This window comes from Pinus tabuliformis, chromosome 2_1 (genome assembly GCF_031772625.1).
Source record: "Pinus tabuliformis cultivar Carrire ecotype Pingquan chromosome 2_1, CPIR1, whole genome shotgun sequence".
Classification (NCBI taxonomy): Eukaryota; Viridiplantae; Streptophyta; class Pinopsida; order Pinales; family Pinaceae; genus Pinus; species Pinus tabuliformis.
In genome coordinates this window covers 21,204,556-21,276,644 of record NC_142299.1, presented here as the reverse complement: position 1 = coordinate 21,276,644, position 72,089 = coordinate 21,204,556, and positions in this window count along the sequence as shown.

The window sequence follows — 72,089 nt, the reverse complement described above, 5'->3', positions numbered from 1 at the left end:
GAAGTTCTTGCAAAACTAACCGACTCACGGGTCTTGGAGGCATTATAGCCATTTCTCCATGGATCCTCCTCTGCCAATGAAATGTCCCGCTGAGCCACTAAAAGTGATATTTCACAATGGTTCTTGAAAATACCACGAGGATCATACGTATTAAAGTCTCGATTATCGAATGCAAACTTCTCTATCGCCTTTCCTTTGGTATTCGTGACTTTCAGGTTCTTTATCTTGTACAATCCAATTTTCATAGGAAGAGTTGTCCAAGGTGCTTTCTTCTTCATGTGAAAAGCAATTGATAACCCTGTGGCGAGATGATATGACACTTCTTGCATGATGAGCTTGTCGGTGGCATTCCTTGGAAAAACATGTGGCAACTTCTCTTCGCCGAACACTCTAAGGAAGGTGCCATCCAGTGAGGAAAACTAATCTTTGATCTCTGATATTGTCTCCATTGCCATAGGTTACATGCAAGATGGTTCTTCCTCAAAGATCATCCTATATAGCGGGATGAGGAAGTGGTCAGTTAGATTCTCCATAACCCCTCGATGGCTACAATCCAAGAGAAAATTGAAGTGGATGTGCACAAAAAGATCTCAAGGTGACCAAGCCCCAGTCATACTAGGGAATGCGTTAAGTGAGCATATTACATCCAGTAGATATGAAGACATATAGAATCTTGCTTTCCCTCCCTTTGGAGGATTCAAGGTGTTACCTACATGGATCCTTAACTGTTGAGCCAACAAATCTGACCAATTGAATGACTTCCCATTGTTCACAACCTGGTTCAGAAGGATTGCCACCCTTCTGGAAAGGTCTTTGTGCTCTTCTGACCTTGGATTTTGCAAGCTAAGATGATTAGTAGCTGATAGGACTTCTTGATAGACCTTGTCTTATATGTGTTGGTGGGTGTTTGTAGAAATTTTGATGGCTCCTTCACCCAACTCTTAAAAACATCCCTCGCGACCACATAGCTGTTGGTGGCATACAAGAGTGAATCCATGTGTGTTTCTGACTCAGGAAAATGGTACATACATCGATAAGTTGCTGCCAGAAAAGTAGAAAGCCTCCATCCACTGGCACTACACAAAGTCATGATCTTCACATCAATACATGAGACAATCCAGCTGATGACATCTACTTATGGAAAGGTTGGATACCTGCATGAAATCCTATGTAGACCTAATCTCCAAACATTAATGTATACCTGCCGGTCCTCTAGATTTGTTGCAAAGTCCTTTGTTGGAAAAGCTTCATTTACTTTCTGCCATGTAAGACCTGAGTCCTTTTCTACATACAGTTGAGTGTCTGAGTATACTAGCAAGTTTATTGGTGTTTTCTTAACTGCTTCCCTAGTACTGCTCTCAATGGTATTTTGAAGCAGTTCTCTTAGGTGCCAGGGTAACAATGACTGCTGGAGAGAAGTTCTCAACAACTATGGTACCTATGGGACAAAAACAACACTCATGGAAAACAAACATTAACCTTTTGTAAATCTATCTTCACAAGAAGATCAAGTAGCAAACTGGTCCACTAGTGAGAAAAATTGCACAATTTTCCTTGGCAATTGAGGGAGACTGGTAGTAGGAAATGCGCATTGCATAGTCCCAACAACCAAAGTGCAACCTAAGGCTTGAGATTGTGTAATGCGCAGTCAAACATAGGCAGTGACTGGGAGAGACTGTGCATTGCGCAATCCCAGTGGCCAAGGGGCAGAATGAGCCTTGGAACTATGCAATGCATAGTTTGGCCAGTCTGTACTACCCACTGCACAGTCTCAGAGGCCAAGAATCAGCTTGAGCTTCTAGATTGCGTAACACCCAACTGGGAACTGTGAAAAATGGCCAAGGGAAAGTGTGAATCTGTCCAGTGGAAGTGTGGGAAACAAGTCAATCTGAAAGATAATGAAATTAAAAAAACATAGATTTGAATAAGTGTGGATGGATCAATGTGAATCAAATGCATGAACTTAATAAATGGAAGGAAAAATGAATGTGTGAGGAGAGTCTTTGAAACGACGATTGACAGTGTCCAAAAACAATAAAATCAATGTGAAACTTATGAAAGGAAAATGAAAAACTTAAACAATACTTCTACAAGCTAATACAAGTTAAAAAACTAGCAACGGTGAAGAGAAACAAGCAAAACGACACTCATAGAAGTGAAATGACAAAAAACAATAGAAAAAGCGATAAAATACAACAAAAGCAAAGCTCACCTGGAAAAGCGTCGACAACTCCACTAAAGGTTCCTTTATCTCCTTGGGAATTCTAGAGCTCCAAGATCAAATGTAAAAATGAGCTCTAGAGGCGTCTATTAAATAGATTTTGGCGGATTGGGGTTTATGACGCGCATGCCTAAAATCAAGGAAAAAGTGACACTTGGCGGAAATTTCTAAAAATAGGGATTGTACCACCTTCAAGAAACTAATGATGAATCCCTGCTTTCTAGGGATTTATTTTTGCTTTTTTTTCTTCAAGAAACTTGCCATGCACACTGCCAAGAAAGATTACGCAATTCGGGGGAACTGGGTAACTTTCTGGTTCTATGCACCACGCAGTTTCTAAGCTCAGTGATGGATTTCACAATTTCTGGGCTTAGTGCTGGGCTACCTTCCATGACTGCACAATTTTTGAGTTTAAGGAATAACTTCCAGTCTGGATTGCACAATTCCACTCATCAAGGCTACCTTGCCTGCATGTATTACATAGTTTTTGGAGGCAAGCCCAAAACTACTAGAAGGTCAAGTCAGGAGGTTAGCTTGTGACTTAGAAAGATCAACTAAATATGGAATCAAGAAAACACAAGCATGGATGAAAGGGATAAGTCTCAATAAAAACATGAATACTTGACGATAGTAAAAGATAAGCTCATGTCAATAGAAATGAAGGCTCCAAAATCAAAGAATCATAAACATTTTGGAGGGTGGTTGTACCCGCTACAACACTTGACGAAACACTAGTAGAACTCCAGCTCTCTGTATGAGCTTGTCCTATGCAAAACATGTCTAACTCTTTAGGAAGTATTGTTCAGTTCATTGATTACCGTAGCTCCTTCACATAACTTGCATTAAAGATATAGTTCGTACCATTCTCTTCATCGGCAACACACTAAACCAAGCAAAGTCAAACTAAGTTTTTTCGATTGGGGATGAGGAGTATATAGATGCACAAGTGAAAATAAATGTCAGAGTCATAGTTTTTATCTCTGGTGTTTCTCTGCTACCAACAAGCCTAGAAAATACCTCGATGGAGTCACTTCAGGAACAAAAACATTTCTCCGCTGCCAGCGAGCTTAGACAGTACCCTGACGGAGTTGCTTGCCTCACGTCCCCGCGCATGAAGCCTTTCTCTTCTTTCAATGTTATTTTATTTTTCATTTTTTTCATTTTGTTTATAGAACTGTGCATTGGCACTTATTGATTTAACAATGTGGAAGAGGCATCCCGAGTTATTGAGAGCCGAATTGGTTGTACCTTCAGAGAAGGATATTTATTTATACCTCTGACACACTTGTTAAGGTTTTCTTCCCCTCACTCTACTCGACTTAGCTGACAAGGATTAACCGAAAAATAAAAGACCGATTAGAGTAGGTATTGGAGGAATTTTGAGGTCTAAAATGGGCCTCCTAAGAAAAATGCATGACCAAAAGAAACTTTATAAGAACCAATAGGATTCAAGATAATGATGTCAACCATGGGGGATGATTGAATCACCATTTTTGGAGTAAAAAAGTAAAAAGATTAAAAAATAATAAAACAATAAAACTACTTTTTCAACTCATATTTTAAACTTATCTCCCTAATTTTTTACTCAAATGTCAAGTAGGAATACTCATTTGATGAAAAATGTAATTCCTCATCCAAAGAGTACCTATTTTGCATACTTTTGATGGACCTTGCTACACAAAAAATGAGAAATACATGAAAAAATGTGATTGCAATCATGTTTTTCATGTATTTCTCATTTTTCTTGTAGCAGGGTCCATCTAAAGTATGCAACATGGATACTCCTTGGATGAAGAATCAAATTATGCATCCAACGAGTGTTCCCTCTCGAAACTTGATTAAAGCCATAGGGAGATAAGTTGAAAAAGTAGTTTTCTCTTTTTTCCCTCTAAAATTTGATGATGTAATCTAATATTATTTTATTATTTCCACTATTATTTTATAATTTCCTAAGGAGGCCCATTTTAGACCTCAAAATTCCCCTAATGCAGTACTAATTATAGGTTCAAGCATCACGATTCCACCAAAGTTTTCTTCGAAAAGAACATATTTTCCATCAAAGTATCATTGACTAAAAGATGCAAGATTCACGCAAAGAGAGAGAATAAACAAATAACCAAGTGTTGAAAGTAGCACAACTTCCTCGTGAACTTCACCATGATTGCTTCAGAAACCAAACACAGTCTCATGCAGAAGTTATTCTACAATGGAAAATAAAATAAACAAAATAAGAGGGCGTAGCAGAAAGTAAATCAAAACAAACAAAACAAGTCAAAACAACAAAGAAAAACAAATGACTACTCTTACTCCTACCCTAATTAGAGAATAGGCCAGACTCACATTAAATGAAACTTCTTATGTAGCCACTGATGCATTGGCTAGCCTATGTAAGAGAGGGAATTCATATCAGGAAAGATATTCAAGCATAAACATAAACAAGAAATATAGGAAAATGCATACCAAGACGTTCGAAGTTTGAGAATGCATGCAAAAATGTATGAAATAAACGCACATGCTAGGAAATTTGCAGATGCATTATGGTCTTTAGACACACTACAACTTGAAGATATGCAACAACAAACTTTTGATCTGCGGAAATATGTGAACATAAGGAAAGAAGAAAACTTTCGCTTTGCAACTGTGCTCGCTAGGTATGAATCCTCTAATGACTGAGCAATAGGATCATATAATGCAGATGTTGGATGCGAAAATTGTGAGAGAGATTGATTTTCAATGTGTGCGACAGAGTGATGAGGAGCCTTGAAAGATACATCACTATTCTGATCGGAATTGGAACTGATCTCAAGATTACAAGAACCTGACATAACCATTAACTCAAGCCGAAGTGCCTCGACAGCTTGTGGAAGTTCCAAATCATCAAAAGGTAGATCATCAAAGACCAGTGGCTTAGAAAAATCAACAGCGGAAAAATAAAAATTGTGATCGGATGAATGAGTGAAAAGATGACAATTTCCGCGGTGAGAAAGTTGAAGATGGAAGAGAGAGGCATCCTCACGATCTGACGAATCATAAAGAGGGGAAGATGGGAAACAAGAAATTTTACCTTCTATTTTTTCATAGTGATAAGATGATAGATTGGAGAGATTTAAAAGTGAAGTTTTTTTTCTCCGCATTTGGATGAAAAACTGACATTCCACTAGTTCTGAAAATGATCAGAAGTAATAATATCATAAAAAACTAAATTTTTGCAATTTTCAATAGGACTGACAGAATAAAAAAAAATCTCAGGTTAATGGGGAAGAGGTGTGGAAGGAGAAAAAACATCCTTCATCGAAGATTCTTCTTTAGACGTGGACTCCCACACATAGTCATCGTAAATGATATCGCAAGTTTTCTGTGGAACACGAACTCCATCTAGAACTTAATCCTCATGAACATCTGAAAAAACATTCGAAATGGGTGAACATAACTCACTATCGGGAGGACCAAAGGAACCAAAGGATGGAGGATGAAGAGATAAAACTTCATCACAAACATTAGATTCACAGTCCAAACTTGTGTTGGACTTCTAAATATGTGGGGTCAGAGAAGATGGTAGTAAATCATCAGATGAAGTCTCAAGTTCCCCCACCTCAACTTGCAAAACTAGAGCTGCGTAATTAGGAGGCAAAGAGCCACTTGGAACAACAAATTCATCCATCACAAATTTGAATCTCTAATACCACAATATGTTGGGATACTTTCGAAAGATTCATATTCGTGCAGATTCATCGAAATGTGAACAAGAAATTAAAATTTATCTTTCATTAAATTCCAATCAACATCATCTTCAGAAAATTCAAAGAAAAAGTGAATGAAACGATCGTGAAAATCATCAAGAGATTCATCAGGTGATTTTCGCAATCACATAATTTTCTTGAACATAGATTTGTAATCATACCTATCAAAGGCGCAGAAAAGTTTTGTGGCAAGATGTTCAAAAGAGTCTATGGAAGTGATATGCAATGTGTAACACCATTCCCTTACATTCCCTTCAAAAGTAAGAGTGAAAAACCTACAAGAAACTTCCTCGTAATGAATATTGTGCTTCGTGTAGAATTCATGGAAATTACCGATGTGCTCAAAGAAGGTGTTAGCACTCTGTAGTTTTCCTAGGTTGAGGAGGAAAATTGCAGAGGTAACCACAAACCTCTTTTGGACCAGAATCTAGCCCTTCTGGCCTAGAGAGGGCTCTCTCTATGTGAATTTACAGTCAATTAGATGACTGAATGTTTCAGATTTGAGGCTAGTTATAAAGATCAAAATATAGGTTTTAAAGTTGTGGTTGCAAGGTAAAGGAGAGGTCCATTGGGCATGGAGTCATAATAATGTTCAACAATCAATCACAATAATCAGAACAACTTGAAACATGGTGAGGTAGGAAAACTCCTGGATCTTACAAATTTGTTGTAGTATGGGTGAGATGAATGAGAATGAGGATCCTTTAAATATAAAGCATACAAAGATGAATTTTATATTTAATTTCAGAAGAAAAACACAAAAATTTCTTGACAAGCCAGAGCAAAGTATTGTGAGTAAATTCCACTCATAATATTCTTGTAAACAATTAAGAAGGAGAATCCATGTAAAAACTGAAAGGAAAGACAAATTTACAAAGAGAGAAACATCACCATTTGTCTAACACAAGAATCCTGAAACAAAACTGTCTCTACATTGCTAAATTGATTACTTGTATTGAAACTCCAAAGCTTACAATCTCAAAGAGATTCTTTTTACTCCACTATCAACCCTCTCTACATTCAAAATCATGCACTATATAAAAAAAAATGTTTCTAAATCCAAGAAAGGTCGAATCCCACTTATTCTGCAATAGATGGAATTGATTTCATGAAGATAGGAAACAAAAAAATACTATTCTGGAAACTAGTAAAGTATCTTTGACTATTACTTTCAACCTTGCCTACACACCTAATACATCGAATTTGTACAAGATATCATTAGTGAAGTCTTTTCATGATAAAACATAAATAATTACATGATTAAACCTTTATTTTCCAATGCCAAGGTAAAAATTATGTCCAAAAAAGGTTGACTCTGTCTGTGCGCAACAACTGATATTTTTTAAATATCTCCCAAATGGTGAATAAGATTGAGTTGATTTTTTGTCAGCAGATTAACATAATCATAATGCTTCCCCACAAAAAATTAATCTAAATCTGACAGATAGATTTAAAGGAAATTCAAAAATGGTTTTTAACCTTAAATTAAGTGGGTTTATTCATCTTATCCCATATATCTACTGTACAAATTTCATGGTAAACAGGTGCAAGGTTTAAGAGATATGGTGAAAATATGTTGATTGTGTCCATGCTCAGTGCTTGTGCGCATTAACTAAGTGTTCTTTCTTTGACTGCATAAATGGTTTCACATTTATCAAAATGTGTTGGTGGATGACCTGTTGGCTATGATGCAGGTGTCCATGCCCTGTGAATATTAAAAAACGTACAAAAAATTCCTAACCAAAAAATCTAACTTACTTCTCTCCCTCTTTCTTCTAGCTTCCCTGACTTCAATAAGCCTTCTCTTTGTCAACCTAAGTCTTCTTTTCAGGACTAGGTTTTGCACATACAGGTTCTTCACTTGCCTATGCAGAGGAAAAGTCCATTTTAGCTTGTGTTTTTCCCTTTAAAGAGAATTTAATGTAGCTTCCACCTTTTTAAATAAGGCCATCTTATCCCTATGATCTTTCTATTCTTCCTTGGAGTTACCATTTCTGAACACAAGATTTTGAAGATACAAAACTTGGGCTAGGGGTTGATGGTTTATCAAGGTTGGGGCTTCAAGACAGAGTTGAAAATTATTTTCAAACCCTAAATGACTAAGACAATATAGGGAGACCACAATTTTTGACTGGTAATGGAAAGAGATGAAAATGCTCTGTTTTGGCCTCGTGCGTAGCACCCCAAACACAACAATGAAGGGAAAAATGCTTCAATTGACCAAAAGACAAGCCAAAAACACTTCTAAACTCTTATGGACCCCTCATAATTCCAAATTAATTCAAATGAGGTTGACATACTAAAAATTGCAAGATTTCAAGGCAGGTGGATAGGTGAAAAAATTCACAGCTTATGTGCGTAGCACTTGCTATGCGCAGCGCTGAGGAAATGAAAGGAAAAAGGGCGGAGGAAAGATCAACCCACCTCGAAATAAGCACCATAAATTTTGATAACTTCACACAAGCTCCTTTATGTAGAAAAATCGGGGTTTAGAGGTCATTCAATCAATAAAAAAGGACAAAAATTGGGAGACTGTGTGCATGCACAATGCTAGTGTGCACAAAACTGTGTGAATAGGAAATCTGGGGCTTCAAACTTGATATTTAGCTGGAAAATTGGTAAAATTATTTCAAATTTTGATAGAATAAAATTCCCAAATCAATACACAGACCTAGAACCCGCATTTGATGAAGAAAAATTGATTCTTTGAGCTGTGTGCAATGTTCCTTGTAGCCTATCCACAACAAAAAAACTGACCTTTTTCAAAATCTCATGGAAATGAAATGTTTGTAAACTCTGAAGGTTGAAGGATGAAATTGCATGTAATTCTGATGTCGTTGTAAAGAAATCCGCTCCTCCTTAGGAAATGATGGTACTTTAGGAAGATCAAAGGCTGAGTGCAACAAAATAGGATGATGCCAAATTTGATGATGAATTTTGCACATTTGTTGATGTCACTGACCACTAACTGTTCTTTAAACTAATTGACATGACTCTAATATGAATCTTTTGACAATGACCCAATTTATTCCCATAATGAATTTATTTCCCATGATTAATAATTTCAAATGATGACCACTCATGGACCTTACAATTCAAATGAGGACTAAAAGACCTCTTTTGCCACACATATTTACAATGATTTGACCAATTTGATTTTTTTGTACAAAAGCCTCTTAGAGTATGATACTTGGTGAATTCATAGGTTAAATATTGCAAACATACCCCAAATGAATAGTTAGATAAACACACTTTGATCCCTATATTATAGGACCCTAATAGAAGGTTATTTCACCCTCGCCATTGAATTTGAGATTTGACAAGTCATTAATGATCTCCACTAACACTTTAAATTTTGAAGTTTTAAAAAAACATGCTGGGGCTAAGATATGGGAAGAAGCCATTAATGAGGGTGGAAAGTTCAAACAAACTTCATGGGCTCAACTTGCCATCCGACCCTCCTTCTAGCGCTAGAAATGTTGACGGTGCTGGACCCGGCAACATTTAGGGGATATCCCCGATATGAGGTCCCAACTAGAACTCACACAGTCCTTATAGTGGGGTATTAATGATATGCCTTGGTTGTGAATACGCATAGAGTGGTAGGTGGTGTCTTTGGTGAGAAAAAGTGTGTGACCCGACGGAAAGTCAAGTGTGATGCATGGAGGTTCGAGCACACGAAGGGACAAGGAAGTGAGCCCCTTAGAAGCCTGTAATAATACGCAACTTGAAAGGAACACACGAGCGTAGTAACATCACAAGATAATATGTAGAATATTCCACAAGTTAACAATGATGAATTAATACAACAACACACATTCAACAATATTCATAAAAATGAAAACGAAATAGTTCATAATCATAAGCCTAAGTTACATAACATACATTTTAAATACAACAAGAATAGTCCTACTATATTCAAAACATATGCATGACAGTGTGCTGACTCTGAGCTTTTATTGAAAGTGAAAGTTCCAATCATACATATACCATTGACGAACCACTAGCCCCAACAGTGGAACGTGAAGTCAACAACATCTAATCCTCCAAATAAATGTACTCCCTCTATGCTACAAAGAAGCCAAGACTCACAAAACTCCGAAGCGCTTCCTACCCCTAATCCTAGCCAAAAGCTTGGCTCCCAAAAGCCCTTTACATGAGTTATGAGGTTCTATTTATAACAAGAGGGGGTGACCCTTCAACTCCCCTTTGTGACTTTTGGACTACCCTCATGACTTTTCAACTTATTTACAAAATAACTCATTACATTACATCATGACTCTTCACATTCCAATATTGACACTTGGAATTCCACTTACAAATTAATTACAAATAATATTACAATTTACACTCGTACCCATATGAGACAAAATAGGGTAGAGACAACTTGATAGCCTAACAAGAAAAAATACTATGATGCTTGAGTTTGGGGAAACTCTAGCTCAACAACTTCCACTTGATATTTTTTAGTCACATAGTGGTGCCAAGCTTGGTATTGTGTGATGACATCCCCAAATTGTGTGATAGTGTCTGGTTGGAAATAGACTCTAGCCTCCATGGAATCTAGGTACAAAGTTTTGGAACCAGTTTCTACTTCCTTTCGAAGCATGATCAACATTGTCTGCACTTGGACAGGGCCACCAATGTAGTTGTGCATGTTCAGTCTATTCACCTCCAAGTCCTCCTTAGTGGCAATTTGTTTCATCTACTCCAAGTATCCCTTTATCTCCTTTCTAACCTGGTTCATGGGTTTGGATTCAATGAGTGAGCCAACTGATAGGATCTTGTGGGTCTCCACCAAGGAATCCAAACTGTTTTATATTTGTGTATACGAGGCATGAATGTTGCCAATGAATTAGGTGAGCTGTTTGTTGTTATGGATCAACATCCACACTCTTTATTTCTACAAATTTTCATGTGGCTTCATTTTCTTACTCAAGTCAAGTGGTTCCCCTTTTTATTACATTGTCCATTCATGCACGATAAGGATTGCAGCCTACACATTTCTAAGAGTTTTGACAAAGTCTTTACACTGCTACTACAATCCATGCACACCGACAACTGACTTATGCATGGTAACAATCTCCTTATAGAGATCCCACATGGTCGCTCCAAGTGTCAATACTTCATTAAGTATCACTGCCTTCATTTCTTCCAAGTGTACATGTGCGAAAAATGCGTTCTGAGCTACTGCACGGATCTGTTTAGCCTCTTGCATGGAAACCTACAAGTTCTTTTCCAAATGCTTATTCTCGACCATCAGAGAATGAGCATTTGACTTTTCTACACCTGCGAAGGCCAAGTTGGCTGAGGAAATAGCTTCGGGATCTCTCTTGGTGTCGGCAACAATCACCCTTTCTCTCATAAAAACAGGAGATGGGAGAACATCCGTAAAATGATTCTTCTGTGCTTGTACAATATTATTTTGGAGTTCATCATATGACAGATTGTACGTTTCCATAACGAGATTGTCAGTAAGAGGAACAACCTCCCCTTCCTAGCTTGGAGCTGACTCTACTGCTGGAGGTGTTGGAGACTGAATAGTGACCTGTTGTGTGCTAGGCATTTGGTCTAAATCTTGATTTTGCAGCTTAGGTTCTACCTTTGTGTCATTAATCTCTATCAATTATTCAATATGTAGAGCAAGGTCCTGATCCTGCATCTGTCCTCCCTCTTCCTCTGTTGGTTTCTGGTTCTTTTCTTTCTCTTCAACTTGTTTCCGTGCCGTTTATTCTATGAGTGTGCATTTCCTTTCTTGTTCTTCCTACTTCTAATTCTCTTCCTCCAATCTCCTCTGCTGCTCTTCTCTCTTCCTCTGTTATTCTCTCTGCATCCTTTGTTTCCTCTTTGCCTCAATTGCTAAATCCTCTTTCATAACAACTAGATCTGCTTTCATCCTATGACATTTTTCTCCCCCTGGACTTTAAGCAACGTTTCTCTTTCCTTTATCCTGCATGGGGTTGCTCCCTTCTTCTGGCACTGCTTCTGGAGTTGCTGCCTTCTATGGAGTGAGCTATGAAGTTCCTTCTAAACGGAACGACTCACGGGGCTTGGAGGCATTATAGAAATTACTCCATGGATCCTGCTCCTGTGAATGAAATGTCCTGTTGAGCCACTTAAAGTGAATTCTCGCACAATGGTTCGTGAAAATACCACGGGGATCATACAGATTAAAGTCTCGAGTACCGAATGCAAACTTCTCTATCACCTTTCCTTCAGTATCCATGAATTTTAGGTTCTTTATCTCATACAATCCAATTTGTATAGGAAGAATTGGCCAAGGTGCTTTGTTCTTCCTATGCAAAGCAGCTGATAACCCTGTGATGAGATGATATAACACTTCTTGCATAACGAGCTTGTCGGTGGCATACCTTGGCAAAACATGCGGTGACTTCTCTTTGCTGAACACTTTAAGTAAGGTTCCATCTAGTGAGGAAAACCAATTTACGATCTCTGATATTGCCTCCATTTCCACAGGTGACATGCAAGGTGGTTCTTCCTCAATGATCATTCTGTATAGTAGGATGAGGAAGTTGTAAGTTAGCTTCTGCATAACCTCTCAATGGATTTTATCCAACAGAAGCTTACAGTGGATGTGCACAACAAGATCTTGAGGTGACCAAGCCCAGTTCATACAGGGGAATGCGTTATGTGCACAAATTACATCCAATAAATATACAAACATATAGAATATTGCTTGCCCACCCTTGGGAGGATTCAGGGCATTACCTACATGGATCCTTAACTATTGAGCCAAAAAAATTGACCTGTTGAGAGGCTTCCCATTGTCCAAAACCTAGTTCAGAAGGACTGCCCACCCTTCTAGAAAGATCTCTGTGCTCTGTTGACCATAGATTTTGCAAGCTAAGATGATCAACAATTGACAGGACTTCCTCAGAGGCCTTGTCTTATATTTCTTGGTGGGTGTTTGTCAAAATTTTGATGGATCCTTCAATCAACTCTTAACAACATCCATCGTGACCACATATTTGTTGGTGGCATAGAAGACTAAATCCATGCGTGTTTGTTAAAATTGGAAACTAGGGAAAAAATTCATGTGGGTCATCTTATTCATGGATGATAATATTTTTATTAGATTCCTCTCGTCGAGAGGTGTAGGATTGATATAAATATCGTCCGATTCCGATAAGTATTCATGGAGATATGAATTTATTTTGATTATGGAATTATTATCAAGTTGACCTACAACTCATGTAGGCTCAGAAGCCCAACAGTCCCATCTATTCAAACACCAACGTTGTGTATAAATATAAGAGGAATTTTCCTCATTTTCACTCACTCTTCTCATCACATCTCTCTCTCTCTCTCTCTACTGCGTAGAAATGAGTCTCTTCTCTACTGCACAGAAATGGGTATCTCTCTCACACATGCGAAGCCAGAAGTTGTTGAACCTGAAGCTGCAACTGCAGATACAAAGATTGACCTGGGTGGCCTAGAATATCTCCTCTTTTGAATTTCTCTGTAGTTCCATCTGGATCTCCTCTGAAAGCCACAACTTTTGGTAGTGGAATGAAGTCAATCTGACGAACGGTTTGCAAGATATCGACTGCCCTAGTTTGAAGCCGAAAACTGTTGAAACTGAAGCTGCAACTGCAGAATTAAAGATTGACCTGCGTGGCCTAGAAGATCTCCTCATCTAAATAGTGCTGTAGGTTCATCTGAACCTCCTCTAGAAGCCACAACTTTTGGTGGTGGAATGAAGTCAATCCGACGGTCGGTTTGTGAGATATCGTCTGCCCTAGTTTGATAATGAAGCCGCTAATGCTGATGCTACTGATCTAGGGTTTGCTATTGCTGATATGAATCAGATTTATTGCACTATTTCTCTTTGCTGAATTATTGAAGATAAAAGAAGATTTGATCAAAGGGTTTCCCCACACATTGGGGGGTTTTTCCTTGGCTAGCCGCCACATCTTGTGTCTCTTGTCTTGGCTTGTTTTCTGTCGATCGCTTAATGTTCTATCTGCACTTTACTTTATGTACATGTGATTGCTAATATGTGGAATATAATAAGAAAAAGAAGTAAACTATTATAAGCATAGAACATACCATAACTTAACATGGTATCAGAGCTGAGGTGAAGACAAAGCCCGAGCAAGAGCAAGAGCAATCATCGAAGAGAAGATTGGCAAGGCTATCCTAAAAGAACTATGGGGTCCTCAACACTCTTTCCTGCTGAAGACAAGCTTCATGAGAAATACTACTATCATGCATGGAAGATGTCTATTGATCTAACCCTAGAAGATCTAGGAGTGTTGGACCATGTAAGAGGTAATATTGTTGAGCCTCCATTAAATGCATCCACTGCTGCATGGAACAAATGGAAAACCGAAGAAGTCAAAATAGAAGATCATCCAGGACTCTATCAACAAGCACTTGGTGGCCTACATATCTGAACTGGACACCTCCAAGGAAATCTACGATAGACTGGGAAATGGCACTCACGACTCTTGGAGGATTACCATCCGGATGGTACGTGTTCAGGACTACTCTTATGAACTATAATGTAATTCCTGGTTTCGAGGAATTAATGGCTAGATGCATTCAAGAAGAAACAAGGGAAGAAGAGCAAGAAATGCCCATGCCTAAAGGTCCTCCTGCTGCCTTTTCTTCTCATGCTAAGAAAAGAAATAATTCTGGGACCAGTGGTAGGAGTTGTACCATACTATGATGCTGACTTCGGGTCGGTTGAGATTGGTCTGGGACCAGTGGTACATACTCCGAGACTGACTTCGTGTCAGTGTAGTACTGGTCTGGGACCAGTGAGAGTGGTACATACTATGACACTGACTTTGGGTCGGTTGAGACTAGTTTGGGACCAGTGGTACACTCTTTGAGACTGCGATACTAGTCTCGGACCAGTGGTAGGAGTTGTACCATACTATGACGCTGACTTCGGGTCGGTTGAGACTGGTCTGGGACTAGTGGTACACTCTCTGAGACTGTGATACTGGTCTGGGACCAGTGGTAGGAGTGGTACTTACTATGAAGCTGACTTCGGGTTGGCTGAGACTGGTTTGGGACCAGTGGTATGCACTCTGAGACTGACTTTGAGTCAGTGGAGGATGATACTGGTCTAGGACCAATGGTGTTGTACTCAATATGATGCTGACTTCAGGTTGGTTGAGACTGGTCTGGGACCAGTGGTACATACTCTGAGACTGACTTTGAGTTAGTATGATACATCCTCGATCATTTCTTCTTCTTCATAATTCAGAAAAAAGTAGAGCAGAATAGAACAATGCAAGAGCAGAGAAAAACATAGCAAAACGGTACCGATCAGTACAGGGCAGAACAGGACAAAGAAGAATAGGCAGAATAGAGTAGACCAGGGCAAGGGTTAGGCTGTACAGGGCAGTGCATTTGATGGATGAATAGTAACGATCGATAGACAGATTGTAGATGAAGTTCTCCCTGGTTGAGAGGGAGTGTTAAAATTGGAAACCAGGGAAAAACTTCATGTGGGTAATCTTATTCACGGCTGATAATATTTTTATTAGATTCCTCTCATCGAGAGGTGTAGGATTGATATAAAGATCATCTGATTCCGATAAGTATTCATGGAGATATGAATTTATTTTGATTATGGAATTATTATCAAGTCGACCTATAACTCATGTAGGCTCAGAAGACCAACAGTCGCATCTATTCAAACACCAACGTTATGTATAAATATAAGAGGATTTTTCCTCATTTTCACTCACTCTTCTCATCACATCTCTCTCTTTCTACTACGCAGAAATGAGTCTTTCTCTACTACGCAGAAATGGGTCTCTCTCACACACATGTGAAGCCGGAAGCTGTTGAACCTCAAGCTGCAACTGCAGATCCAAAGATTGACCTACGTGGCCTAGAAGATATCCTCTTTGGAACTGTACTGTAGGTCCATCTATATCTCCTCTGAAAGCCATAAATTTTGGTGGTGGAATGAAGTCAATCTGACGAACGGTTTGCAAGATATCGATTGCCCTAGTTTGAAGCCGGAAATTGCTGAAACTAAAGCTGCAACTGCAGAAGTAAAGAATGACCTACGTGGCCTAGAATATCTCTTCATCTGAACTGCACTATAGGTTCATCTGAACCTCCTCTAGAAGCTGCAACTTTTGGTGGTGGAATGAAGTCAATCCGACGATCGGTTTGTGAGATATCGTCTGCCCTAGTTTGATAATGAAGCCGCTAATGCTGATGCTACTGATCTAGGGTTTGCTATTGCTGATATGAATCAGATTTATTGTACTATTTCTCTTTGCTGAATTATTGAATATAAAAGAAGATTTGATCAAAGGGTTTCCCCACACGTTGTGGGGTTTGTCCCTGGCTAGCCGCCACATCTTGTGTCTCTTGTCTTGGCTTGTTTTCTGTCAATTGTTTAATGTTATATCTGCACTTTACTTTATGTACATGTGATTGCTAATCTGTGGAATATAATAAGAAAAAGAAGTAAACTTTTATAAGCATAGAACATACCATAACTTAACAATGTTTCTGGCTCAGGAAAATGGTACATACGTCAATAATCTGCTGCCAGAAAGTAGTAAGCCTCCATCCGCTGGCACTGCTCAAAGTCATGTTCTTCACATCAATATTTGAGACAATCTAGCTAATAACATCGGGGAAAGCCTAGATATTTTCATGCAACCCTGTGTAGCCCTAATCTCTAGAAATTAATGTATACATGTTAGTCTTCTAGATCTGTTGCGAAGTACTTTGTTGAAAAAGCTTCTTTTACTTTCTGCATGTGAGATCTATGTCATTTTCTACATACAGTCGAGTGTCTAAGTATACTGGAAAGTTTATTGACGTTTTCTCAATTGCTTCCCCAATACTACTCTCAGTGGTATATTTTTAAGTAGTTCTCTTAGGTGCCATGGTAATAGTTCTTGCTGGAGGGAAGTTCTCAACAACCGTCGTACCTGTGAGATAGAAAAGGCACTCATGTCAAGAAAACATTAGCCTTTTGCAAATCTATCTTCACAACAATGTTAAGCAACAAACTGGTGCATTAGTAAGAAAAATTGCACAATTTTCCTGGGTAAGTGACGGAGACTGGTAGTGGGAACTGTACATTGTGTAGTGCCAATAGCCAAGGTGCAGCCCGAGGCTTGAGATTGCACAAAGCGCAATCCAGGCTGGGCAGTGACTGGAAGAGACTGTGCATTGCATAGGCTCAGTGGCCAAGGGGTAGACTGAGACTTGGAACTACGCAATGAGCAGTTGGGCCAGCCTGTACTGGGAACTGCACAGTCTCAGAGGTCAAGCCTTAGCTTTAGCTTCTGGATTGCGCAACTCCCAACTGGGCACTGTGAAAACTGGTCAAGTGTGGATTTGCTTGGTGGAAGTGTGGGAAACAAGCATATATGAAATATAATGAAAATAAAAAAGCATAGATCTGACTAAGTGTGGATGGATCAATGTGAATCAATTGCATAAACTTAACAAATGAAAGGAAAAACAAATTTGTGAGGAGAGTATTTGAAATGATGATCTCCAGTGTGAAAAAACATGAAAATCAATGGGACGTTTATGAAAGGAAAATGAGAAATTGAAACAACACTTCTATAAACTAATACAAGTTAAAACACCAGCAAAGATAAAGAGAAACAAGGAAAACAACACTCGTAGAAGTAAAAAGACAAAAAACGACAAAATATGAGAAAAGAAAGACTCACACGGAAAAGTGATGACAACTCCACCAAAGGTTCCTTGATATCCCCAGGAATGCTAGAGCTCCAAGATGAAATGTACAAATGAGTTCTAGAGGCATTTATTAAATAGATTTGGGTGGATTGGGGTTTATGACGCGCATGCCTAAAATCAAGGAAAAAGTGACACTTTGCAGAAATTTCTAAAAGTAAAGACTATTCCACCTTCGGGAAACTAATTATGAATCCCTAAATTCTAGGGATTGTCTTTTAATTTTTCAAGAAACTTTCCATGCACACTGCTAGGAAAGGTTGCACAATTCTGGGGAACTGGGCAACTTTCCAGCTCAGTGCACTGCGTAGTTTATGAGCTGAGTGATGGATTGCGTAATTTCTGGGCTTAGTGATGGGCTACCTTTCATCACTATGTAGTTTCTGAGGTCAAGGTAGAGCTACCAGTTTGGATTGCGAAATTCCACTCATGAAGGCTAGTTTGCCCTCATGGATTCCGCAGTTTCTGGAGGCAAGGCCATAACTACTGTAAGGCCAAGTCAGGAAGTTAGCTTGTGACTTAGAAAGATCAACTAAGTATGGAATCAATCAAACAAAAGCATGGATGAAGGGGATAAGTCTCAATAAAAACATGAATACTTGACGACAGTCAAAGATAAGCTCATGTCAACAGAAAGGAAGGTTCCAAAGAAAAGCATAGGAAACATTTTGGAGGGTGGTTGTAGCTGCTACAACATATTCCCATCTTGATGGCTTATCCATCACATATATCTACAACATATCCTTGATTACTTGATTAACTCACTATGTCTACCCATCAGACTCTGTATGGTATGCTGTACTAAAATTCAAATTAGTAACCAATCCTTTAAGTAGACCTATCCAAAAATTGGATGTAAACTTTGGATCTCAACCTGAAATAATTGCCTTAGACACTCCATGTATCCTGGAAATTTCTTACATATAAGTCTCAGCTAGGTTAGTTGCCTTATGCACTGAATTTACTGGAATTAAATGGGCAACTTTGGCGACTTTATCCACCACCACCAATATAAAATCATGCCCCTTTGCTGTTATGGGAAAACTAGTAATGAAGTCAATCGATACCACATCCCATTTACACTTAGGAATGGGTATTAGCTATTGCAAGCAAGCGGGGTGCTTATGCTTAGCATTAACCTTTTGACTTTTTAGGCATCTTGCTATATAATTAGCCACTTCCTTCCTTAAACCAAGCCAAAAATATTACTTTTTAATTGATGTACGAGTTTTCTAGTAGCTTGGGTGCCTAACATAAGGCAATTTGTCCATTTCTTTTAAAATTAATTCATTCACCATTGGTACATCTGACACATAAACTTGACCTTTATAGAGAATAATCCCATCTTCATTGATCTCATAATCCCGGTATCTCTGCTTCACATTATTATGTTGTAGGTTACTTTTTATACCAATATATAATTGGTATGAATTCCCAGCTTCTAGAATTCTGACATTAAATTAGCCCTGCAAATTCTCATTGGTGTAGCATGCATAATGTGCACTCTCCATTTGAGTGCATCATCTACCTTATTTTCTTTTCCTTTAATATACTTGATTTCAAAGTCATATTTTGCTAACAATTCCGACCATCTAATTTGCCAACCATTTAAATTTGGATGCTAGAATGAATGTCATAACCCATAATGATCTGTTTGCAACTCAAACCTCCATCCCATGAGGTATTGTATCCACTTTTTGAGAGCATGAATTATAATTTCTAGCTCTATATAATGGGCAACATAATTCCTCTCATGGTATTTTAATTTTCTAGACTCGTAACAAATTACATGCTCATTCTACATGGGAACTCCTCCCAACCCTTCCCTACACGTGTCTATGCATACCAGAAAATCCTCATTTGGATTTTCAATTTTTAATATTGGAGCCCTGGTCAACAAAGCCTTTAAATGTTGAAAGTCTTCTTCACACTTAGGTGACCATTCAAATTTTACACCCTTTCTTTGCAATGAAGTGATGGGATGGGCTATCCTGGAAAACCATTCAATAAATCTTCTGTAATAACCATCCAGGCCCATAAAATACCTCACCTTTGCTACATTTTTATATGATGTCCATTCTTTGATGGCCTTAATCTTATTTTGGTCCACAACTATTCATTCCTCTGTGATAATGTGACCCAAGTAATGTATCTTCCTCTAGTAAAATAAGCATTTACTTAGCAGATAGTTGATGCTCGCTGAGTTCCTATATAACTAGCCTCAAATGTCATTCGTGCCATTTTTCAGACTTAGAATATACCTGAATATCATCTAGAAAGAAAATTACATTTTTTTTCTAAATAATTTATGAAGATGCCATTCATAAAAAACATAAAAAATCCCAGTGCATTGGATAATCCAAAGGGAAACAGTATGAAATCATAATGGCTATAATGAGTTTGAAAATATCTTTTGCTAATATCATCCTCTTTAATCCATATTTGGTGATACCTTGAACTCAAGTCAAATTTAGAAAATACTTTATCTCCCTGGAGTTGATCAAATATTCATCCATCCTCAAAAAATGATATTTATTCTTTATTGTAACTTTATTTAATTACCAAAAATCTACACATTGTCATAATGTTCCATCTTTCTTTTTGACAAAAATAATTGGACCACCCCATGGTGATCCAATAAGGTGTATGTATCCCTTATTTAATAGTTCTTCTAGTTGCACCTCCAATTCCTTGAGCTTTGGACATTCTATAAGGTTTTTTATATACTAGAGTAGCTCCAGGTACCAAATCAATGGAGAAACCAATATCTCTCCTTGGAAGCAATCCCATAATCTCAGAAGATATGTTTAGAAATTCTTTAAATATTATAATTTTCTAAATTCGATTGCTGATGCATAGTTACTTCTTCTGAGTGAATTGCAAATATTTGGCATCCTTTTCTAAAAATATTCTTCAACTGCATAGCTAATATTTCCCTAATGGATATTGGCCTTGGTATCTGTTGGGCGTGGAATCCCACCCAGGCATGTTTTGTGGCTTAAAGCCCAAGTTTTGACTAAGTCCATTGTAAAGACTTCGCGGTTTGTGGGCACGGAGCGTGAAGTAATAATAGAGTCATAGGGTTGTTCGCTCTTGTTTTTGTAATGTAATGTTGGTTTGAAAGATCTACGCATGGTCCGCAGACCATGGGATTGTATAAATAGAGCGAGGCTCTAAGTGTAGGATACATCTAATTGAATCTACGCTAAGCAAGATGAGTCTAAGGGATTGAAGAAGGATTGAGTCAAAGTGTAAGTTGTGTCTTTGGGTTGTAGAGTAGGAGAAGGCTTTGCAGCTGAGTGCGCAGAGGCCTAGTAGTCCACAGCTGAGTGCGTGGACCCCTGCAGCTGAGTGCGCAGGGCAGGTCGAGTTTGTAACCATTGGAAGCATTAATAAAGAGAAGTTTTACCATATTTCAGTGTATATTTTCCTGTTTTATGTATTATTGGGTATGAATTGCAATTTTACTGTTTATTTACTGCGTGAACTCATATGAATGTGCTGAATAAGTAAATATAACATAAGGCATCTGTTTATGTGGAGATAACTAACTGTTATAAGAATATAAGTAAGATCGCGGGTATGACTTAGGGGAATAGTGTAGATCACTACTCCAGCAGCGTGAAAGCCCTACAACCTCTGGTTAGGGCTGCGTGAAGGTGAATATATTAGGGCGCGAAGGCCAGGGAAGTGTGTGAAGTAACTTGCGTGAAGGCGAATATATCAGGGCGCAAAGACCAAGGAAGTACGCGAAGTAACTTGCGCGAAGGGACTCATAGTTGGACCAAATCAAACCCTCAGACATCTCAAGGGTGCGGAAACCTGGTCCCAGCACCCCCCCATACTACTTCGGGTGAGACCTCAGTTCGCACTTCGCAGACTGTTTCCGAAAGGGCCAATAGTATAGGGATTTTTTTGGCTAATTAACGCCGAACCTGGGTCAGGCCCCAACAAGCCAACAAATGGTTCCGTTGCCGGGACCGAGATCTGTATAGAGATGTCTGATGTCTTATCATTTTAATCCAACTAAGAAAGGAATTGAAGATTGGTTGGAGATGAAGATTCACGAGTTCGCAGCGTAGGAGAATAGGAATTCGAGACTATCAAAAGAAGAGTGGTTAGACTGCTACCTGTACATAGCGATCCACGAAATTTTCTTCGCATCTTTCCCTACCGAGTTATACGAGTGGATCGCAAAGCTAGCAGATAGCCAAGCAAGGTGCAAGCTCGACAGACCTATTGTATGGATTCTAGAATTGGTGCAAAGATTGGAAGAATCGGAGGATAAGATCACGCACGCTGTTGATCACTGGCTCGATCGAATTATAGGAGGATTCATTACTAAATTCGTGGTAGATACTTTAGTCAGCTACAGTGAGGCAGAGTGACGCTTCCTCAAAGGACCATGAGGTAAGTACGTTAAGTCTTTGAACACTTGGATTAAAATTCTGTTGTGTGAAAAGTGGGTTATGCGAATAAATTGATGTTTGGGGCTATGCGAAGTGGGAGAATTTACAGAAACGAAGGTAGTGTAGAACTAGAAACTAGCCCCTTGATTTCACCTCCACGAGGGGATGCGGATGAGCTCGCAAAGGTCTCACCAAGGAGTGCGATTAATTTGATAAGACAGAGGATTCTACACATACCACCCCCACCCACACCACTGCCAGTTTCACCATCTTCGCCCATACCACCTCCACCACCACCGCGAGTTAATATGGCAAGCGCGCTAAAGTTGGCAGTGTTAAAGGGAGTAGGAAATGAAGATCTAGACCAGTTTTGGTTCATGATAAAAGCTGTATGGGAAGCGTAGGGAGTTACAGATGAAAATATAAAGAAGGCAACATTGGTCAGCGCTCTACAGGATTGCGCGCTCCCTTGGTACATTAAGCATTCCAACGACAATTCGAATGCAGGAATCGCAGATATCCAAACTGCGCTGTATAGAGAATTTAGCAGGATGAAGTCAGAGGCGCAGGTGATCATTGGGTTCAAGGAGATCACGATGCTACCAGGCGAGACTCCTTCAGTGTTGTATTAGAGAATGAAGTGCACAAATCACGAAGCTAACATGACTTTGACGGATGGACGACACCGCGAATGGTTTGTAGCATCGCTAACGCCACATTTAAGGAACGCGCTATCAGAACAGAGAATAACAACTTAGGCCGAGGCCTTGGAGATCATGATGAGGTTGCATGAAACCTCAATATAGGATCCTAACATGGGAATTCAGCAGATCCATGTGCGGCTGAAAAAATTGTGCCTTGAGATGCAGAGCCTGAAACAAGACAGGATAGCTTGCCCCGAAGTGCACGACGAGGTATGGTGTGTTAAATGTAAGGGTCAGGGTCATGACAAAGACTACTGCCCAGTGTTTGCGAGTTACCTCGTGGGAGGAGGACCAATGCCGCTAAGACTGGAGGCCCAAGTAGAACCTAGCGTGGCGCCTGAATTATGGTGCGTGATTTGTCAAATAGGAGGAAAGCATGCTACAAAAAACTGCCATTTATTGCAGAAGTACACATAGAATTCGCAGTAGTTGTTCTGTAATTTCTATAGGTCAGTGGGACATGATGAGTGCACCTGTAGGAGTTATGAGCTAATGATGGAAAGGACTCCCATCTATAGAGTTCAGGCTGAAATGCGGCCCCTTGATCAAAACGCAGGGATGGCACGAACCAGATTTCAAGGGCGCAGAAAAGGCTGAGGTGGAGGAGGATCTAGAGAGGTCATGGACAACTGATATGTTACAATTGCGGAGGGTCAGGACATTATGCCCATGATTGTATGAATCTGACGTGTCCATCATGCTTGTATTGTACATTGTTTGATCATGAGATGGAGGATTTTCCCACACTGATAGCAAGGCTGCGCGACAAAGGAACACTCCAACCTCCCCCGACTCAAAACCTGCAAATGATGAGGTCTGATCTACGCGAGGAATACCCTAATGTGAACATGGTGCTCTAAAGTGGAATTATGATAGGGGATGACAAAGGCAAGTAGCCTGAAGATATTAATTGGGTTCGCAAGGCTCCGATGAAAGAACCAGAGTTTGATTTGGAGCACGCTAAGGAAACCTTCATGGAAGAAAAGAAGAGCTTCGCTGATGCCTCCACTTCAGGAAGAAAAGATAGACCGGAGCCGGAAATGGACCTATCGATGCTCACGATGTTCCTAGAAACATGCATGAAGCTATTGCGCGACAACAAGGATGTAAAGGGACTACAAGAATTTATAAATAGATGCATTGGGACCACGCTAGGAGAACCATGCATAGTCCGGAAGATCGGAAAGCACGTGACAAGGACAGGAAGAGAGATGAGATTGATCACGCAGATTTGGGAATATGAGATGGACCAAGTGATTCTGGATCTAGGATTGGACGCGAATGTTCTACTGAAGCAGACATGGGAGCGCATGGGGAGGCATACGCTGAAATGGTCTCCTATCCAACTATGAATGGCGAACTAGCAAAAGATCCTACCTATGGGAAGATTGCAGGGGATCACAGTGGATATTGAAGGAGTGAGCGCGCTGGCAGATTTTGAAGTGATAGAGATTGTTGATGACAACAATCCCTACCCTACACTATTAGGAATAGATTGGGCCACTGACATGAATGGGGTGATAAATCTGAAGAAGCGCAAGATGATTTTTGAGAAAAATTCTTTGCGTGTAGTCGTACCTTTGGACCCTACAGAAGGAACGCGCTACATGGAGCCAATGCTTGATTATGAAATCGACGATGACTTGGATTGCATCTACAAGATAACCATGCAAGAGAAAGACTGGGTAAATCCCACCGCGGATGGATGAATCACATGGGAGCACGAAAAATCTTGTACATCGGTTTCAGACGAAGAAATAGAGTGATGGCAGAACCGGTTACACGAGGTAACCATGCTAAACTGTAACATGATGACGAGATCACTGTGATGCATATCAACGGAGGTAAGGGATCTTCCTACGTATGATGGGTTAGGCGAGGTAGATGACTTCCTGAACATATTCGAAAGAGAGGTGCCGGAATAGCATTGGTTCGAGGCTTTGACATGGGTACTATGCGCTACGCCTGCGAGGTGGTGGGGCAAGAACCAAAGAAGCTTTGAGGACTGGTGCAAATGCAGGTGACTGATGTGCATACGGTTTCGGAAGCATGAGGTGTGATTCACAGACAAAAAGGCAGGAAGGAGCAATCCACGTGTGCACCTTTCTAGATGGGTACAGGCGTATGTTACAAAACCTGCACGGATGCACACAAACTTCACGTTAAGAGACATGGTTAGTAAGCATATACGGGCAAGACAATTACACGAATGACCCCTCAGGGTGGAACAATAGAGTATGGAAAGAACGAGTGGGTAGAAAGTTATCCATGCAGAAGCCTTTAATGAAGTATGTGAAGCGCTGAACAAGGTACACAATGCGCAGCGGAGTGATTGGGACCTACACGTACCAGCGGTTCTGTGGGCTTATAGGACAATGTGCAAGAAACTGATGGAGTAGGCACCTCTGAGGCTGGAGTATGGAGCGAACGTTGTAATCCCCATAGAGTATAAAATGACTAGTCCACACATAGTAACACCGGTAGATATGATAGCTCGCGGAGCCTTGGAAGAAGGGATCACACAACTGAACGAAGTAGAACACTTGGGACCTGAGGAAGAAATTCGACAGGATGATCTTAGGCTCCAAGAACTTATGAAAGAAAGGGTGCGATTAAGGGAGAAAAGCACTTTGGTGGAAGCGGAAGTCAAGAAGCTTGAGGACGAGATAAAGGAAGATTTTCTCGATAAGAAGACCAAGGTGATAAAACAGGGTGCGCATGATCACGTTGATGAATTTGGGGACTACCACCGAGAGTTGATCAACTTGATGCCTTGGATTGGACTGCATATTACTAAACAGATCAACCATGGTGGTGTGCTGCAGATGATAAAGTGCGCGACACAGCCAGTAACAATAAAACGTGTTTGTTTTCTAGGAAAAGTGATGGATGACTGATCGAAACCCTATACAGGTGGCACGACCACCTGATTAACTGTGGGAAATACAGTCTTAGCGCTCCAGGAAGTTGAAAGGAGGCACGGGACTATAAACTACTCTGCTCGGGAGCTGCGCGCAGGAGAAAAGTGTCACAAAGTCCGCGAAGGGGGGCTGCGCTATTGCATAGGTTGTTTGGAAAGTGGCCGTTGGAGTCACTATTCATGATGTGATGCTCAACTTGAGACCAAATGGAGCGGGCGGCAGGCATTTAAGACGTGCTTTATGGGAAAGATTTGGGAAAATTTGCTGCCAAGGGAGCATTAATGAACTGGATTTGGAGGGAACGGTCGAATTCATATTCAAAAGAAGCTATAAACTACAAAGGAATACCCAAAAAACAACACTTGTTCATTTGCAAATTGAGCTGTTGTATGCCCCACATACTCTGAGCCGAGATCTGTTTGCCCTGTGCCGAGCATTGATTGAGCCCCTGATTGAGCAACTGAGAGATTTCTGGACAAGCAAGATGGCGGCATCTGAGCAAGCTAGGGAAATTGTAGAGATGATAGCCGAAGAGGCTACGCAGGCTCTGACCGTGGAAGATGCCCCTGAAGGCACCGAGATTGCTACGGAAATCCCTAAATCGCCGCATACGCCGAGGCCGAAGAAATATAAACAACCAATGATTCTAGTGCATGTGTCCCTGTGAAACCCACTGCGCACCAGATTAACGATGGAGGAGAAAGGGAAAGCAATTAACTTGGAAAACTACCAGGAGGAGAAAGACTTGGAGGACCTCATAATTGAAGAAGATGAGGACAAGGGCATGGAAGTATAAATCAAGGCTGCACACCCTCCAACCAAGCCGCTCGTGTATATCCCTCCACGGAAGGGGAAGGAAAAAGTGCCCAAGGACCTCAACGAGAGCAAGAGTTCTCTCCAGACTCCACTCCTCCCGGCAAACTTGAAGTTTGAAGATTGGGATCTCGCTGACCACAAGAAATTCCCTCATCTAGAGACTGCGCAGCTCATGAAGCCCAAGCAAAACACCATGGTGGGGGTTATCAAATTGGAGCTGTGAAAGTGGTTACACGAAGTGGAAAAGGCAGGGTTATTAAACCTGCTCTGGGTGCCACATTTCCATTGTGCCCCAGTAATGATATTCGTCATCAGGAAGCTGCTCTACCTAGTGCATGGTGGGTGTTTATGGCTGGAGGAGCCCATCCCCATCATGGACCACTTAATCCATCGCATTACTCAGCTCCTGTGCAAAGGAGAGGACCCCGCAAACATCTCGGAGGGGAAGAGTAGCGATTTGGCCATCGTGGAGGCCATGAAGAAGAAATACAAGCTGGAGAAGAAGAAAAGGGGCTATGCCATATCCAGCATCAACAACAAAGTATTTAAGGTTGTGACCTAGATATTGGCAGGAAATCTCATGTAGAAGTACCTCGTGGACGAGGTGCCCGCGCCGGTGGTTGCACTTGTTGAGCAATGCGCAGAGGGGGTCCAATTTAACTGGTCCGAGTTCTTATGCAAAGAGTTCTTGGAAAATTGCCACAAGGCACAAGAAAAAGGAAAAACATTCCACTATGCATGGCTTTTACTGTCCATAGTGCTGGTGGCAAGGAATTTCCAGAGGACAACCAGCTCCCCACAATTAACAGGGATTTGCCGAAGACCGCGAAGTACGCTTCGCTATGGGCCGCTAAGGACGTGAACCGGATCCGCGATAGTAAGATATTCTGGGTGTTCATGGAGATGAACATCAGAATGGGGATTAACCGCAAGCCATGGTTATCACCCACTGTCTACAACAGCCTGCAAAGTTTTGCAAAATTTAAAGCGGACTTCCACAACATATATCTCAGAGTGCATGTTGTAACATGCATTTTTTGTTACCTTTAATATTCATGTTTCATTCAAGAATCACTTGAAAATATCTTAAAAAAAAGAGATAAGGCAAGAGGGAAATATGTGATTAAGTTAAATCGCAATATAAATAGTGATATGGAGCTAGACCCGATATATATATATATATATATATATATATATATATATATATATATATATATATATATATATATATATATATATATGATAGCTGCATATTGAAACAAGAAAGAAACAAAGTAATATATTGGATTCGCAAAAGAAACAAGTGTTAAAGTGTTTAAGATCTGGACTTGAAATATATATATATATATATATATATATATATATAGATATTGCGTTTAAAAGTCCCGATAGGTCCGTGGAGCAATGGGTGTTGGTTTTGCCGATTGTGATTTGCGATAGGCAGATCCGATATTTTATATATTACATTTTAATATTTCTGGCAGGTCTGCTATATAGCATAGCGCATTATGTACAGACGTTTGGTTCCACCGATTGCGATATTGGATGGGTCGGACCCGAAGCATATATATATTATGTTTTATAAGCCCCGGCGGGTCCGCGATCATCGTATAATGTTTATATATGTATATGATTTACGCCAATTGCAATATGCGATGGCCGGACCCGATAGTTTATATATGATGTGCTTTATAAGTCCGGCGGGTCCGCAATATCACAAGGTTTGAGTTCAAGCACCAATTGAAAGTGCCGATTGCGATTATGATGTGTTTCGGACCCGATGAATTATGTCTAATCGAGTCCGTAAGGGAGTTAGAAGGCTATTGAAAAGGCGGAGCCGATGGGTTTATGCAACATATTTAATTCTTTTTGAGTTCTGTGGTAAACCAAAGGTTTGTGTTAATTTTGTTGTATAAAGGGAAAAATCAGTATTAGAGCCGAATCTGAAGAGGAAGGCAATTGGTGTTGTTTCCTTTGTATTTTGGCCAATCAAAACGCCTGATACATACGTAAGCCCAGATTTACACACAGCTAACACATTTTATCTTGACTAAAATGGATTAATCATTATTTAAGCATATATAGAAGAACTCAGCGGCTGATTAATAGAGCAAGCCAACAGTTATCCTCATCTTCTAGTTCAATTATTTCTTGTTATTTGATGTTCTTGGAGGTGTCTTTTACCCTCTGTAAAATTCTATAATAGTTTTTACTTCATATAGTTAGAGAACCAGTTAAATAACTTGGGCAGTTTTAGAAATCAACAACTGTTCCATAATGTATAAAAAAATGAAAATTTACAAAGAAGAGGTTCGAATTTTGGAGAACTGGGAGATAAGGCCATTGTATTCATGATATAATTGTTGATTAATGAAGAATCAGAAGTTTCCATGCATTTGTTGGGTATGATTTTGTGACTTCTCTATTATGTGCCATCTTATGTTTTCTTCCTTCAAGTATGGTAATGAAGCTGCAAGTCTTTATTTTCTTAGGTAGATAAAGTTAAAGTTCCTTAAAAGAGCGCTCCTGTACTTGAAATTTTCACCTTTCTTTCTAAGTTACAGATAGTAGTTTCTGTGCAAGGCAGCATATTATCTTTAACTTCTCCAAGAGTCATAGATAGTAGGTTCTGTGTTAAACAACATATTGTCCATGATTCAATTCTCACCTTCATAATTCTTCTAAGTTACAGATAGTAGTTTCTGCGTAAGGCAGCATACTATTTTTAACTTCTTCAAGCTTTCTTCATTTATCATTCATATTCAGCTATCAAATGGCATTTTGATATTTCCTTGTCACCTAAGTATTGAGAGTAAAAAACCAAGTCTCCAGGTCCTTCATTTGAGAACACAACATATATCTAAGTGAAAAATAAGTGATAGTAAACAATATTTATTAATGTCTTAAGCACAATTTCTCTATAGCCAAGAAATTGGTTTCTTAAGGTACAACATTAATTGGTGCCATTCGGGGAGAGAAGACAAGAACATTTTTCCCTAGGTTTTTAATATTTTCCTCTGGTTGTTCAGTGAGGAGGAAATATTTGGTTGTTTTGAATCAAAGCAATAACTCTGGCTTCAAGAAGACCCCATACAAGATCAGACACTTCACAACAGAAGGTTCGCTCTTTCAGATCCTGACAGGCTAGTTTCTAAGAGAGTTGGAAGGTATAAGATTCCAATTACACCAATTCCTACATTGTCTACATCAGGAAGCAATTCACCTGAACATTAATCTGATAAAGAGTCATCTTTTTCATCATCTTCATTTTAGGAACCTAATTGTCAAGAGAAATATTTAGAATCTGTTACTTTTCATTTATCTGCTATAGTTATTCAACCTCAACTAATAGCCACATTACCACCTCTGCACATTCCATTTACCACTTAGTTAGGTTCCACATTTGTGGGTAATCAAAGTTCAATAAACATGGCAACACCTGCATTCTTGATGAATAGGTTTGCACCTCTTCAACTGCCACAACCGTTAAATCAAATGCCACAGGATTACCTCAAGATTCTTCATCGTTTTATAGGGGAAGATGAACAAACTGCAGAGAATCATGTGTCAGTATTTTGAAATTTTGCAGAAAACAAAAATGTTTAACATGTAGATGTTGTTTTGAGACTTTTTGTTCAGTCTTTGGATGGAGAAGCAAGGAAATGGTTCAAAGGACTTCCCAATAATACTATTCCTTCTTGGTAAGAGATGGAACGTTTATTTATTCAGAGATGGGGAGAAAAAAGAGACCATGGGTATTCATTAACAGAGTTTAATGCCATAAAGAAGAAGTTTGATGAAACTGTGGCCGAATTTGTCAAAAGATTTAACAAATTGTACAATAGTCTCCTAACAGAGATTAAGCCTCCTCCTGCTGTTGCAAAAATAACTTTTGCAGGGGCTTTTGAATCAAATTTTGGATTCACATTAAGGGAAAGAAGAGCTCCAACCCTTGATAAAATTCAAACAGATGCATTAGAGATAGAAGCAAATCTGGTGGTTGCAGAAAAAGCACCAGAAACACAGCCTATCCAAGACAAGGGAAAGGTAAATATGGAATCCTCTCAAAGGAAAGCATTGGGGGATATGTGTAATGTAATTAAAAATTTGTCAAATAAGGTAAATAAATTAGAGTTAGAAAATAAGAATTTTTAGAAGCAAACACAGTATAATAAGAACTTTAATCCCCAATATAGAAGACAACCTTTGCAAATCTTGCAAAGGGAAAGAAAAGATCAAGATCAAATTCAAGCACCATTATATATAGAAGCAGATCCTGGTGAAGAACAACCTGAAGATCAAATTTCTACATTATATGCAGTAGATGAAGATGAACTTGGCATCGAAGGAGAAGAGTATGTATATGATGAAACAGATGCCATTCATGATGAAAATGAAATTGATGAATATTGGAAACAATTCTCTGATTTTATGCAGGCTGAACTACATAAGAAATATGACTTGAGATCGAGGAAAAGATCAAGAAATCAAGAAAATGAAAGTGAGCAGCAAGTTTCAACTTCCTCACCAAAGGTGACTCCATAAGAATCTCAGCCTACAAAACAAGTGAATAAAGGAAAGCAACAACATAACTCAAATGGCAAGACACAAATACTTCAAGGTGAGTCTTCTCAAGATCAAACTGAAAGAATTCATTTGGAGAAACTTGTTTCAATTCTTCAAGTAATTCCAATCATGAAGAAAGGTGAAGATGAGAACGAAGGGACCGTTAAACAAGGTCACTTGTTTAGTCTTACTAAGGAGTTGGAAAAGGTAAGAATACAAGTTCCCCTTACAAAATTGGAAAAAACACCTATTTATCAAAAGGAAATTGCTGAGTTTATTAATTTAAAAGAAAATGAGAGTATAAATGACACTGTAAATCTACAGGAAGATAAACTAGTAGTGGTTTTTGGCCCACATGTAGAGGAAGTAGATTCTTCAATACCTCCTTTTTATATTTCCTTATTGGTTCATGATTTCCTCCTACATAATTGTATGTTTGATTCGGGAGCTTCACATAATCTTATGCCTTTTTTAGTGATGAAGAAACTAAATCTACAAGTGACCAAACCTTATAGAGACTTGAGACTTGTATTCTTTTGATTCAAATAAAGTCAAGTGTTTGGGGGTTATTAAGGATTTGGCAGTGTCACTAGCCCAAATTCCAGCTAGAAGCTTGGTCATGGATGTAGTATTAGCAGATATCCCTGCTAGATTTGGAATGCTTCTATCTAGGTCTTGGGGGGCTAAATTGGGTGGTGTTTTGAAACTGGATTTTACATATGCTGTTATACCGAATTTTTGGTGGGGAAGAGAGGAGATTGTACAGAGAAGCTAGATTTGTAAAAAAAATTACAAAAAATGGAGCAAGTAATTCACCTGTATATAGCCAGGAGAAGGATGAATTTGCTTGTTTCAGACTGCATAATAATGCAGAGCTGGCTGAAGATAATCAGAAGCATCCTGCTTCAACCAATGTAATTACAGAGTTGCAAATTGAAGGAGTGTGGAAATGCTTCTTTGATGGAGCTTATTCCAAGGAAGGAATAGGTGATGGTTTTCTTCTAATTGCGCCTGGAGGTAATATGTTCCCTTTTTCCTTCAAATTAGAGTTCGAGGCAACAAACAATGTGGTGGAATATGAGTCCTTGATTATTGCTCTACAAATAGCTAAACAGATGGGAGTTAAGTCAATTTCTGCTTTTGGAGATTCAGAGCTGATTATTAAGCAAATAAAAGATCACTGCCAAACAAAGCACCCTAGGCTTAGGGCATACAGAAATGAGGTATGGGATTTGATTGAGAAATTTTTTGAAGCTTTTAACATTCAATTCATTCCAAGAGATGAGAATAGATTAGAAAATTCATTGGCTGTGGCTGCTAGTACTTTGAAGCCTCCTATTAATCCAAGACTAAGATATGAGATAGAAATGAGACATAGACCTTCTGTTCTTGATAATGTTAAAAATTGGCAAGTTTTTGAAGATGATCAACAGATTAATGAATTTTTGACTATGATTGAAGAGTTTGAGGGCACAAAAATTGATCAGGATGAAGAAGAGACAACAGAAATTGCAGAAGTCAGTGGTTTAAAAGATTCAATAGCAAATCAGAAGATCTTTCAATTGAAAGATAATATTATGCCAAAGGGACTTGTTCCCGTTGAAAGGCTTTTTAATTCCAATGATGTGGCTGTTGACTCAGGGAAAATTTTACAAGATGAACATATTCAAGATCACAACATTGGAACTCAGGAGAAACCCAGGTTAGTAAAATTATAGGGTGGAGTTTCACCTAATTTTCAAGAGAGATATATTAAACTTTTCAAGAATTATGTTGATGTCTTTGCATGGTCCTATGAAGATCTCAAAACTTATGATGTAAATATTATTCAGCACAAGATTCCCTTGAAGGAGGGAATTAAACCTTTCAAACAGAAGCTTAGACAGATAAATCCTTTGCTTCTACCATCAATTGAAAAGGAGGTCAAAAAATTGCTTGATGCCAAACTAATAGTTCCGCTCAGGTATTTTGATTGGGTGGCTAATTTAGTCACTGTGAGAAAGAAAAATGGAGAAATAAGGTTATGCGTGGACTTCAGAAATCTCAACAGGGCTTCTTTGAAAGATAACTATCCATTGCCTAAAATGGATCACGTACTCCAAAAGGTGACGAGATCTTTTAGAATGTCAATGCTGGATGGATTTTTTGGGTATAACCAGGTGAAGCCGGTGATTGCAATGATTTAGGAGGCGAAAGAAGAACCAAATGCTTTGATAAGAAGAATGAATAAAGTGATGGAGCTAAGCGAGAACAAGGACAAGGTAAGAGACAACTTGATTTTGTATCAATCCAAGATGAAAAATATTTTTGACAGAAAATCCAGGGAAATTGATTTTAAAGTTGCAGATTTAGTATTGAGATGGGATACCAGAAGAGAAGATAAGGCTAAACATGGGTAGTTTGATCCTCTCTGGTATGGCCCTTTTAGAATTGCTGAAGTAAGATCCAATAATACCTTCATTCTTAGAATCTTGATGGTGAGACTCTACAGCTGTCTGTCAATGGGCAATACTTAAAGCATTACTTCCAGTTTTGAAGAATAAGCATCATTTCATTGTAAATACTGGAGTGAAATTAGTGTACAGATGCCATAGAATTTAAATTTATGCAAAGCAATATATGAATCCATGCCCGAGGTGAAGGCACTAATCTGCGGTTCTTAGTGCTTATGTGGCAAAAGCACTATCCTCAGGTGGAGCCAGATGTTGTAACATGGATTTTTTGTTACCTTTAATATTCATGTTTCATTCAAGAATCACTTGAAAATATCTTAAAAAAAAGAGATAAGGCAAGAGGAAAATGTAATAAATTACATATCGGAATCAAAACACAAAAGAAACAAGTATAAAAGAATTGGCCCATGTAATTAAGTTAAACTGCAATATAAATAGTTATATGGAGCTAGACCCGATATATATATATATATATATATATATATATATATATATATATATATATATATATATATATATATATATATATATATATATATATATATATATATATATATGATAACTGCGTAATGAAACAAGAAAGAAACAAAGTAATATATTGGATACACAAAAGAAACAAGTGTTAAAGTGTTTAAGATCTGGACCTGAAATATATATATATATATATATATATATATATATTGCTTTTTATAAAGTTCGGCGGGTCCGCAATGTTATGGATGATTGGTTCCGCTGATAGTGCCAATTGCGATTTGCGATTGCGGGCCGGACCTGAAACATATATACATTGTGTTTAAAAGTCTTGATGGGTCCGTAGAGCAATGGGTGTTGGTTTTTCCGATTGCGATTTGCGATAGGTAGATCCGATATTCTATATATTACATTTTAATATTTCCGGTGGGTCTGCTGTATAGCATAGCGCATTATGTACAAACGTTTGGTTTTGCCGATTGCGATATGCGATGGGCCAGATCCAAAGCATATATATATATATATTATGTTTTATAAGCCACGACAGGTCCGCAATCATCGCATAACGTTTATATATGTATATGATTTATGCCGATTGCGATATGCGATGGCCGGACCCGATAGTTTATATATGATGTGCTTTATAAGTCCGGTGGGTCCGCAATATCGGAAGGTTTGAGTTCAAGCAACAATTGAAAGCGCTGATTGTGATTGCAATTGGTTTTGGACCCAATGAATTATTAAATATAGATTTATGTCTAATCGAGTCCGTAAGGGAGTCAGAAGACTATTGAAAAGGTGGAGCCGATGGGTTTATGCAACAGATTTAATTCTTTTTGAGTTCCGCGGTAAACCAAAGGTTTGCGTTAATTTTGTTGTATAAAGGGAAAAATCAGTATTCGAGCCGAATCCGAAGAGGAAGGCAATTGGTTCTGTTTCCTTTGTATTTTGGTTAATAAAAATACCCGATACATACGTAAGCCCAGATTTACACACAACTAACATAGCTTATCATGACTAAAATGGATTAATCATTATTTAAGCATATACAGAAGAACTCAACGACTGATTAACAAAGCAAGGCAACAGTTATCCTCATCTTCTAGTTCAGTTATTTCTTGTTATTTGATGTTCTTGGAGGTGTCTTTTACCCTTTGTAAAATTCTATAATCGTTTTTACTTCATATAGTTAGAGAAGTAGTTAAATAATTTGGGCAGTTTAAGAAATCAACAACTGTTCCACAATGTATAAAAAGATGAAAATTTACAAAGAAGAGGTTCGAATTTTGGAGAACCGGGAGACAAGGCCATTGTATTCATGATATAATTGTTGATTAATGAAGAATCATAATTTTCCATGCATTTTTTGGGTATGATTTTGTGACTTCTCTGTTATGTGCCATCTTATGTTTTCTTCCTTCAAGTATGGTAATGAAGCTGCAGATCTTTATTTGCTTAGGTAGATAAACTTAAAGTTCCTTAAAAGAGCGCTCCTGTACTTGAAATTTTCACCTTTCTTTCTAAGTTACAGATAGTAGTTTCTGTGCAAGGCAACATATTATCTTTAACTTCTCCAAGAGTCATAGATAGTAGGTTCTGTGTTAAATATAATATTGTCTATGATTTATTTCTCACCTTCATAATTCTTCTAAGTTACAGATAGTAGTTTCTGCGTAAGGCAACATACTATTTTTAACTTCTTCAAGCTTTCTTCATTTATCATTCATATTCAGCTATCAAATGGCATTCTGATATTTCCTTGTCACCTAAGTATTGAGAGTAAAAAGCCAAGTCTCCAGGTCCTTCATTTGAGAACACAACATATATCTAAGTGAAAAATAAGTGACAGTAAATAATATTTATTAATGTCTTAAGCACAATTTCTCTACAGCCAGGACATTGGTTTCTTAAGGTACAAAAACGTGCAAGGACCCGACCAAGAAATGGAGCGAGATACCCTTCATAGCCATAGATGATGTGATTTTCGATGTACTGGAGACATGGCCACGGAGTGGCGCGCCCCATACATTGCGACTATGGAGAAGTCTGCTATGCAGAAGAAGAAATAGGAGGCCAAAATGCGCATGATACAATTGGCAGAAAAGAGAAGGCAAGAAGTAGTGACAAAAAAAGCGCAAGAGGCACGGGACATTGTGCAGGTAGCAGCAGAACAGAAAAATGTCGCAACAACAGCAACACAGAAGGCAACAAAGAAGGTGCAAGAGGGCTAGAAGTCGCCTTCATATGGGCAGGAGAAAGAGATGGAAACAGAGGAAGAGGAGGGTGGCACAGACCCACAAACAATGTCAACACTATTGAAGCACCAACACCCGAGCGAGCGGACGGGGCTGCACAAAAAGGTGATAGCATCCAAGCTGTTGATCAACCCAATCACCCTTACTGAGGGTGATCTGCACGACATAGGAAAAATGGTGTACGACGTCACCATCGAGGCCCTCCAGAACTTCATGGAGGAGAATCAGATTGTGTTGGGGGCCCTCCAAGCGTAGATTCAGGAGTTGCATGTGCGCACTCCTCAGGTTGGTACTCTTTCAACCAGCCTCGCAGTAGGGACAACTGTAGCTGAGCAAATGATACGTGCTCAGACAACCAACACAATAGTGTTACCAGAAGGGGCACCGACAGAGTGACTCGAGGGCGAGTCAAGATGTTTGTGTTGGGGGTCTGTTGGGCATGGAATCCCCCAAGGCATGTTTTGGGGCTTAAATCCCAAGTTTTGACTAAGTCCATTGTAAAGACTCCGCGATTTGTGGGCGCGGAGCGCGAAGTAGTAATAGAGTCATAGGGTTGTTCACCCTTGTTTTTGTAATGTAATGTCGGTTTGAAAGATCTACCCATGGTCCGCGGACCATGGGATTGTATAAATAGAGTGAGGCTCTAAGTGTAGGAGACTTCTAATCAAATCTAAGCTAAGCAAGATGAGTCTAAGGGATTGAAGAAGGATTGAGTCGAAGTGTAAGTCGTGTCTTTGGGTTGTAGAGTAGGAGAAGGCTCTGCAGCTGAGTGCGCAGAGGCCTAGTAGTCCGCAGCTGAGTGTGCGGACCCCTGCAGTTGAGTGTGCAGGGCAGGTCGAGTCTATAACCATTGGAAGCATTAATAAAGAGAAGTTTTACCATATTTCTGTGTATCTTTTCCTGTTTTATGTATTATTGGGTATGAATTGCAAGTTTACTATTTATTTACTGCGTAAACTCATATGAATGTGCTGAATAAGTAAATATAACATAAGGCATCTATTTATGCAAAGATAACTAACTGTTATAATAAGATAAGTAAGATCATGGGTGTGACTTAGGGGAATAGTGCAGATCGCTGCTCCAGTAGCGCAAAAGCCCCACAACCTCTGGTTAGGGCTACGTGAAGGTGAATATATCAGGGTGCGAAGGCCAGGGAAGTACATGAAGTAACCTGCGTGAAGGGACTCACAGTTGGACCAAATCAAACCCTTAGACATCTCAAGGGTGTGGAAATGTAGTTCTAGCACCCCCCCATACTACTTCTAGTGAGATCTCAGTTTGCGCTCCGCGTACTGTTTCCGAAAGGGTTAGTAGTACTGGGATTTGTTTGGCTAATTAACTACAAACTTGGGTCAGGCCCCAACAAGCCAACAATATCCCTTGGAACTACTTTTGTTGTCCTTCATCATCAAAATGAATAAATTATTTGTTGTAGTAGTCCAAAACTGCATGGTTCTCTTCCATCCAATCCAAGCCAATTAAGAAATCATAAGAACGTAACAAAATTATATATAACTCTACCCTTGTGTTCAACCCATTCATGCTGATAGGACATTCCTTCACCAGCTCTATGATTTTACTCTGTACCTATATCCAGATGAACTAACCACACTTTGTAATGCTTAGTTTTGTTTAAATTAATTTTTTCAATAAATTTTGGGTCAATGTAATTATGAATCACTCCTAAGTAAATTAAAACAACAATACGTCAATTGTTTAAATTACCTTCTATTTAATCAAATATGCCTAGTGCTCAACCTATATATTTTCCAGTGTTTCATAAATTCTAGGCATGCTCCCACCCACATCCGCCACTATATCTGCTTCTTGTATGTTATTCACAACCCTCATTTTTTAAACTTTGTGAGGACAATCCATGTATCTATGGTATCCTTCACAACCCTAAAATTTAATGGGTTGGAACTAAGCTTTCTTGTTTGAAAAATAAACCCCTCTTGGCTCATTCAAGGCTGGTGATGTATGCTATTTTACATGTGAACAATTCTTGGAAGGTGAGGGTTTAGACCCTTTCTTCCTCCGTTCCATAAAAAAATTATCTTCTTGTTGTACAAAGTCCTTTGAAGGATTTATTTTCTCTTTCTTTGTTCATACAACTACTCTGTCTTTCTCATGGTTTCATCTAGGGTTTTGGGCTAATAAAATTTGAGTATTTCTCAATAAAATAATGGTAACCCACTGGCATATATTTCAATTTTAACTTTTTCATATCTAATAGAACTCACATATCTCAACAACTCAGTAAAATTTCAGCCATACTCTTCCATGGTCATGTTCCCTAACTTGAGCTCAAAGAATTCTTACATCTTTCTCTCATAATAGCGTTCTGACAAATATTTCCTTTGGAAATATTCCTTGAATTTCCTCCATGTAATTTTCATTTCATCCAAGTGCTTCACTACCTTGAGCTGCTCCCACCATAAATTAGCCTTTCCCTTCAAGTGATAAATGGAAATTCTAGCTTCCATATTTGAGGAATGATTGTACAACTAGTATAGACTTACTCATCTCCAACCGCTAAGCCTCAAATTATTCTCCTTTCTTATGCTCCCCATTGAATGTGGGAGGTTTAATTTTTCTAATCTCTCCCTGTAAATTATCCTTGTTTGATATTCTCTTTGACTTTTTGACTGGTGATACACTTGGACTACTACCTAATTATGAGGTAGTGTAAGCCCTCTTGCTTGACCTCCTTGCTGAGTGATAATGCTCCTTGGAAACATTCTTGGAATGTATTAAGCTTCCAACAGCTCTTTCCTTGATCCCAACATCATACTCATGTGCTTTGCTGGACACAGTTTGCTGGACCAATTCTCTCTGAATTTTGTTTAGACTTTGCAAGATTTGGTTGTTAATTTGTTGCTTCTCTTTTACTAGCCTCCCATTATTAGCCTTGAATCTGAGGACCTCCATTTTTAGGATTCTCATGGTCTCCTCTAAATATATTCCCTTTGGCTTGTACACTCCATGACCATTTGAATCTGTCTCAATGTTTCCAACACTGATATTTATGACCCTGGCCTCTTCGTCTTTACTATAACGTCCCTATGCATCGTTTTCACTTATGGTCCTCATTTTTAAAATCCTTGCAGGGTTATTATATAATTTTGACCAAATTCTCACCCAATATTGAATTTTGGGTCTACCAATGTGTTCTCCTCGTTAATAAGTTTCTATTGAATATCTATTTGCATAATTTTGATATTTGGGCTAAACGTTATGCCCTATGGAATTTTCAGCATATCAAGCCATTCTTGTCTTTTAAAACTCCAGTAGCTTTCTCCAAAACTTTCAGTAGAATTTTTTCTACAAATAAAAAATTTGGGTTGATAGCTATGTTTTTCTCATAAATGACTTCCTTTTGTTTTCTCATTTTCCCAACTCTGACTTATGGGCTGAAAGTTATGGTTTTGTGAAGTTTTGGTTTATTGGCCCCAATCCTTCCCATTCTATGACAATACTCTATTTTCACTTTTTTGACCAATCACATATTAAAATTTCAAATATGACTCTATGGCAGATTTCTATAGTCCGATAGATTTCCATTGGCTACTTTAGTGTCCCACTCTGAGCTCTAGTCGCCAAGTTGTGTGCTTTTTAAAGTTCCAATTTACCCCAATTTGTTCTCCATATTGTTTTGGTCATAAATTCTTCATACCAGCTCTAATTCGTAATTGTAGCATATCATTAGAAGGGTCTTTCCATGCCATTTCTCCTTGCACTACAAGTACTTGTACTATAAGTACGATACTGTTAAGGTTTTGCCACCTAAAAACGTTGTTTAGAGCCTAAAAAATGCCATGCAAGTAAATGACTAAAAAAATTGATGGATTTTCAGAGGAACTAGAAAATATTTCAATTGTTTTCACACCCCTAAACCAATCAAATATTATTGTAATGATGATTTGTAACCATTTTCAAGAATACTTCTTTGTTTTCCTTCATTTGGGTAACTCCCTATACCAAGTTAGTTCCCTTATCTCGCATTGGACATGAACTAACATGCCATGCTTTTTCTTAACACTTGACACACATGAGTTCTTCTTCTTTACATGGTCGCCCCACTTAATCCCTCCACATTCACATGGGCCCTTCCACATGGCAAGGACTAAGTGGCCATAACTAGGTGTGGGGTCCACTCCCCATTTTCCAACACCACTACAAGCCATTTCCTTCCTAGATCCAACACTTGGATCTTAGTTTAATAAATGGCCCTGATGCCATCAGGCTCCAAAATCACGCAAATGTTAAAACCAACATGCATCCCAATGAAATTTGATGGTTTTGGTCAATCATGATTGACAGAGATGATCGCCCATTGAGCCATAACTAACACAAGCACTAACCCAACCTTTTGCACTCGACGAGATTTGACAGCCTAGGTCTCTCCAGATCAGCAACCTGAGATTTGATATTGCGCTATAACTTGCTTGAGCGTTAACCTTACCTCCACTGCTCAATGAGATATAATGGTCCAAACCTCTTTGATCAAATGGCCAAGATTGACATTTTTTTTTCTTCTGAATATGACTAATTCTATTATCGTACAAAACAAAGATACAAAATAGAGTACATTGGGAAAGGCTAAGAAATTTTGCCTGTCAGCCCTTGCCTTGCCCTGCTATCAGTTCCAAAATTGAAAAGTTCAAAATTGGAGTTGTTGCTTGACCATTGCCGACACAATTACATAACATGTATTAACTGAACAGTCACCAGGGCCTTGGACTGACCCAGACAAAGACAAACATACAGCTGGACAAAGACAATCGACACCTGAACAATTACAATTGACACCTGAACATTACAACCGACACATTGATAGAGATAATTCCGCCACTTAGCCGAGTTATACAACGAAATCCCAACAAAAATAGCAGAGATTACCGGGGCGAGTTCAATCATTTTCAGTAGTCTGGGGCGCCTCTTCAATTTGGCACCCGAAACGGAGCGTGTCCTCGGAGTCAGAAAGCTGGATGACCGCGTCTGGGCTTCCCTCTTGGGCTGGCCTACTCGGACCAGCAAGTGAATAACCAGCATGCATAGAAGGGCCAGCGTTCGGGTCGAAATTGGTTGCTGGGCGCTCAAGATCCGGCCCATGTTCACGTCCAGGTGCCAACCAACCCGTTCCAGCTCCAACCGGAAGGCATGCAATTGGAGATTCTTCTCTGCTGGAGCGCTGCCCATCCGGCCGAGGCTCAACCTCCATGTTCTGAGTGACGCCATGCTCTATCATTATAGAAACAACCAAAGTGGAATTAACTTGAGGGCAGGGGAGCCGATACCTGAGCATTGGGAGCTCCATCTGCCCTTCTTCAGAATTTGGGCTTCTGCCATTATGCCCTCCCTCCTCCTCATTGCTGCCCTGAAATCTCTGAGGCAGCGACGTTACCTCAATGGAGGAAGAGGGTGAATTATAATCGTTCTGCTGCGGGAGGGCCCTGCCTCTAATTCCCCCTCTTCGGCTACCCATTCGCGGCCTTTCCCTCGGCATTACAACACTCCTTGCTCTCTAGAAACCAACACAAGCACTCTGATCTCCTACAACTGCAAGAACCAACACCAGCGTCCTCAGCTCCACACCATTGCAGGTGGTGTGCTTACCAGGCTCATAAACCGGCGGAATACCCCTCAGATTATCACTCCCATTTCCGTCTGAGTGGAGTAGGGTCTCACTGCAATGTGCGCACATATTCTTCTTCCGATCCAGCTTGCTCTGTTTTAAACTTTTCTCTGCATCGAAAACCATCTTTCTCCCTCGAGCCGAGTAGACAGGCATTAATGCCGTCGGCCGTCTGCATTCAAGCGGGTTTATACCCTGCTGCTCGTGGTACCATCGGACACCGTAGGCATGCCACCTGCCCACGTGATGGCGCGTGCCATTACCATATCCCCTATGCACCCGCATCCGGGAGGCCATGATTGACATTGGGCCACAACTTTCATGACAATTAACTTGGACTCCCATGCCCATTAAGATTCAACAACCACGATCATCTTGATCTAAAAACCTTGGTTTTTCCACTTGATCTCCTCTCACATCACCTTGCTAGGTCAGCTGCCACGTTATCACTCGTGATTCTGCCCCTCTTGGAACCCTTACCCTGATGAGGAATTTAATAGAAACTAACAAAATATTTTCCTGTGGACTACTAGTGAATCACACGGTGACTGATGAAAATTTGACTGTGATACTGATGGAAAATTTCTCATCTTTCTGAAATATCCCATTTGTGTGATTTTATCATTTTGTTATTAAAATTTACCCATCAATCCATAATTTCGGAATGTGCAAAATAATTTTCATCCCTTTTCAATCATGGTTTCTATGAGTCTCATCTCCAATCACGTGATTTAACCATTTCCTCCCTTGTGAATTATGTCAAACAATTGGTGAACAACCTGCAACTTTCCTTATCAGGATTCTTTGGCCCATGCAAGCCCAGTGCTGGAACCTAGGCTCTGATACCACTTTGTAATGTCCCAAACCTCTCGTTGGGCTATGCTACACACACATAAACTAATAATTTTTTTTTTGGAAGCTCATAATTTATATTATCATTTTTTAACCCTAGCCACTGTGGCTTCTCCTGCAACATCACCAAGTCATGATTAACAAAATTCTGCCACCAATTGGGTATAATTATGCCCAACGACCCTCTTGTTGAATTTTGTAGCTATGACCAGTCTTCATAATTAATATTTTATCCCTTGAAATATATAATGAAATATAAGGCATGCTATTCATGTCATTTTTATTGATTATCCCTTGAAAATATTAATGTAAGACATATTCTTCATGTCGGTTTCAGAAGATAAAATTTTGAATTTTGAATTTTTGGCTCCAAACATGTCAAGTCAGCCCTCCCTCAAGTCAAGTTGGCCCTAGTGAAGAGACACCCATTGGATAGGTAGAAAAATATATAAATAGCACTTGACCTCCTCCACAAGACACCATTTGACCTCACACAAGATAAGAGATATTCTGAATATCCTAGCGAAGAATGAGAAAGACGAAGAAGGAAAAAGAAGGACAAGAAGGATGAATTCATCTCTTTCATTTCTATCTCTCTCCTTGATTTCACACGTGTGAATTTCTGGGCATATTATGGGAGGCCAAATTTTTTCCTAGGCATATAAAAGAGGGCCAATGTTGAAGGATAGAAGATTGGCTTGACAAGATGGATGTTTGACCAGGTTTGACCATAGATTTGTTGGTCAGTTTAACCTCATAGTCGAATAGCAGTATTAGGTGTATCTCTTGTTGAACTGAAGAATTTTTCTAAGGAAAAGGTTTCTTGGTTTCTTCCCAAGTGGGATTTCCCAGGGTAAATCTTGTGTTGCCTTGTGCATTGTGATCTCTATTGTCCCTATGCATTTATGGTTGAATTTCTAAAGTGTAATTGCTTAATGATAAAATGAAATTCTAAAACAATATCTATATTATTAGAAGTGGTGGGTTTCCGTATTACAACAAGAATGTTGCAACTCCCAGGGCTACCAACTTTAATTTATCAATCCCAAGTTCATACAAACTTACGAGGTGTTAGTTCTATATGCACAACAAACAAGATTCTACTTAAGCTATTCTAGAGCAATGAATTGAATTGTGATGTGTAGATATCACTTTGCAAAATCCAAAAAGGAAAAATACTTAGCTTAACTTTGTAAGAAAATATATGATTGAAGCATAACTTGTCCTACTAGTGTAGGAATGAAATACTAACCTATTTGCATGAAAGGAAATGCTAGAGCAAAGATTTTGATCTATCTTGCAAAATGTAAATAGTAGGAAAGTAACCTTAAGCTAGTTTCATGAAAGTAAATGCCATGAAAATAAAATTGATCTATCTTGCAAGAAACAAATCTATACTATTGCAAACAAGGTAAATTCTATTCTATTTGAAAAAACAATTAAATGCTCAAAAGTGATCAAGGTAAATTAATTTCATTCTACTTAACACATAACCAAAACAATATAACCTAGTTGTAGGATTAAAAGTACAACGATGAAAGGAAGGTATATAGAGCGTCTCTGGTCTTCCCAAGTTTGTTTTTAAGGCTTAGAGGACATCGTGGAGTGACAAGAAGTGAAAAGAAAGCTTTATAGGCAATTATAGGCATGTTCTGAAGGATCTTGTGTACTGCTATAGAATTTCTACAAGATGCCATGTTTTGCTACAGGATTGCATATAAGAGCAATCTCATGGTTCTAAGAGTGGTATGAAGGTGTAATAAGGTGGTAGGAAGCTATAGGAGGGTGCAAGAGACCTTACCAATCCCAAAACATACTTGGTAGAATAAATTGTGCAAGGGAAAAGCGAAACTAATAGTCTCATGTAGCTCTGTGAGGTAACTTCTAGTACGTAGATAATTTGCAGAAATGAATAGAGATGGAAGGAGGGGTGTTGAGGGAGATGATTCTCATGCATAGAAAATGATTCTACTCTATTCTATGAACCAATATACTTCATCTGTATGGAAAGCACATGTTCAACTAATGAAAATAGAGTGCTCAAATGATTATCCAAACACAAATTGCAAAAAATAAGATGACTGTGAAAGGATTAGTTGAACTTGAAACAAAATCTACTTATTGCATAAAAAAAAACTATTTTTGGTGCTTTCTACACAGGGTACACAACCAAGCTTCCAAAGAGGGCTCACTTATCCACCTATAGAGACAATATTTTTCTTATCAACCAGATTTACAGAACATTACAACTAAACTAAGGAAATCACATCTAGACTAAGTGCATGCCAGAAAAATGCATAAAGAAATGTATAATGGAAATATCTTGAGCACTTAGGTTGGGCCATAACCCAAGGAAACTCAGCTCCCTTGAAGAAAAATCAGACTGGAAACAAAATGATGGTTTTCATTAATCTCAAAATTGTTCAAACATGTAACATGACAATGGAAACAATAGGAAAAAGTATCCTTCTCTAATAGTCATTGTCTTCCTCTAGAATTCAAATCCTTATTGAGATTATATGCTCTCTTATTTATATAACAGGTGAGTGAGGAGGAGTATCCTTGAATCGAGGGCTGCTTCCCTTCAAAACTCCTACAAAAGTGGATATGGCCTCTAGGTGTACTCACAACCACTAAGGGGTAGTAACTTCTCGTGAGCCAACCAAGTTGTTGATGGGCTGATGCAAGGAACACGCCTCCTAGAACTTCTCAGGCTGGTGTCCAACGTGTTTTTCATAATAAATCCTCTTTTCCCTACAAATTAAATGCACTAGGCTACAGGATATAACAAATGCCTCCTAACCTTCCTAGGAAAACATTATAACTTTAAAAGACATTATTAAATGCAAAATAGAGAGGTTAAAATGTGCCAAAGAATGGTTACATGGGCCTTGAATTGTACCTATTTGGGAGGCCCATCATACTCCCCTACTGAAAGTGTTTCTCACCCTTTGAGAAACTTAGTCACCTAGTTGTACTTCATTCATGGCCCTAGTGGCCTCCCTAACATCCCACACTATCTCAAAAGGAATGTCTTCTTTAGGATGGAAGCCTGCATTCTTTCAATCTAAGCCCATTCTCTTTGTTCTTCTGCCTGGTCCCTTATCTCTTGCAAGTCCAATAGTAAAGGAGGACTGAATCTGAGTCCAATCAATTTGATTCCCAATCTTTGGACTATCCTTTTGTACAAAGGTGTCTTGTCCAAAACGTTCCTTATCCTTTCTGGTGAGTGATATTCATTCATTCTCAAGCTATGTGGTAGGGTATGTCACCTTATTTGAAAATATTATATGCTCTCAATTCCTAGTGTTACAAGCCATTTTGTCACATCAGCACAAAAATGCCTAAAAACTAGATCAATCAACATCCTTGAACACTTTGTCATAATCCCTTTGTAATGTCCTAAACATCACTTCTCCAAAAAGTTAAATTTTTGGGTCTATCTGCTCAAAAATCATGTTTTGAGCCCCAACACATCCTACATGCATGTCTACCTACGTTGGATACAAGTTGCATAACTGAGAATCTACTTTGATCAGCATCTACTATGCAGGTGAGTTGATTCTAGAATTTCAGGAAAATTAAAAATATTTTCGAATCTTCTTCTTCCATAAGCTTCTAAGGTGGTTTTAACCATTTACCATGGATAGAGATCTTCAATTCCTATTTGAACCTACTCTAGCGGTCATATCTCTTATCCCTTGATATTATCCTCCCCCATAAGTTGATCTTAAACCTAGATTGGTAAATCCTAAACTACCATATTTACCCTATAAATTTATTTCCTCCCATGGAGTTTGGGTTGGATTTTGGAGACTACTGGGTTAGATTTTGGAGATTGCTTGTGTCGTCATGTTGTTGCTTTGAGCTTAAGGAATCATCTTCCATTTGCATAAGGGTTGAGTGTGAAGGTTTGTTTTGTGACAAGGAAGGACAAGACATTTGGGGAGACATCTACAAAGTCAGCTTATATATATGGTTGTAACTCTCTCCTTTATTTATTAATACAAAAAGCACCCTGTTTTCCGATACTGGTGTAATGGTTATGCTTGTGTATTTTGATACCATACTGACTCATTGAATAAATATATTGGATTACAGTATGTGGATATTGTAGTTCCTTTTCTTGTTTGAATCATTGTTATAGGTTCCATTTATAGCATGTGAAGCTAGTATTTAAGCTTACAAGCAAAGAAAAGAGAAAGGCTTGCTATGGATTCTAGGTATGTCTCTCTTCCATATTCTAATCTCTCTAGGGAAAACATAGATATTTTTTCCCTTTTTTGTTTTGGATCAGAGTACTAGATCTAGGGAGTTAATTTTTGTCCGCAGAAGTGAATTTTCCATATAACAAATTGGTGACTCCACTGGGGATCAATATTACCCTTAGTGGTTTCCTTAGCCTTGGAATTATTTTATCTTTAAAAGAAACCTTAATTGACTTATTCATACATTAATTAACCTCAGAAAACACATTTTAAGCTTGGTTGGGTTTCATGTGTTGTATTTTGACCAAACTTACCCCAACACACTCTTTGTAATGAGACATAGCACCCTAACGCTACCTCGCCTCTCTGGAACTATGCTAAAGCACATTGGTGTATGTTCTGAACCTGTGTTGATCTTGGAGGATGCAAAAATTTGCATTCCTTTGCCTTGATATTTGTTTTTGTTTGGTCCAACAAGATTTCTTGAGTCTCTGAATTTGTCATCTCTTTGAGTGTCATATATTTTGATCTTTGGAATTTTCACCTAATTTTAGTTTGAGTCCCCTATTAATGAAATATTAGATTATATTTCATTTCATTGGGAATTTTTTTTACACTTGATTGGTTATTTTATTGCAGTAGTGAAGGAAGGTACTACTTTCATAAGTAGTCTTATTATATTGTTCTTTCGGTGATTTGGAATCATCTTGTGTTTGTTCTGAAGAATTCTCTTGCATAGTTTACATTTGCATAGTTATAATTCTCATTTTCACAAAAGGAAAGGACATTGTGCATAAATTACATTTGCATAGTTTTCAGGGGAATTTTTCATAGATTACCTTGCATGGTTTGGCATCATTTAAGGCTTTGAATTAAATTGGAATAGTGGAATTGAAAGATCTAGTTAGGAAGCTCTTTGTTTGCTGCATCATTGTTTGTTTCTTCCTTCCCGCAGATAGATATTCATTGAAAATAAAAGAGTTCTTGTTATCATACTAGTTGCATCATAGGGAATTCATGTGAACTCATTTGGTGAATCCTTGAAACTAGAACATAATAAAAAATCAACTTCTAAAATTTACCTAATTAATCTACGGAGAATTTGTAACATTTAACGACACACACAAAGGTCTAGGCTAGAGATGTGTTTTGACATCTTTAAATGTAGGAGTTTTCATTATTTGTCTCCGTTACATTCTGGGGGTAGTTGATATTCCATGTACATAAGTATATTAGATCGTTCTCCATGTACCCTTGGGTATATCAGATGGTGCTCCACATATGAAAAGTATATCAGAAGACTTTTATCATACAAGACGCATTAGACAACACTATTATGGACTGCGCTTCCACGTACCTCCAAGTATATTATGGAAATACCCTAGAGGTTGCTATCCTGCCATAGATAACTGAGTCAACTTCCTTTTCCACTACAATACACCGAACACAACATTCCAGGAGATTTCCTGCACGTATTGGAAACAATATTTCATAGTTCATAGTGACTTGGTAATCCTTATTTTCCTAGTTATCCCTTTTGTTTTACTTTGAGTCTTTAATTTATAAGATAAATTAATTGACCGTGGAACAACATCCTCACCATGGAAAAAATCCTTAGTAGATCTTAGGTTGAGACTAATGGCAACTTTTCCCAAGTCTACCAATCAAGGAAACCCCTTTGACATGAGTTCTCATCCTTTTCCTTCTTTTGGAAATATTGGTGCTCCTTATATGGAAACATTGTCCCTTCTTGGATTTACCATTGGTTTACCAATTTGGTTGTTTTCGACCTTCTTGGTTTTGAATGTCCAAACTGATTCCCAACCAAGTAGTCCTCCACCTGAACAACATCAACCTCAAGTTGATCCCAAAGTTGACCCTTTGCCTTCTGCGCTTATTGTTTCTTTATCCCTTCCTTCCTCCTCACCTGGTGAAAGTCTCGATTCTATTAAACACGAACCTAACTAGAAGAAGAAAGGGAAGAAGAATAAGAATAAAAAAAAGTAGGAGGGACCAAGAAATCATTGCTACAAATGTAACTAATGTTGAGAGACTTTCCAACAAGCCCTATAAAGTTAAATTCCCTTGCATGCTTTGTAAGGGTGATCACCTTCTTAGAGATTGTCGTGGTATTCCACATGTGTTAGAAGTGTGTTCCACATGATCACATCATCCTTTTTCATCAGCCTTTGGAGATCTTGCTGGTGATAAACCATCAAATAGTGATAGTAAGGTCCAAGAGAAAAATGGTAAAGTTAATTTTCCCTGTAGGTTATGTGAAGGGAATCATCTTATTCATCTTTGTCCTTATATGGATGAAGCCTCAAAAGTGTTGGAAAATGTTACAACTTCTTAGCCATGAATTTTGGCTGGTTACCAAAATCTTTCACCCAATCCTCCACTAGTTGATGAAGTGGTTGATCTGAATCCAGTCAATCCCACTCTCTCTGAGCATGAATCCCATGTGTATGTTCCCAACCAACCATTGGTTGAGAAAATGGTTGACTCAATTCCACCTTAATTTGATCATACTTTTCCCATAGAGAGTGGATATCATACAAGTCAGGTTCTTCTTGTGTCTTTTGACTCTACCGAACAAGAGGGAATTTCTCTCGTTGTCATGAAACCCCCTCCAAGTAATTAGATCATTACTTTTGATTGGAATAAATTGACATAGCCTTGTATTCCTTCTTACATGCCCTTCCAAATCAGTGTGAAGGCTTATGATAAAACCATCCATCACACTATTATAGATGAGGGAGCTTTTGTTTGCATTCTATCCTCAACTACTGGCAAGCTTTGGGTTCTCCTCAACTTGTTTCTGCTGCTCCGAATATGTTAGATTTTAATAAAAGAACCTATAAACCTTTAGAGATGCTTCCTTAATTTCCTGTTACTTTGGAAGAAAAAACTGTATGTATTGATGCTATGGTAGTAATGGGCCCCTTCTATTTTAATTTTCTCCTGGGGCGAGACTATGTTTATGATATGAACACTATCGTTTCCACACTCTTTCGAGCGACGTGTTTCCCACATGATGGAAAAATGGTGACTATTGATCAAATTTCATTCGTTGGTCATGATTTGACTGCCAATCATCCGACTTCCCTAAACATTCCTAATATGCAAGTGGTATGTAGAAATTTCTTGTAGATTCAAATTGCTTATGTACTTTGCCAAAAAAAAAGACTTTAATCTACTCTACTCATCAGTGAAAACAATTAAACGATCGAGAAATCACAACATAAACGTGATAAAAGATTCAATCACATATGCTCATAGATTTATCTAAGGGGAAAGAAACAGCTCAAAACCCCTTCCAATATGTATTTAATTAGTCATAAAATAAAGAATAAATACAATGCTTGTTGAAGCCCAAGAAACCTCTGCACTCGTATAATCTATCTCACTGCTTCCTAGATAAGCTATAGTCAATACTTAACCAAATCCAAGCTTGCCCAAATACCTATTTCCTTGTGCTGTTCCTCAAGGAATTAGCCTCTATTAATTAGGGAAATTCCCAATTAGAATTGTGCAATTCCTGTAGGCCCCTTCTCTGATTGCATGCACCCCCTGTACAACTTGGATAATTATACAACTGATAGTACACTGCCCTTGAACTCCAATCTCAACTGGGTAACTCAAATTTCATGCATGCATGAGTTAATTAAGGATGATTGATCAGTTAATTGGTTGAACATTGGGGTCAAACCCCCACTTGGCCTGCTCTCCATGTTTTAAGTCTGGTGTTAGTTTGTTGGCGTGTGGCCATTTGTTATTGGTGTGTTGTCATTTTTGGTGACCGACGTTGACAGATTGGACGGTATACCTATCGGGTAGGTTCGACATGCATCGCTGGTGTTGTTTTATTATTGTATATATATAACAATATCCCACCATTGGCTAGTTGACGGGGTTGACTACCTGCCGACCAATTTTAAAATAATATTATTTTAATCCTCAATGACCTATTTTCTCGATGGATTTCTAAGGTTTACTAGGAATTTTAAGTAGGAAAAAAATTCACCACCGATGACCACCAAACTAGTCCAAAATGTCACCTCCTTAGAAAATTCTGGTGATTGACTGTGCTACCACGTCTCACATCCTAATTGGTCTGTACGGCTGACTGGGAAGCTGACTAGGTTGCTGACATCAGTTCCCATGTGTCAAGTTATTCTTGGATCTCCCTTGTTTGTATTTCAATGTCACCTGCTGATGTCATCATCAACATGATGAACATAAACATCTACATGATTGACATCAACATACGTACTGCCGACGTCAACATGCCAAGTGTCCATGCCTGCAAAAAATTTAGTTGTTTTCAAAAAAATTCAGGGGGCCATAACATATTCATATGATGTCGATTTGAGGTGTTGTTCATGCCGTTAGATTCAGAACAACGAGCTCTTCGATTTGAGATTGGTTTCATTGCATTTTGAGGACTTTGAAAATTTGGCCTTTTAGGATCCTCCTGGACCATTCCTCCCCACTAATGAGATTTTGGGCTGCCAAAAGATTTATTAGTCAATTTTCAAGTGAGAGAATTTCCCCCTCACTTTATCCTTTTCAATCCAACAGGCCTTACTTGGATGCATTCCCTTGAAACCGATACGAAGGTACTCCACATCTCTTCACCGTGAAGTCCTAGTTTTCCTGTCAATAATGATATCCTCATGTAGATTTTCCAAGAATTCAAGTGAAAAATCATCCATTTTAGGAACCTTTCCAACCTCTTCAGTTTCTATGATCAAAGGAGGCTCATAAAGCTTCAATTTTTCAATGTTCACCACTAAGTACATTTTCATGTATGTTGGAAAGTTGAGGCGAAAAACATTGTCTCCAATATTCTCTAGTATGGTGAAAGGACCATATCAGATTGGTCTCAACTTCTTTCCTTGCCCTTTCATTATGCCTTTGTTGATGTGGAGCCACACCCTGTCTCCAATCTGAAATTTGTGATCAACCTGATGTTTGTGATGTCAAGCCTTGTATTGAGCTTGACTTTTCTCCAATTGTTCCTGCATCGTGTGGTGAATCATTTGAATTCACTAAATGAACTTCTGTGCTTTGTCCCTGTCATTGGGCTCACTTGAATCTTCATCTCTCCTAAAGACCATGTCTAAGGGATCCTTTGACAAATATCCAAGGCATGTCTCGAAAGGTGAGTTCTAAGTGGATGAATGCACTGCCCTGTTGTAAGCATGTTGTACATAAGGAAGCTTCTTGTCCCCCAACTTGGGATGCTTGCCACAATAGCCCTGGAGTAGATGTTTCACTGTGCGGTTGAAAACCTTTGTTTTCCCATCAGTTTGTGGATGAAATGCCACGAGCCTCTTCAACTTGGTGTCTATCATTCTCTACAAACTTGTCCAAAACTCTCCAAGGAAACGAGAATCCCGATTAGACACTATGGACTTTGGAAAGCCAAAGTGGACACATACAAATTGCAAGAATAGATGAGCAGTCTACTCTGCAGTGATCTTCTTTTTACAAGGCATTAAGACACAAATTTTACTAAATCGATCCACAATGACATACAAATAGTCATGACCTCTCCTAGACAAATGGAAACTGCTAACATAATCCATTGACACACTTTCCCATGGATGACTCATAACAGGGAGTGGTGGTAGAGACCCAATTTTCTATTAGTGGGCTTGCAAATTGAACACAATACACATCCTTTTACATATTGAGTCACAATGTTTTTCATATGAGGCCAATAAAAAAACCTCTACAAATAACACAAAGTTTTCCCTACACCAAAATGACCCAACACAAGAGAGGTATGTGCGTATCTAATTACATGTATTCTTTCATTGGCGGGGATACAAAGTTTTCCAAGATGGCACAATAATTTTCCTCGCAAATGGTAATTGTCTACCTATGATCCATGAGTCAACTTTGCATAAATATTCTTTAAATATTCATCATCAACATACTATTCAACATAACTCTAAAAAGAGAAAGAAACATTTTACAAAACTATAGATGCAAAAATGGGAGGGCGAGAAAGCGTATCTGCCACTTTGTCGCTAGTTCCCTTCTTGTATTTTATTACCAAGTGAAACTATTGAAGGAACCCCATCCACCTGAAATGACGTGCTTGTTGAATCTTGGTTTGTGAGTGAAGGTACTGCAAGGGTTGGTGATTGGTGTGAATAATGGTCTCCTTGCCAATCAAATAGTGCTTCCACTTCTTCATGCTTTAGACCAAGGCATACAACTCCTTTTCATATGTGGGATAGTTCACAACAATTTGGGAGAATGTCTCCGAATGGTATAATACAAGTTTCCTCTATTACATCAACACGACTCCCATGGTGTACTCATTGGAATTTATATTGATCTCAAAAGGCTGTTGGAGGTCAGGTAAGGCCAAAATTGGTGTGGTACTAGTCTTCTATTTCAGTGTATCAAAGGATTTCTATTGCTTTCCTCCCCACTGAAAGGTTTTCTTCACACTTGTCAATGAATGCAAGGGGGATGCAATGATAAAGAAGTTGGCAATGAATATTCTCCAATATTGTATTTCACCCAAAAATATACGAACTTCTGTAACATTGGTGGGTTTATGCCACTTCACAATCACATCAACTTTAGAAGGATCTATTTTTAACTGTCCACTTCCAACAATGTGACCCAAGTAAACCAAAGAGGTATTACCCAATTCACACTTAGAATATTTGACCTCCAATTTTTCTCATTGCAAAACATCAAGCACCTTTTTCACATGACTGACATGATCTTCCCATGTTCTATTGAAAACAAGAATTTCATCAATATACACAAGTAAAAAATCATCAAGAAAAGGTATAAAAATGTCATTCATCACCCTCATGAATGTGTCTAGCATTGCACAGTCTGAGTGACATCACCGACCATTCAAAAAACCCCTATTTTTTCTTGAATGCAGTCTTCAATACATCTTGTTCTGCAATCCTAACCTGATGGTAGCCACAACGCAAGTCCAGTTTTGTGAAATAAACAATATTTTTCAATTGATATAATAAATCATTTATGTGAGGGAGAGGGTACCGATTCTTCACAGTTATTTTATTGAGCGCCATGTAGTCCACCCACATCCACCATGTGACATCCTTCTTTGGCACCAACATGATGGGTGATCCACATGGAGAAGAGCTTGGTATTATGACCCCTTGGTTCAACAATTCCTGCACTTGTTTCTTTATCTCCTCCATCTCAATGAATGAAAACCTGTACATACCAATATTTGGTAAAGCATCATATTGCTGCAAGTGAATTTCATGTTGGATCTCATGCTTTGAAGGCAACCCATTTGGTTCCTGAAAAATCCCATTATAGTTAGAAAACATTTCATACAATTATTTTTTATGAGTGGGATCAAAACCTTGGAAAGCTTCAGATGTCTTCGCATATTTTTCTCTCACAACCATGAGCATGCACCATTTATTAGAATTGATCAATTTCTTCATCTAACTTGCACTTACAAGACTTGCATTGATCTTGGAACAATGAACTCTAAAAATGTATTCCACCTCATCTTTCGTGAGATGATACTTTTTTTCATGGAAAAATAAAACTTCTTTCCTATCATACAAATATGGACTTGCTAATATAATTCCATAGATATCCAAAGGTACAACATCAAGTTCAACCTCATATTCTAGTTTGGATGCAATCACAAATCTAGCCCTACACTGTTTGGTTACATGTAATTTGGCTTTGTTGCACACCCAACCAAGAGGGTAGGGATTCAGATGAGGTTTTTTCTCCAACCATAGTTTCTTAACCAAGGATTATGAAATCAAGTTTACTTGTGAGCTCGTATCAAACAAGGTTTCCACTTTAGTATGTTTCATCATAACTCTAATGTGGAACAATTCAGTCCTCTTTCATTCATTAACAAGAGACTCATTTGAAGAAATTGTACTTGCATGCAATTCAGAATTTTCATTAGCATGAAGAGAAAGGTTACCTTGTATGCCCACTGCTGTGATCTGTGTCTTGTCACCAGAGTCAGATCCAAGGTCTTGCTGCACGGTTGCCACCGTCTTTTTCTTGCTCTTTCCACCAAATCTCTTTGGCTTCAACTTTGGATGCAACTTCCAACAATGTTCATCATCATGGCCTTCCTTCTTGCAATGTGTGCAAGATGGATTTTCTCCTTCTTCTTTCTTGGTTGTAGCTACCTTCTTGTCCTTTCCCTTGCCTTTTCCTTTGAACTTGCCATTATGAGGTTTGAAATATGATTTCTTGGGTTGATCTTCTTTGTCATTCTTGCCCCTACTTTCAAGGTGAATGGCCTTCACACTGACCACATCAATGTAGTAGGCTCAAAAAACAACAAATAATGCATAATGTAACTATGTAAAGCACCAATATACTTTGTTACAGTTTCTGGTGAATCAAGTGAAATGCCCAAATTTAAAGCTTGTTTTCTAAACTCTTCTGTGAATCTTTGTACATTTTGACCCTTTCCTTGCCTCAAATATTTCCATTCCATTAAATACTTTTGTCGATAACCCAAAGGATAGAATTGATCTTTTAATGCAGAAACAAAATTGGACCAAGAAGAAAGGAGATTACCCAAGTTTTTGCTACCTTTCTACAACTTTCTCTCCCACCAAATGAGAGTGGTGCCACTCAGCCAAATATATGCTAATTGGATTCCTCTACCTGCTGAATTAGGCAATAGACCTCAATCTACCTAAACCAATTGTTTAACTTCTCTACATTACATTATCCATTATATGTGGGAAAATCAAACTTTACATCTAGCTTAAAAAATGGATTTTTAGATGCATTCTTATGATGCCTGTTAGAACGAAGAGAAGAAGAGACGTCACTGGAATATGGAGAGGGAGGGGAATCTTCTCGTCCACCTCCATGGTTTACTGAGGCATGATCGTTTGACTCTTTCTTCTTAGTCTTGATTTTCTTCTCATATTCTGCAAATGACTTGTCCACTTTCTCTGCCATGGTGAAGATCTTGTGATAATTTTACTCTTCCTCCAATCGAGATTTGTCATCTGCCATGATCCATCTTTGTGCTACACGCTCCACTTTGGGATCAAAGTATTTGAGTTTTTCTTCACCTCTTTGGAGCTTGTTCCTAGTTAGCATTCACTCATCCAACTCGAATCAAGAAGACCTGCTTTAATACCAAACTTGATCCAAATATTTTACTTCAAGAATGCATACAAAATTTCATGTAAAAGAGAATGTAACTAAGTAACATAAAAACATAAAAGAAATGGAAATCAAATGCAACCATGAGATAAAAGGCACATAAACAACTTGATAATGAAGTTCACCCAGTGTGGGCTACATCTTCGAACCCTCCTAAATGTGGGGATGCTCTTTTATTAATTGACTGTGAAATCAAATTACGAGAAATTACAAAATAACACCTTATACCTCTACTTTTGGGGATGGCATGAAAATGTAGACCTTTGATGGAGAAACAAACTGCACGGTTGGATTTCTCACGAAAAATCAAGAAAAATGATTATAAAGTTGGCCCAGTTATGTTCAATTGACCTTTGGAGTTGTTATCACCCCAGGAAACTCTCCTAGGTTGCAGCGGGAGATGCCTGGTAACATGTAATCTTCAATATTGTTCTCTGAACTATTGGAATAAATAATGGTCTGGATCAAGCCAGATAACCACTTTGACTCTGTTATTACTCAAGACATGCATGAACACCCTCAGCCTACAAGGCTTTAGACCACTAATGCTTAATAGTTTGTAGATTAAGTGAGTGAATGGGGAATACTAACCATACCAGCAGATACATACATAACCATATGATGGCCAACTACAGAAAGTAAATGAAACTTGCGAGTCTAATACATCAACGCAAAGATAAGATGACAATTATCTGGCATTTGACACAAAATAAACCTGAACGACCCGTTCAAGTGCAAGCTTAGAACAAAAGAGAATTTGGGATATTGAACATATAATAGCAAAAGAAGCTTGTATTACTGATGAATGAAGATGAGAAGCTTGAGTGGAAAAGTCTCCATAGTCTCCAGAAGTTGAACCCTGATTACATCTTACTTTCATCTATTTATAGCTCTTTACAATGCTCTCAAGCCTTTTAGGGCTTGAGGTGTCTTAATATATCCCCATTGTCTTTAACTTCCTGATTGCATACAAGGACACAATTCTCCTTCCATCACTAAAACAATAATTAATTCTGGTACAACGCTACCCTGTTAGGTGGCTAGATTGATTGTGTTAGTGAGGCTCCATGACTGTTTCATTCTTTTTTCTTGTATCGTGTTGCATCCTTCCTCTTTCGACCATACTTTCTGTTAATTCAGTTCAGCTGCCTAACTGTCACAATACTGACAGAGTCAACCACCTTCCTCCTCGAGTAACTAATAGGAAGTGGAGTATGAGGTGCATGGGTGGTTGGACGTGCTAAATATGAAGGAGAGAGTAATGGCAGGGTGGTGGAGGACAAGTGGGTAGCTGTTGGATTAATTAAATCGGATGGACATAGTAATGGCAGGATGGCGAAGGACAAGTGGGAGTAGTTATGGACAAGGGCCGCTAGATCGGAAGAAATGGACGGAGGAGATCAATTGCATGAGGCTTGCAATCTTTGGTGGAGGCGGAAAAGGTCTGGGCCGTTGGATCTCGGTGGATAGATCAGACGGCGATCGGGCAGAGGAGGTGCTCAGACGATAGCGCCCCCAGGGGCGGTTTTGTTTGGGTGGTTATGGTTTTTATCGGGTGCCTATTGGGCAGTAAGCGGTAAAGGGTGGAGTTCGCCCGATGCCACTCATTGCACACCACGTAGTAGAGGAGGAGAGAGAGAAACTGCCTTTATCGGGTGGGTACTCCTCTCGCTAGTTTCCCGTGCGATAAGAGCAACAACCGTTAGATCTAGCGGGAGTGATCTAACGACGGAGATCGATCGGGCATGTCTCGTCGATCGGGTGAAACAGGGGTCGCCAGATCTGCGGGAGAGATTGATGGCAGAGGGACACAGAGGTACGGGATTTCCTTGAGAAATGTGGGGAGGGCGTGTATGGACGGAAAGGTAAGGTTTTTTTGGGGTTTTGGGTTAATTTATTTAAGGCTAAGGCAGAAGAGGGTTTTGCTATGAAGTGAGGGTCGGGTTAAGATATGAGCAGAATAGAATGTAAGTGGAAGAGTGGGGGAAATTGGAGTGATGGTCTGAGTGGGGCCCCTTCCAGGACAACAAAGCAGACCATCTTCTTCCTTTAGTCTTCAAACTAGCAGCGCTGCACCTCAGGGCTAACACTGGCTCCTTCTAGGGATGAAAGCCTCCCTGTGAGGTTTCAAGAACTGTAGACCATTGCCTTTCTATTAAAACCAAAATTAAATCTTCCTCCTAGTGTTCCATTGGGCATGGAGTCAATTTTGCATAAAATAAAAACTGAGACAAAAACATATTTACAATGCTAAGGGAGTTCCCTTCCAGCAGCGGGGTTTAGATTTCATAGGGGAGATTAATCCACATTCCAGTGGCCAACATAGGTGGATTTTAGTAGCCACTGACTATTTTACCAAATGGATTGAAGCTATACCCACTAAGAAGGCTGATCACCAGGTTATCATGAAGTTCCTAACCAAGAATATTTTCACTAGATTTGGTTGCGCAACCAAGCTAGTCACTCATAGTTCAACAGCTTTCAAAGAGAAGGAATTGGTGGACACGTGTGAATCAATGGGCATTCAATTAGTGCATTCTACCTCATACTATCCTCAAAGAAATGGCCTGACAAAATCGTCAAATAAGAGCCTGGTAAGAATAGTCAAAAAACTGTTGGAAGACAACAAAAGGAGCTGGGATTCCAAGCTAAAGTTTGCACTGTGGGCTGACAGAGTTACCACCAAGAAATCCATAGGGAACTCCCCTAGCATTGTAAATATGTTTTTGTCTCAATTTTTATTTTATGAAAAATTGACTCCATGCCCAATGGAACACTAGGAGGAAGATTTAATTTTGGTTTTACTGGAAAGGCAGTGGTCTATAGTTCTTGAAACCTCACAGGGAGGCTTTCATCCCTAGAAGGAGCTAGTGTTAGCCCTGAGGTGCAGCGCTGCTAGTTTGAAAACTAAAGGAAGAAGATGGTCTGCTTTGCTGTCCTGGAAGGGGCCCCACTTGGGCCATCACTCCACTTTCCCCCACTCTTCCACTTACATTCTATTCCGCTCATATCTTAACCCGACCCTCACTTCATAGCAAAACCCTCTTCTGCCTTAGCCTTAAATAAATTAACCCAAAACCCCGAAAAAACCTTACCTTTCTGTCCATACGCGCCCTCCACACATTTCTCGAGGACATCTCATACCTCCGTGTCCCTTCGCTGTCAATCTCTCCCGCTGATCTGACAACCCGCATTTCACCCGATCGATGAGACATGCCCGATCGATCTTCGCCGTTAGATCACTCCCGCTAGATCTAATGGCTATCGCTCTTATCGCGTGGGCAACTAGCGAGAGGAGTACCCACCCAATAAAGGTGGTTTCTCTCTCTCCTCCTCCTCTATGTGGCATCGGGCGGACTCCACCCTTTACCACTTACTACCCGATAAGCGCCCAATAAAAACCATAACCACCCAAACAAAACTACCCCCAGGGGTGCTATCGTCCAAGCACCTCCTACGCTCGATAGCCTTCCGATATGTCCACCAAGATCCAACGGCCCAGACCCTTTCTGCCTCCACCAAAGACTGCAAGCCTCATGCAATTGATCTCGTCCGTCCATTTTTCCGATCCAGCGACCCTCGTCCATGACTGCTTCTGCTTGTCCTTCACCACCCCGCCATTACTATGTCCGTCCGATTTAATTCATCCAACAGCTACCCACTTGTCCTTCGCCACCCTGCCATTACTCTCTCCTTCCTATTTAGCACGTCCAACCACCCATGCACCTCGTACTCCACTTCTTGTCAGTTACTCGAGGAGGAAGGTGGTTGACTCCGTTAGTATTGTGACAGTCAGGTCGCTGAATTGAATTAACAGAAAGTATGGTCGAAAGAGGAAGGATGCAACACGATACAAGAAAACAAAATTAAACAGTCATGGAGCCTCACTAGCACAATCAAGCCAGCCACCTAACAGGGCAATGCTGTACCAAAATTAATTACTGTTTTTGTGATGGAAGGAGAATTGTGTCCTTGTACACAATCAGGCAGTTAAAGACAGTGGGGATAGATTAAGACACCTCAAGCCCTAAAAAGCTCGAGAGCATTGTAAAGAGCTATAAATAGTTGAAAGTAATATGTAATCAGGGTTCAACTTCTAAAGACTGTGGAGACTCTACCACTCAAGCATCTCATCTTCATTCATCAGTAATACAAGCTTCTTTTTCTGTTATATGTTCAATATCCCAAATTCTCTTATGTTCTAAGCTTGCACTTGAACAGGCCGTTCAGGTTTCTTTTGTGTCAAATGCCAGATAACTGTCATCTTATCTTTGCGTTGATGTATTAGACTCACAATTTTCATTTACTTTCTGTAGCTGGCCATCATATGGTTATGTATGTATCTGCTGGTATGGTTAGTATTCCCCATTCACTCACTTAATCTACAAACTATTGAGCATTAGTGGTCTAAAGCCTTGTAGGATGAAGGTGTTCATGCATGTATTGAGTAATAACATAGTCAAAGTGGTTATCTGGCTTGATCCAGACCATTATTTATTCCAATAGTTCAGAGAAAAATATTGAAGATTATATGTTACCAGGCATCTCCGAGTTGCAACCTAGGAGAGTTTCCTAGAGTGATAACAGGAGATCTAGGGAATATTTTAGATTCCTTACCAGATTCCCCTATAGGAATATTCCAAGAATATTTTGAGAATATTCTCCCTATCTCAAATATCGTGTGAGTAGGTCTAGTGTTGGGTTTCTGCGACTCTCATCCCACAAAATGACCTCTTCCTTGGCACTGGAATGAATGGGTTTAAATACATCTCGACCAATTGCAATAACAAAGGGCTCTGCTGGCACATTGGTGGCGGGTGAAGTTTGTACAATGGAGGTCATGGGGTTGACCCCCTGCTCAAACTGCTATCTGTGGTTTAATTCTAGTGTCAGTTTGTTGGTGCATGGATTTTTTTTATTGGGGTGTTGTCCTTTTCGATGACCCACACCAGCGGACGAGTCAACAAACTAGTTGGCAGACCCACCAGGAGGTTCTACACTCGCGCCAGTGTTTTTTAATTATTATTATATATATAAAAATATGCCACCATCGGTCATTGGCCAAATGGCTAGCTGGTCAGTGGGGTTGACTGCCCACCGGCTGGTCACCTACCAATTTCAAAATAATATTATTTTAATCCTCAACAACTTGTTTTCCCTCTAGATTTCTAGGGGTCACTAGGAATTTTAAGTAGGATACAAATTCAAAATTGATGAACGCAAAACCAGTGTAGATTATTGCCTCCTTAGAAAATTCTGGTGATGCTGACTGTGCTTCCATGTGTTGCATCCTGATTGGTTCGTACGACTGACTGGGCAACTGACTAGGTTGTTGATGTCATGTTGATGTCAATTGCCACATGCCACATTTTGGTTGGCTCTCCCTTGTCAGTACTGCCACATCACTTACTGATGTCATCATCCATACATATGACATTATCATACATACATCTAACATCAACATCTTTGCTACTGATGTCAGTATGCGAAGTGTCCTTGCCTGTAAAAAATTTAGCTGTTTTAAAAAAACTTCACCGGGCGATAAATTTTTCATACGATGTCTGTTTGAGTTGCTGTTCGCACTGTTGGATTCAAAATGATGAGATATTTGATTTGAGAATAGTTTCATTATGTTTTGAGGACTTTGAAAATTTGGATTTTTAGGATCCTCTTGGATCATTAATTCAAGGGAAAATTAGCTTAGGAATTTCTCGCTGCATTTTCAACACCCCCTCTCAACAAGAAAGGGATTATATGCTACCCTGATCATTCCTCCATTGAAATCAAATTTGAATCTTGACTATGCCTTTGTCAAAATATCTACATCTTGTTCATCTGTAGGATTGTACTCCAACACCATGATTCTCCTTTTCACACAATCTCTTAGACGGTGATACCGAATGTCGATATGCTTGGACTGATCATGAAAAATTGGATTCTCAGAGAGTTTGATACAACTCTGGTTGTCATAGTAAATCATTGTAGGATCCATCATTTGACCAAATAACTCAACAAGGATATTTCCAATTCAGATAGACTCATATGCTGCCTGGTTAGTAGCCATGTACTTTGCCTCTGTTGAGGTTAGTGCAACAGATCACTGCTTCCTGCTGTATGAAGAAATTGCTGTTGACCCAACATTGAAAATTCCTCATGATGTACTCTTCCTATCTAAAGGAATACCCGCCCAATATGCATCTGTGAAGCCTTGCAACTTCACTCCCTCTATCTACATGTACCAAAGACCAAACCGAGTGGTGTCCCTAAGGTATCTCAACACATGCTTTTCTGCCTTCCAATACATTTTGGTTGGTTTAACCATAGATTGACTAAGCTAGTTAACTACATAACACGTGTACGACCATGTGTATACCAAATACATAATTGAACCCACAAGCTCCTTGTAGATGGTAGCCTCCACTACCTCACCTGAAGTAGCATCTTCCTTCCTCCAATTCCCTGCTAGAGGAGTCTCCATGGGTTTGTTGCTATCCATGTGGAACTTCTTCAGTATCTCATTAACATACTTGCCCTGAGAGACAAACAATTCCCCATATCCTTGCCATACTTCCATACTGAGGAAACAATGCATGAGCCTAGGTCCTTCATCTCGAATTCTCTTGCAAAATCCTCTTTGCAATACTCGATCAAATTCTCACCACCGGTTAAAATTAAATCATTGACATATAATACTATAATCAATAATTTACCTTCAACAAAAATATGCTAAAGGTTTGCATCTACTTCACTTTTGGTTAAGCCCAACCCGGTGAGATAACTATCGATCCTGGTGTACCAAGCACAAGGTGCTTGTTTCAAGCCATACAACACTCGCTTGAGTCTGCACACACATGACTCTCTATCAAAGGCCTCAAATCCTTCTGGATGCTTAATGTACACCTCTTTCTCAATCACTCCATTTAGGAATGATGTCTTCACATCCATTTGATGTATCTTCCATCCCATCTATGCTACAAGATCTAGAATTGATCTAATTGAAGAGTACCTTCCAACTGGAGAAAAGGTCTCCTCATAGTCAATTCTCTCCACCTGAAAGAACTCCTTGGCCAAAACTTCAGCCTTGTCTTTCTCAATGCTTCCATCTGCTGCTTGCTTCACCTTGTAGATCCACCTGGAACCCACCACTGACTTTTCCTCTGGTCTTGGGACCACTTCCCAAACACTGTTTCTGATAATGGAGTCATACTCATCTACCATGGAATCAACCCATACTGGTTGCTACACTGCTTTCTTGAATGAGGATGGTTCGGTCTCTACAAGCTCACTCATGAGAGCCATGTAGCAAGTGTACCGATCCAGTGACCTCCTCTACTTGCATTGTGATGTGGGTTCTCCCACATTCTCTCTAGCATCATGCAATAATATGTCAGCTTCTCTGGTGCACTTCCTTCCATCTTTGGATGTATTTTCTTGAGTGGAAGTCTCCACTCTCTCTACCTCTACTTGTGGTTTCTCCACAACTTCCAGAGGTTCCTCCTTTGGAGCCAAAATCGCATGCTTTGGTTGCAACCAAAGCTCCCTCTCAAGGAAACACCTCATTGCCTTCTCCTTATCAAACTTCACATCTCTTCTCAAAACCTCATTTCCTTCTCCCCATCAAACTTCATGCCTCTTCTGACAATTGTCATCTTGAGAGATGGAAAATACACACGATAGTTGTAAGGTGTATAAATGTACCCCACAAATATTCCCAACTCAGCTGTAAGCTCTATCTTTTTCCTTTCATCCTTGGAAATATGACATTAAACTGATGATATAAAGATCCTGAAGTGTGACACATATAGTTCTTCCCTGAAAAATATTCCTCTTGTGTACTCATGCCAAGAATCCTATGAGGACTCCTGTTCTACAAATAAACAACTATGTTGCATGCTTCAGCCCACAAGTGCAAATATAGGCTTTGATCATACAACATGGCCTGTGAAACTCCCATAATACTTATATTCTTCCTCTCAGCCACCCCATTATGTTGTGAGTTATGGGGTTCTATCAACTCCCGTCGAATGCCTTATTTTGCACAAAAGTTCTTAAAATCATTGGACACATATTCTCCACCATTTTTTCCCCTGAGATCCTTCACTTTCACGCTAGTCAATTTCTCAACAAGTGCTTTAATTTTAACAAATTTGGAGAATGTTTTGTCTTTCTTCTACATGAGGAAGATCTCGCACTTCCATGAGAAATCATCTACAAATATCACATAACACCTGTGCTTGGCTGTGGACGTTACAAGAATGTCCACACATATTTGAGTCAACTCTTTCAAGGACTGCTTGCGCTTTACTATCCCACTCATTGAAGGTGGATTTCATGTAATTCCCCAATGTACACCTTTTGCATGTATCTATCTACTCTAGTGCACCCTTGGGAAGTGTTGTAGAAATCTGATGCATGATCTACAAGGCTCCATGGTGTAAATGGTCCAATATTCTATGTCATAATTCACTAATGTTTTAGCTCTGCACCTTTTCTTCTTTTATGCACAGTTCTGCACAACATTTTACATCCAATTTGTAGAGGTTCTTCACCCGAACCCCAATCCGATTCACCTTTCCTATCGCAATGTGTCTAAAGAAAACCTTTCCTTTGCTAAATATCACATCGTATCCATGGTCTTCCAACATAACAACTGAAAAATGATTCTTCTTTAGACCCGAAACATACATCACATCATTTTATTTGAGAGGGGATCCAGAATCCCTCTGAAAAGTAACTGTACCAATACTTGTAGAACTATACCTTTTGTCATCTCCCATTTTGATGTGCATATAGAGGTACTTCTCCAAGTCACTGAAGAATTATTGGTTTCCTGTCATATGGAATGAGGCTCCACTATCCAAATACCACACACTACCCATCATAGTGCTCACCATACAAACGATGTGTTAAGAAATCTAAGGGCTTGATTAGTTAATGATTTCTCTATCTTGATAACTGCTTGTGAAGTAATTTCATTCTTTAGACAATTCAAACAAGATATTTTCTATGTTAGAAATTATTAACTTCATCAACTAGCTATCATGCATAATAAACAAAAATAACATCAACACAAGATATAGGTAGTAGCCAGGGAAAAACCTCTCCAAACCTGAGAGGAAAACCCATGGTAATTCTTCATATAGTTTCTTCACTTGACAAAATTTCCAAGACCAAAACAAAGACCCTTTGACCAAGTGACTCCAAGATCAAGGCTAGAATCCTTTCTTTCTATTATCCTATGATCTACTACAATATGGATCAGATCTGCTACCAAGAATGAATGATTTGGATTCCTCCTTCCTTCCTCTTCTTCCTCCAAGCTTCACTTGCTCAAGCTAGTCCACCAGCCTAGTGGATCTTCTCAATGCTTTCTTTAAACAAGATGATCTACTTTCTTGAGAGGGCTACTCAGAAACCCTATATGCAGATCTAAAACTGATACCTTTCTTCCACGTGTGAGTGACCTCTTTGATATTTAGGCCTTCTTCTAGCCTTGCTATGCTCGAGGCTTTATTGTAGACCAATAATAGATTTCCTTAAGCCTTGTTTGAGCCCTCAACATCAAAATATTATTGGACTATGAGGCAATCCTAATGCTGCTCTGTTCCTTCACACATGAGAAGGGTTTAGGGATCTTCTAGCCCTCCTAAACCCTTGCTTCAACAATCATTCTTCTTCGCACTAATCTGCCTATAAGATATACCCAAGACTGAGTATTTTCCTTGATATTGAGGGCAGATAAAGTGATGCCCTAACCTTGCACGTGTGATAAACCTTCCTGCGATTATGGACAAACTTCTGTGGCTATGGACAAACTTCTCTGCAGCTCCCTTTGTCTCCTTTTCCTCGCACCCAAGAACAGTCTCCTTCGCATCAATTGTAGACCGAATGATCTTGTGATGATTGTGTGTTCGAATGAATGAGGAGAGGCCTATATTTATAGTGTATTAGGGCTCTCTATCAAGCCGACATAACCTATCTCTTAACCAACTTGAAGCTGACATGATCATTCATTTATAAATATATATTTATACCGAAAAATACATTGCTTCCTTTTTGAGTTTGTTTGGAGGGGTCATTTACTAGCCCTTTTGTTCTTGTCTTTGAAGGAGTATAGCCACATGATTCTTCCCTTGATCTTGGAGTCATACTTGTACATTTTCAAGTGTAAATATTTACATCAATGACAAAAACCTATCATCTAGCCTAGAGCTCATAATGAGAGCTACTAAAACAAACCCATGATTCAAATTTACAAAATATTTGCTAGATGCAAATTGCATCATTTACATTGGAATGTGTCACTATGAAGACCGAACCTAGTTACACTAATCAAGTTCGAATTGTGAAGCAAGAGCTTCACCTGTTGCCCCTCCCGAGGAATTCCCACCTACCTTCTTGTGTGGACACTTCGTGGCATAATATCCCAATTCATGACAGTAAAATCACTTTATCTTTGACAAATCTTTCTTCTTGCCACCCTGACTGGAATCCCCTTTGGATTGGGATTTTGTCCCTTTCCCTTTCTTTTCCTTTCCATCCAAGGCACAATTCTCCTATCATCATGCTTGGATGAGGTTACATCTTTGGTGTTCCACCTTATCTCTTCTTGCACCAATTCAAACTACAATTGCTCCCAATTTGGTAGCTTCTCCCTCACATTTAATTAATCCTGGTAACTTTAAGCTCTTGGGAAGGCCTAGAATTGCTAGGCTTACCAGATCATCTTCAACAACTGTAATATCAACACTCCCAAGTTCATCTCAAAATTGGGTGAACCTGCTCAGGTACTATGGTATTGTGTCACCCTTTTCCATCTTGATCTTCCGAAGCTTGTCCTTCAGTGCCAACTTCCTATGGTCACTGCTATTCTAAAACAAGTCTATCAAGGATTTTCACATTGCATATAGGGTATCCTTCCCATGGATATTCAAGACAATATGATTTCAAACTCCTTCTAGTATGATCCTCCTCACCTTTGCCACACATTTCTTCCACAATGCCAAATCTTGAGCATAAGTTGTTGGGAGCTTAGGAATATCATTGCCTATAAATTCCTTCAGCCTGTTATCTTCCAACACTACCTCCATCCCATCCTTCAAAGCAATATAATTCGAGCTACCATCAAGGGCATACTTGAGTCTCAATCCATAGAATGACATATCTATGATTGTGAAGAATGATACTGCAAATTCAATTCACCTGCAAATACAAACTCACATTCTTCTCTTCTATTGTGATTCCTTCTTTCATACCATGTAGAAATTCCTTGTAGATTCAAACTGCTTATGTAACTTTCTGAAACAAAATACTTGAATCTACTCTACTCATCAGCGGAAACAATTAAACGATTGAGAAATCACAACATAAACATGATACAAGATTCAATAACATATTTTCAAACATTTATCTAAGGGGAAAGAAACTTCTCAAAAACCATTCCTATTTGTATTCCATTTGTCAGAAACTATAGAAGAAATACAATGGTTTCTCAAGCCTGAGCAACCTTTGCATTAGTATAATCTATCTCACTACTTCCTAGACAAGCTCTGGTCAATACTTAAACAAATCCAAGCCTGCCCAAGGCCCTATTTCCTTGCACTATGTTAGCACTTTGTAATTCCTCCAGGCTGAGGAGAGGAACCTAAAGGTAACCACAAACCACTTTAAAACCAAAATCTAGCCCTTCCAGCTTTAGAGAGGACTCTCTCTATATGAATTTTTAGTCACTTAGAGGATTGTTTTTCTTAGGTTTTATGATAGGTATTAAGATCAAAGAGGAATAGGTTTTAACAATTTGATGGAAAGGGAGAGGGAAAATCCATTGGGCATGGAGTCATATGGAGCTAATAATTTTCAGTGATATGATGGGAAAAATGAGGAATCTTTAGATAAGTGAAAGGTAAAATCCTTATGGTGTTTTTTGTCAATTTTTGTTGTAGAGGGGTAAACAGAGTGTTGTTGTTCTGTATTTTTGAGGTTGAGGGAGTAAACACATAGGAAAACATCAAAACTACTTTGGAAGCTGGCATCTAGCCCTGCTAGCTTCAGAGAGGGATCTCTCTGTAAAGTTTGGCTATGTTTCATGTGAATTTTAGGCTAGTTATTACTGTACTGATTGTTTTTTATTGGATTGTTTGGTTGATTAAATCATTATAGTTCCATTGGGCTATGTATTCTAAAGATTAACTGGATCTGCATCAATCTTTGAAGGAGTTTCACAGGGAAAGCTAGGAATAGTTGGATCTTTCACAATTTTAAATGGATTATGAGATAGAAGAAATGTAAGATTCAGTAGAAATTAAGGAGAAATGAAGAATTCCTTAATTTGACTTCAGCAGAAAACATATAAATTACTAACAGCCAGAATAGGGTGTTCTGTATAACATATCCTATTCATCAATGTTTCCGTTATGTAATTAATATTTTCAGAAACAACAGAGAAAAGAGACAATGATTAAACACTTAAACTGAAGAAAAACATCACCATTTCGTACACCACATGAATCCTGTGAAAATTTCCCTGTATTATTGATGCTTCCAGCAACTTTGAAAAATTACAATTTACAGAGGAAATTATATTCAACAATCAACCCCTAATACTTCAAAATGTGAAGTATTTATAAAAGTAATTGCAAAATAACTACAAAATCATTGTCTCAACCGACACTGTATTATTAGCATTATCCTAAACAATACAATTGATATTTTGCAGAACCATAGGCAAGGTGGACAACTGCGTAAAGAGGTGGCTCTGTTTTGGAGGATTCGGTTGATGAATCAACCTATAACTGTGCTGCGCTGGCTGATGTGATGGCTGATATTCTTATTGCATTCAAATTACTTTTTAGTCCAATAAATCACATAGTTCCTCCCACCTTTTTTCATCTGGAATGGTTAACTTAATTACCCTTTGGTAAATCTCATCAACCTTAGTATACTTTGAAAATGTTGGCTTTACTATGAAGACATGTTTTACCTCATTCTGGATAAAGAAGTCATTTCCCATTGTCTCTAAGAATGCTCTAGCTATCATGCTGCCTTTTATACCACTGAATTTAATACTGCTTTTGGCCACTTCCTTCATCTTTAAAACATAATCTTCTTGAGTAATCAGTTTGTCATTAATCACATATATGCTGGGCAATCCTTTATGAATTAATGCTTCAATCCTGTTGAAAAACCTATTCACTCCCAGCTCTAGTGTTTCACACTTTTCATCTAATTGATCAATGAGATTTATTTTAGTCAAAACCTTCTTAACTTCCAAGATGGTGGCAGTCCTGTCTGTTATGAAACCAGCTCAAGAAAAGATAGAAAAGATAAATCCACGCCTTAGAATTCAGCCTCTTCGAGGGGGCAACCTCCTTTACATTACATAAATGAACAATTCTTGGATGATACAAATGAAAATACCTCCTTTCTATATATAGGAGTCTAAGTGGTCCCAATACAATCAAAGCCTACATAACAATAATATTGTAGGGCACAACAGTAACAATAGTGGGCTTCTATGTGGCACAATAGTAACAATATGGGCACTACATGGGTACATCAATATAATAAGTGGGTTGTACTAATAACAATAAGGGGTTATACTAGTAGTATAGGGGCCTAACATGCCCCTCTCCTTCAAAATGCATTGTCCTCAATGCTTGATCAGTTCTGGGTACTTCTGCATAAAATTCTCATCCTCCCATGTGGAATCTTCAGCGGATAAGTTCTTCCACTTGATAAGATACTCTGAAATTGATCGATTTCGTAGCTGTCGAGTTCTTGTTTCTGTGACTGCTTCCGGTTCCAATATAATTTTTCCTTCCTCGTCAAGTTCTGGCAATATTGTTTGAACTGGGAGCTTGTCGCCTATGACCTTCTTTAAACATGAAACATGGAAAACTGGGTGCAATCGAGAAGATGCAGGAAGCTCCAATTTGTATGCCATAGTACCAATCTTTTCCAACACCTTGTACAGACCATAATACTTTGGTGATAATTTATTATCCTTCTTAGCTTGCTTTAGGGACATTTTCTTATATGGTTGTAGCCGTAGGAATACCCAATCACCTACATCAAAACTTCTTTCACTGCGATGTTGATCTGCCTGTTGTTTCATTCTATTTTGTGCCAACACGAGGTTATCCTTTAAGAGTTGGAGGACTTGTTGTTGATGTTCGATGTGATGTTCCACTGCCTGAACCTTAGAATTTTCTCTTAAATATGATGTGATTGATGGTGGTTGGTACCCATAAAGTGCCATAAATGGGGTCATTTTTGTTGCTGTATGGAAGGAAGTGTTATACCACCATTCAGCCAGAGGCAACCATTTGACCCATTGTGTCTGTTTATCAGATACAAAGCAAAGAAGATATCCTTCCAAACATTTGTTTACTATCTCAGTTTGCCCATCAGATTGAGGATGATAAGATGAGCTATGAGATAACTGAGTACCAAGACAAGAAAACAATTCTGTCCAAAAATTTCTAGTGAAAATGGGATCTCTGTCACTTACAATAATCTTTGGGTTTCCATGTAGCTTTTGAACTGTTTCCATAAATGCAGTAGAAACTGTACTGGCTTTAAATGGATGTGATAATGCACAAAAGTGTGCATACTTGGTAAGTCTGTCAACTACCACCATGATGACACTCTTTCTCTCAGACTTGGGTAAACCTGTGATAAAATCCATTGAAACCTCCTCCCAACGTTGGCTTGGAATGGATAAAGGTTGTAATAGACCCGGTGTCTTAATTGTTTCAACTTTATTTTGTTGGCAAACCAAACATTCCGCCACAAACTTTTGAATATCTGATTTAAGGCCATCCCAAAAAAATTCCTTCTTAACCCTGTGGTAAGTTTTTAAAAATCCTGAGTGCCCTCCTAAGGGAGAAGTGTGCAATTCCATAAGAATCTTTTGTTTTAGCTGGGAATTCTTACAGAGGTATAAGCGATCTTTGTACCATAACGAATCATTTTTCCAGCTAAATGTATCAGAAGTACTGGAATCTTGTTGTAGCTTTCGAATAAGTGCCCACACTTCTTCGTCATTCTTCCATTCCTTCTTTGCTTCGTTTATCCAATCTGGTTGGATAATAGAAATGGCACACAACAATGCTTCCATATCCTCATCCTTTCTTGAGAGTGCATCTGCCACCACATTTTGCTTCCCTTTTTTGTAGATGATTTCAAAGTCATAACCCAACATCTTTGTGACCCACTTTTGTTGCTCTTCAGAGGATAATCTTTGTTCTAAAAAGTATTTAAGGCTATCATGATCCGTTTTTACCTTGAAGTGTCTTCCCATTAGGTAGGGTTGCCATTTCTTAAGTGCATGGAGTATTGCCAACATTTCCTTCTCATAAATAGCTTTGCTTAAAAACTTTCCCTTGATTGGACGACTTTCAAAAGCAATGGGTCTTTCATCTTGCATTAGAACAACACCAATTCCATTTCCTGAAGCATCACATTCCACAATAAAGGTTTTTGTGAAGTCCGGTGTAGCTAAGACCGGTGCTTGGCACATTGCCTCTTTAAGATGTTTAAAGGCCTTTGTTGCTTCCGGAGTCCATGAAAATGAATCTTTCTTCAATAATTTTGTTAGAGGTGCTGCTATTCTCCCATAATTCTTAACGAACTTGCGATAATACCCTGTCAACCCAAGAAATCCTCGCAGATGCTTTATGGATGTGGGGATTTTCCATTCCTTAATGGCTTTAATTTTGCTAGGGTCTACCTTAACTCCTTCATGAGATACAATATGACCCAAATATTCCACCTCTTGGACTCCAAAGAAACATTTGGATCTTTTTGCATATAATTGTTTCTCCTCCAATAGTTGTAGCACCTTGTCAACATGTTCAACATGATCCTTCCAAGACTTGCTGTAGATTAGTATATCATCAAAAAATACCAACACAAATTTTCTAAGGAATGGTTTGAA